Raw genomic sequence first — 72,089 nt, forward strand, 5'->3', positions numbered from 1 at the left:
GAATTTCAAAATCTCCAATTTCTAGGTTTTCAATCCATAAACGTGGGTCTTCTTTCTAAAGTGAAATTGATGTTATAAACTGAATTTGATTGATGTTATATGAACAATTATTAATGAATTTATGTTGTATTTGTGGTTTCTTGAAGATTTCCCCATGAGACCCATGTTTCTCCTTCTTTTCCTAATTCTAACCCTAGTTTGTGTTGGATATTGAGTGAAGGCTATGAATCGAATGTGATGTTATGTAATTCATGTTTGTCTAATGATTCTACCCTAGCTTATGTATAATTTCTATGAAATTAGGGTTGAGTCTTTGAATGAAGCCTTGAAGGCTATGAAGGGAATATGTCAATTGCTTATATTGATGTTGAATATGTATAACTGCATGAATTACCTTGTATTATGTATTGGTTATGAACTGATTGGTGATTGAAGTATGAATGTCCTATGAAGGGTAAGAAGGTACAAAGGTTGGTTCTTCTTTGAACTCAAGTATGAAAGGTTAATTACTTAGATTGTAATGATGGTATACCTAATGTGTTGTTGTGGTGTTGATGACCTAGTTTCCTCATCCTTAACCCTCTACACTTGAATTAGCTATGAAATATGTAAGTATGTTATGGTACGATTGCTATATGATTGAAAGGTAGTTCTCATGATTATAGTGTAACGTAAAGTGAAAGGGTTACTCACTTACTAAGTGTTTCTAAAGTGAAAGGATTGTTACTCACTTATGAAAACATGTGAGCTATTATGTTAAGATGTTTACATAAGAGTCTAGTAAAGGCTAAAGTGAACTTATGTGATGACTAAAGATGATTACAAAAGGGAATTACATGCTTAGCACCGAAAGGGCATGTAAATGAGATAGGGGTATCACGTTTAGTAAGTCCGGCTCCCCACATGCGTTTCCTCACGTTTAGCAAGTGCGAATTACCCACGGTATGTGTTGTCTCATGAGATGGAAATCCCCCATGTTTTGTAAGTTAGGATTTCTAGGAGCAATCTCCTTGACCCTTAACTATGTGCCCACATAGGACTTTAGCTTAGTGGATCCACCTAGATAGCTATGTACGAATGGTTACACCTTAAGCAAGTGTCAATCCTCTATTTTCGGAGCACGAGTAGAACACTTAATTTCATCTAGCTCTCATGGTCTATGTCGGTTATGGAAATATCTCCCTAATGTAAAACTAAATGAAGGTATGAAAGGTGTGAACTCTTACTAGGGCTTTCTTAAGGGTTTCTACATTGTGTAAGGGAGGGTATGAGACTTCTCTTGCACATTGCACTTGTGGGATCCTAAGAGATGGTATGCATGAAGTATGTTGCTTAATGTGATAGTTGGCTTTGAATAGGGTTATGGGATTCTATTCCTTGCATTGCACTATTATTACTTGGGTTGTCTACGTGTTGGTATGATATTATGTTGGTTTGTACTATGATGCTTACTTTGTGTGCATATTGGATTTACTAAGTAAAAATCATGTTTTGACTAAAATGACCTTTTATGCATGTTTCAATGGTTTTTATGCATAGTAGCCATACTTAGTACGTGTGTTGTACTAACCCATATTGTCTCCTTTTTCATCAAACATTTAGGTTCGGGCCGTTGAGGATTCAAGTTTACTTCTCAAGACACTTGGAGTTGCTTCCCCAAGTTGGTGAGTCCTCAAGTCCGAGGACAAGACTATGATCTACCTTCTATGTTTAGTTCTTTGCTTATATTGAAAGACATTGTTGTACTTTCCTATTTCTAGACTTCTTATTGATGTAAGGGCTAAGTCCCATTTTCGATACTTCTATGTCTACATGGTACATTGTAACGAATTTTGATTCTATTTTTTATATATGAAGTGAAGTTGAACTTCCAAAGTAAATGTTTTAAATTTTCTGTGTTTTTATTCTATGATACATGCTATGATGAATACTAAGGGTTTGTATAAGACCCCTTCAAGGTCGAATACGCCGGTAACGACTAGGGGGTGCTCTCAGGTCGTTACACATGTCAAGAAAAGCAACACACATCAACAATCCAAGTTAGCATACAACATTACAAGTACCATTCACATCAAATGCAATTGTCATTTAGTCACAAGCACATTCATTACATGAGTCATCATGACAAAAGAGGAGCCTACCATAACTACCCTCAAAGCTTACTTGTGCAATGCATGAACAATGTCCCATACTCATATCCATGCTAAGTAAGGCTTCTTGAGTAGCCATAGTTCACGCTAGACTTGACTTTGAGGGAATTAGCCTTAACCGAGATAGACCATGTGAGTTTGCATGGAATCCGGTGTCATGCCCCACACCGAAAAGAGGTGTCCTACTTGCCTAAGGTAGGACTAAAATATATTAGCTTTTAGATGGATCCAATAGCTAAATAACTTACGGGGGCACGTAGTTTATGGGATAAGGAGATTTCTACTAGAAACCTCAACCTTAATTAACGGGAGAGCTTCCATCTCATGAGATTAACATGAGAAACCCGACCTTTCTTATCGGGAGAGACTCTATCTCATATTCAGTATCCACTCGGTGCTAAGCATAATTCCCATGAAGTATTTATTGAATCCTAACTTGTTTCATTAGGATAGCTCATTAGATCATGTGTGAGATTAAACTTTCACCGTCCATGTCTTCATGTTAGATTCAATTAGGTGAGAACTGACTTTCAACCTAGAATCTTCAATATGTGAGAAAAACTTTTACATTATGTTCATTATGTGTTAATGAGAATAGACTTTCAATCAACACAATAATATCATCATAATCATGGAATAATTATTCATAAGTGTATATTTGAGAATGACCTTTCAACAACACAACAATTAGATTAGAACCATGTTCATAAAGTATACACATGAAGCCACAATTACGCAAAACCCTCTTGTTTTACCCCTCTTGGATCAAGGATCACATTCAACAAATCACATCTAGGGTTACTACATTAAACATGGAAGATAACACGATTCAAATAACTCAACTCCTACAACATAAACTCAGGATATTCATCTCACTACAATTCTCCCACATTACAAAGTCATAAATTAGAGATGTCGGGGTTTCATGGGTTCTTGGGGGAAATTCAACATCAAAAGCAAAGGAAGTCCTCAATTAATACATACTTCAAGCAATAAATACATTACATTCATGATTTAATAACATTCTACTTGCATCAATCGATACCCACACTTTAAGATCGAATTTGGGAAAATAGGGAAATTCATGGATTCTTGAGGAATTCAACTTAAAATCATATAAAATCAACAATATCCATAAACAAACATAATTCAATTATTTAAAACGAATTTTAAAGGAATCCATGAGATGGAAGTCAAACTCTAACTTTTGGATTTTCTAGTTTTGAAATTGGGAGTTTTGGAAGGGCTCTATGGGTAAAAGCTACCTATAGATGAAGAAATACCATGCCTTATTGAAGATTTACCACGAATTTGAGGAGAATAGCTTGATTCTTCAACCCTAGCTTCACAAATCTTCTTCTTCTTCCTTAGAATTCTAGAGAGAACTTGTTTGGGGGAAATTTGGTTATTGATTTGGGGTCTTGGGATTTATGAGGTGTATGGGTTACTTAATGACTTAAAACTACTTATATAGGTCTATTAAAATAATCCAAAATGACCCCACATCAAATTAACTAAAAAGGAAATTACCTAAAAACCCCTAGGCTTGGTCGAATTGAGGCAACCTACAGGCATAACCCACGACCATGACCCACGGACCATGGGCGGGACCACGACCCGTCATGGTTGGGCATGGTTCGTGGTTTGCAGTTTGTTGAGTGAGGGCTTGAGCTACGAAGCTCACCCACGAGGCGTGGATGGACCTAAACCCCGTAGGTCCCATCTGTAGGTCATCTTTTTGGGCAGTTTTAGGGTTATGCTTTAGGGCCCTCCTCAAGGACCCTTGGTTTGTCCTTGGTGAGTCGTACCTTGACGTTTAACCCCTAAACCCTTCATTCTAAGTTAGAGAAGCAAATTTTACGACTCTAACACCTACTACAAGCTCTAGTTAAGCCTACTTGTTTCCGGGGTGTTACATTATCTCCCCATTGGGAACAATCGTCCTGGAATGACAATCTAGACACCATACTGAATTAAAGACTCAAGACTAGCTTCCAATCATGCATGAAACATCTAAATAATGCATCATTTAAAGAAGGAAACATTAATTCCAACTAAAATATAATCAATGCAACACAAGTAGAAACTCCATCTAACAACACATTATGCATACAAACTCAACATTTCTCATATCATAGGAAGAGTTACATTCTCCAAGCTTTAAAGCATGTTCACCACAATATCATGAGGCCAATATGCAACTACTCTCAAAAGCGTACCAAAGCATGTTCACCAACTCAACTTATGAAGTCAAATAGGCAACCCATACTTCATGCACAACAACATGAGGAACTTCAATCATAAAAACTCATTTTCTTACTAAACATACTTTTTCATCAAGAACATGCATAATACAAGGAAATTATGGAACACAAACAACATCCAAGGCTCCACAATCATGAAACAAGTCAAGGGAAACTTATCATCTCAACCTAAAAAGGATTATAAGAAAAGATAAGGAGATTGAAACATCTCATTGGCCGTTGGCCTCTCAAGTGGCACCCTCACCTACAACCCTCACACAAAGACCACTCCTTCACACTTACATGAAAGCAACTTCCACATTGTTCTATTTCTTAACTTGCCAGTCTAACACATCTACCGGTAATTCTAAATTGGAGAGGTTCTCATTTAAGCACTCTAGCTCACAAGCAACCTTACCAACACCACTCAAGATCTCATATGAGCCTACCAAACTAGGACTAAACTTCTCAAACTCACTACACCTCTCAAGATGAGAATTTCAAGACAATACAAATCATGAACATCTAGAACACTCAACGACCTTTCCATCTAAGAACATTATCTCCCCCTTGGGAGTAAGCCTATACGGACTTTTCTAAGTACAATTTCTTACAACTCTAAGGTTGGGTCAAGTTATCAATAAGCTTCCACCTTCATCACACAAGATGATTCTAAACCATGGTGAATTACACTTCTACCCTCCTTTAGAGGAGTCTACTCACTCAACACCTCTAGGCAACACTTAACACTCTATTCATCAAATCTCCCACATACTCTAAGACTACTCATCATGACTAGGCCAGGTTTAACCACTAAATACACAAAGCCCCAATGAAGCCCATTCATACGAAAGACAACATAAAAACCCATCATGTCAATCTATTAAGTCACAAAAGACAAGCAATACCGGAAACTAAATAAGCATGAAACACATACCGGAGCAACATTTGGATGACACTCTTGTTCACCTCTAGATTGGAGAGAAAAGGATTTGGTTTGCTTTGGAGCACTAACACTCGAACCACTAAGACCGGATGAAGGGTAAGGTTGAGCCCTACGATGACTATCCCCTTCACTTTTAGCAACCATAGGGCACATATTAGGAGAAAGATCTAATAGAGCTAGACTTTATGGCACAACTTAGAGAATGAAGACGTGAAGTTGTCCTAACATCTAATAGCCTCCTATTCATAAATATGGCGCGCTTCACATTTATGAACAAGACTCTACTAGACGTAGTTTGAGACATTCTAGAACCATCCCAAAACCTTGTGCTTTGATACCAAGTTTGTCACAACCCAGGAGTACACCCTAGATATGACACGGCGTACAAGACTCTGAAAATCCTCATAGAAGACTCTTATCATATAATAACATAAGAAAATAGGAAATGGTGAGGAAATTTAAAACTTTATCCATACAATCGAAGTCTTTTATAAATGCAAGCGTAAGTCTACAACACTATGTCTTAAACCATCTATAACACTTGAATAAATCTTTGGGACGCAACCCTTACAAAAGTTCTAAACATAAAATGAAAGATAAAGGACATGGTGGTCAAGCCCTCAAATGCTATGAGGAATTACCAAACTTCTTCTTCTTGATCTACTATGATCCTAGCCACGAGGATGGAAGTTGATATTGCCAAACCCTACACTTTGTCAAAAATGTAGAAGAAACATGGGTTAGCACAAAAATGTACTATGTATGATAGCCATGCATAAAATCCTTTGAAAACATACAAAAAGGGACATTTTAGTTGAATGCATGCACTTTATTAGTGTAAACCCTCATTTTAAAGAGAGTGTGAAACACAAGTCATAAGCATAAGGGACATCATGATAAGACATAGACTATACCATGGTAAACAACAATCACAACTAGTTAACGTAAGAAATACCATTATGGACATATACATAGTCAATACAATTTAGCTTTTAGCATGACATGAGAGAAACACTTCATGAGCCACCTCAAGGCAAACTTGTGCACTGCTTGGATAAGATCTCATAATCCCACCCATACTAAGCAAGTCACTTTAGATCCTCATTCATTTTTACCATATTTTGATCTCATCTTTAGCCTATTTCTCATAGACAAGTAAACATTCACTTTTAGTCAACCATAACAAGGAAAGCAACACATAGCAACAATCCAAGTTAGCATACAACATGACAAGTAGCCTTCACATCAAATGCAATTTCTATATAGTCACATGCACATTCATTATGTGAGTCATCATGAAAAAAGAGGAACCTACCATAACTACCCTGAAAGCTTACTTGTGCAATGCATGAGCAAGAGCTCATACTCCCATCCATGCTAAGTAAGGCTTCTTGATTAGCCATAGTTCATACAAGATTTGACCTTGTGGGAATTAGCCTTAACTGACATATACCATGTGAGCTTGCATGGAATCTGTTGTCATGCCCCACACCGAAAAGAGGTGTCCTACTTGCCTAAGGTAGGACTAAAATATATTAGCTTTTAGGTGGATCCAATAGCTAAATAACCTACGGGGGAACACAGTTTATGGAATAAGGAGATTGTTACTAGAAACCCCAACCTTACTTAACCGGGGAGCTTCCATCTCTTGAGAGTAACATTATAAACCCAACCATTCGTAATGGGAGAGCCTCTATCTCATATTCAATATCCACTCGGTGCTAGGCATAATTCCCATGAAGTATTTATTGAATCCTAACTTGTTTCATTAGGATAGCTTATTAGATCATGTGAGAGAATAAACTTTCACTGTCCATGTCTTCATGTTAGATTCAATTAGGTTAGAACTGGCTTTCAACCTAGAATCTTAAATATGCGAGAAAAACATTCACATTATGTTCATTATATAATCATGAGAATAGCCTTTCAATCAACACAATAATATCATCATAATTACGGAATAATCATGCTCAATTTCGTATGTGAGAATGACCTTTCAACAACACAACAATTAGATTACAACCATGTTCATAAAGTATACACAAGAAGCCATAATTAGGCAAAATTCTCATGTTTTACCCCTCTTGGATCACGAATCACATTCAGTAAATCACATCTAGGGTTACTACATTAAACATGGAAGATAACATGATTCAAATAACTCAACTACTAAAACATAATCTAATCTCATGATATTCATCTCACTACAATTCACCTACATCACAAAGTCATAAATTGGAGATATGGGAGTTTCATGGGTTCTTGGGGGAAATTCAATAGAAAAATCAAATGAAGTCCTAAATTAATACATAATTTAAGTAATTAATACATTACATTCATGATTCTATAACATTCTACTTGCATCAATCAATACCCACACTTTAAGATCCAATTTGGGAAAATAAGGAAATTCATGGATTCTTGAGGAATTCAACTTAAAATCATATAAAATCATTAATATATCCATAAACAAACATAATTAAATCATTTAAAATAAATTTGAAAGGAATTCATGAGATTGAAGTCAAACCCTAACTTTTGGGTTTTCTAGTTTTGAAATTGGGGGTTTTGGGAAGGGCTCTATGGGAGAAAACTACCCATAGATAAAGAACTACCATACCTTATTGAAGATTTACCATGAATTTGAGGAGAAAATCTTGATTTTTCAACCCTATCTTCACCAATCTTCTTCTTTTTCCTTGGAATTCTAGAGAGAGCTTATTTGGGGGAAAATTGGTTATGGATTTGGGGTCTTGGGATTTATGAGGTGGGTGGGTTGGTTAATGACTTAAAAGTACTTATATAGGTCTATTAAAACAATTCAAAATGACCCCACATCAAATTAACTAAAAAGGAAATGACCTAAAAATCCCTAGCCTTAGTCCAATTAAGGCAACCTACAAGCATGACCCACGGACTGTGGGTGGGACCACAACCCATCCTGATTGGGCGTGGTTCATGTTCTGAAGCCTGTTGAGTGAGGGCTTGAGCTATGAGGCTCACCCACTATATTTATTTTTGGCAACAAATATTACTACCGGGTAGAAGATAAAGTTGAAGAAGAGAAACTTTTGGAGGGATTCCAACTTTTGTAATAATTAATTAATCATCGGTTACAAAACCCTTTTTGTCAATTTTAATAGTTGGATATTTGGGAAGAATTAATTTAGGGGTGCGTGTTTGGTGTTCGGTTCGGAATTCTCAAATTTTGAGTTCGATAATTGATAGTTAAAAGCAGATATCAAATACTAACTTTTCAAATTTTGATTCGGTAATTCGGTAATTCAATAATCGATAAATTAAAGTTCAATTTTGTACTATATTCGATAATATCGTATTGAAGTTGCAGTTGGCTGTATGTCACGACCTAGGGGTAATCCCTAGATGTAACACGATGTACTTGACCCCGAAAGGGTCTCATACAAGCCCTTAGCTTAATCATAAACATAGGTAATAGAAATGATACGGACTTTAAAACTTTTTTTCAATCAGAATCTTTTTCATAAAACCAATAGAAGTCTAGACATTGTCTCCACATGCCATCTAGTACAACCGAATCAATAGGGTCAAAACCCTTTACTATAAAGTCTCAAAGTAGAACATACGAAAGGAAACTAGAAAGAATAACTCTTGTCCTCGAACCATGAGGACTTACCAAGGCAAGGAGAGAATCAATCCAAGCCTTCAACCAAAGAGAAACAACTTCAACAGCCTGGACCTACACTCTGTGGAAAAAGGTAGAAAATATGGGTTAGCACAAAAATGTACTAAGTATGGAAGCCATGCACTAAAATCCTTAAATCATGCAAAAAGGGACATTTTGGTTGAAGTCATGCACTTTATCATTTTTAACAGCCATAATGCACAATAGTGTAAATACACAAGTCAAACTAACTCAATAGCAACCCTAAGCCATAATTGTGCAATGCATAGACAAGATCTCATAATCCTATCTAAAGCTAAGTATCATTTTTAGGCCACATCATCATACATTTCATAACTTGTCCTCATCCATAACCAATACTCATAAAGAAGGAAACATTCATGTTCATTAACTTGAAATAAGGAAAGCCACTCATAAAAACAATTCATATCATACATGAATAATCCATATATCTTCATAGCATAAGAAAACCACACTATAACCCCTTTCCAAAGCCTACTTGTGCAATGTATAAGTGAAGTCCCATACATCCACTCACACTAAGTAGAACTCCTTGAGAAGTCATAAGTATAGTTCTTGTTCATGTTCTTGTCATATTCATATTCTTTTCATATAGGGAAATATAGCCTTAACCGACATAGACCATGTGAGCTACATAGAATCCGGTGTCTTCCCCCCACACCGAAAAGAGGTGTCCTACTTGCCTAAGGTAGAACTCATATATTAGCCTTTAGGTGGATCCACTAGCTAAAGACCTGTGTGGGCACATAGTTATGGGATAGGGAGATTGCTACTAGAAACCCGGACTACTAACGTGAAGGTTTTCCATCTCATGAGATAACTACGTTGGGAACCCGGACTACTAGTGTAAAAGAACCCATCTCATACTCATATCCACTCATTGCTAAGCATAATTCCCTTTAAATTCATTTAAGTCTTTACTTAAGCTCGTGTTCATGAAAGAATGCACTAGACACTCAAACCAACATGGTATCATAATAGCTCATAGATTTATTAGGTGAGAATGTCCTTCCAACCTTAGAATCATCAATAAGTGAGTAAACCATTCACATCATGTTCATAGTGTGTTCATGAGAATAGCCTTTCAATCAACACAACAACATTATCATATTCATAAACATCTAATGCATAGTCATGTGTAAGGGTATGCGGAGAATGATCTTGCCACAATACCACAATTACACAATAGTCATAGCATCTTCACTTTCTATGTGAATCATAAGTTGATACATAAATCTATCAATATGTACAAACCCTCATAATTTGCCCTTCAAGGCTATGAATCAAACTCAAACCAAGCATCTAGAATTACTACATTAGACAGGGGAATACAATGATTCAATAACTCAATCAATATAAACATAATCAATTGGCATGCTTCTATAATCAATCAACCCACATCATGAAATCACAATTTAGTAATATGGGGATTCATGGGTTTTGGGGGGGATTTTATCATAAATCAACAATTAATCACTAATTCAACTATAATCATGTCACGACCCAGACCATCGTGATTGGCACCCATACTAAAACTCCGGTGGGAGAACCATTACTACAACCCAAACTAACAAATTTTATGAAAACTGAGGCATTTAAAGATACGAAAGCAGGTTTAAATGACAACAAAAATGGAGTCCCCATAAATTCCAATGTTTTTAACAAACAACTAACCAAACTGACGCAGAAGAACAACCCCTAGAACCTAAAAGTCATTGTACCAAAACTTTACTAACGACAAGTCTAGGAACAAGGGGTACAACCCCAAAACTAAACAACACCTTAAACAAAAGTCTGAATCCTAAAAAAGTGGACTTAAATAAGAAATATCCATGGCAGCCTAAAAGACCAGGCTCACCCTTGAATCCGGTCACGCTCAATAGTCACCTAGCTGATGTCTATCAATGGGCACCTGAAGATGCCCTGTACTTAACAAAGAAAGAGCAAGTGTAGTATTAGTACACAACCACAGTGTACTGATAGGATCACACGACTATCCCATTAAGTGAAGCACATGTAAGTAACCACAATATTATAAAACAGGCATAGATCGAACATATACAATATTAGTCATCTTTTCAGGAGCAATGTAGCCTCCCACGTTCTCAATAATACACATTGATTATCAATTTAGATCAACATACAATCTTCCAATATCAATCATCATTTGATATAAGCATAATCATCACAAGTAGAAACACAACACAATTCAGTGGTCCTCTCACGGAACACAATTCAATTGTCCTCTCATGGAACCCACTCCCAAACTATTCGATACTGAAACGTGGTACCTGATCCAATGTTTATGCCAAAACGTGGCAACCAATCCCATGTATATTTCGGAACGTGTCAATCGATCCAAGTTACTGTGTCGGAACGCAACACCCGATCCATTCAACAAACCACAATCACAATGTATATTCTCACAATAATACAACAAGAGGTGATTCATGGCATACAATTATTCAATTATCCTCATTTATGATTAGGGTGATCAATAATGCAACATTTGCATACATACATGCATTATAATGAGCAATTACAAACATATATCACACCAATATGAAATCACAACCATCACCTACCTCGAATCCAAGCTTGAATCCCCTAAGACACTTGAATCTTCCTTTTCAGATTCTTCCCGCTTATTCGTGGTCAAAAAATATACAATTAATGCAAAGATCAACAATCAAAGGTCTAATTATCCAAATTATAACAAATTCAATAACCCTACACCAAACATAAGATCCTAATACACAGATTAGGGCTTTTTCCACCATAAATTTTTTATCAAACCCCTCCCCCATCGATAATTACCAAAGAATTTACATTCTACAGATCGAAAAATGGATTCGAGAAGTTAAAAGCTTACCTTTAGCCTCAAGAAAGGTGGAAAACTTTCAAGAAATCACCTGGGGTCGTTCCTTAGATCTCAAAATCGAAAAGTGTAGAATAACACTTTTTTGTGGTTTTATTTGCATTTTAAGTCGCGGCTGTCCCGCGATAGCGGGACCTAACTTGCCACAGTTGCCCCGCCCTGGCTGGATAAATCTCGCCCTAGTGGCTTGCACAGAACTATTGAGCAAAATTAAGAATTCCAAACTCCCATTTCACAACACTCCTTCATCCCATGACTCTCAGAAAATATCCATTCATACTACGATCAATTTCGGAAGTTCTACTCACCCGAATTCAATTCCATAAAGTCGTACGATTTCCTTAACGTCTTAGCTATCTAGTCATGTGATCAAAATCATAATTATATCTCTAATTTGTTACCAGATTTCCCTAGACTTTATTGACTCTGATTTCGTCCAAATGTAGCCTATGTTAGGAAATCCAAAGTTACTACTCAAAAGTTTTCTGTCCCTAATTCTTTCCCCATTGCCTTTTCTATAACGACAGAAACAAGTTGTTACAATACATACCAATTTACCCATCACTCATCCCTGAGTGACAAACTAGGAGAAATAGGCTAAATCAAGAATAGAGTAATATCCTAATCGTCAAATAATCGGGGATACTTGTCCCACATACTTTTTCTGTCGACTCTGGGCTGCTAGAAGCTTAGATTGGATACTTCTCACCTTACCCTGAACATCTCTCACCAAATCAACTCTCAAAGGTTACACATCTTCAACCTCAAACCAACCAATTGAACACCTACACATCCTCCCATACAATGCCTCAATGAAGTCATCTCAATAATCGAGTGATAAATATTTTTGTATGTAAACTTAACTACAACAAAAATGATTCCCAACTACCACCAAAGTTGATCGTACGCACGTCTACAACATGTTATCAAGGACCTTCACCCAATCATCCAGACAAATCCTTTAGCACTTAAAAATGATAAAATTATAAGTCAATACTCGCTACATATAGAAGTGAACTTGAATCAACCAACACACATTCATCATACCCAAACAATCATAGTTCTTAACAATATCTCCATCAAACAACATAAATTCCAATGAGTTTAAGTGATAACAAATTTGATCTTTAGAAATCAGATACTCATCGAGGGATATGTCCAAGCATATAACCCCTCCAACAACACTATCGAAATACTAGATTTAGTAATTGTAGATTACCGCTTAACAACAGTAGAATTGGACCCAATGATCCCCACATTCAACTACACATAATCGATACATGACATCGACGACTAGAGGAATATTAAGATTACCGGTCAACCATAATTACGCATGGTACCTCTTCTATAAATTTTCATAAACAAGGTGGTACATATAGAACCACTAAAATACACAACTCCAAGACAACACCAATTATGTCATTCAAAATAACCAAATCTTCCCAATCTTCCCACTCAACCAAGAGAACATCGCAGGATTTGGTACCCTTGATCCACCAGTAGGGATCCACCCACAAAAGTGAAAACACACTAGAGCATAGCTAGTGAATCGTACTCACAATACTAATAACCATCATAAATACTCCCACATTTACCTTATTATAAACAAACACTTTTAAAAATGAAATGTACTTAACAATTAATAGTAGTAAACTTAAGACTCAACCCAGATGTAAGTCCTTTCAAATACTCAATACCAGATATGATTGATCATTTCTCACCTTGCCAATTCATACGTTGTCAAAATACATCACCATGAATGTATACTCACAATGAAAAATCTACATTGTAATTTCCACCATATAGCACAATCCCTTTCTCTATCCGCATTAGCTTGTACCTTGAAGATTTTTAATAATTCATGGATCTCCATTTATTATTGATCGCATCTCCATCGATCTTACAATATATTTCGCTAAAATTTCAATCATACTCATTACTAGACTCAAAAACAAAACCAAGCACTTATCATCACACTCAAGCTAATGTTTGCACACTCTTTTCTCAAGTCTTTTTTCAATAGTTTTTGACCAACCTGATGGATCAGTGACACTATTACCATAGCCACAACAAAATGAATAAAATCACTCGTCGCTGAACCCAATTATCTATGCCTCTAAAGATATCTCTTTAGCCTTTGCAATCAAATAAAATATTCTTGCTCTAGCCTCTTTCTAAAGGTTATACTACATCCCACTATTTTTCTTCATTATAACTCTAACTCTTTAAAATTCGGTTCGAGTGGTGTCCCACCATCTCTTAAAACTTTCCATACAACCACTTCACTCACAAAATATTGTAAAACCACAACCTTAGATACTCGCAAGTCGTAATTACTATACAAAAATTTGCTTAACTAACAATCTTATTATATAGTTGTATCCCATCACGATCCATCGCGAACTCTAATTGCCATTATGCTCAGTCACCCCTTACTATCACTATGAAGTCAACCTTTTCAACAAAATGACACCCAAAGCTCAGGTATACTCATCAAATTTAAAGGACTAACCCAATCTTGGTATGCACTTTCTTACTAAAATCTTCAATTTCTTTCACCCAAGTATACTCAATGGAACTTTATTTATCCATAAGCTTGTCATTTCGGTATTAATCCAATCCCTTATGGATTAAGATAAAATCATCGGTCCTCACACTACCCTCCTTCTTCATAACAAACAAGACATGAGCACCCCACTTGGAAACTCTATGACGGATGAGCCCTTTTTCAAAAAGCTCTTGGATTTAAGCCTTAGGCTCTCTTAATTCTGGTGGAGCCATACGATACGGAGGGGTGGAATGGGGCAAATGTCAATTTTCAAGTCAATGCGGAAATCCATATCTCTAGATGCAGGCATACGAGGAAAATTTGTAGGAAACACTTCATTAAAACTCAGATACCACAAGAATAGACTCTATAGAGGGAGACTCAATCTCAACACCCGAACATGAGCCAAATAAGCCAAACGACCCTGCCATACCAATTTCCTAGCCCGAATAGAGGATATCTAGCTTAGGCTTGTACACCCTTTCCCACTCTAATCTTTCCCTACCTGGGATCTCTAGAGTTCCCGACTTAGTTTTATAATTAAGCCCGATATAATAGGAGGGGGGATCCAAGTCATGCCTAAGTTTATATCAAGTCAGTCAAATCCAGCATAACCAAACCAACCCAAGTCTGAAAATCCCTAAACACAACATGACAAACACGATATACAAGGGTGACTATGACTGGCTCTTCAACTGGGGTAGAAACATGGATGGGGACATCAAGTATATCATAAACCGCATCAAATCCCAAGGCAATTAAACTGACACATAGGAATAAATAAATCCAGGATCAAACAAAACAATAGCCATCTGGGCACAAATAAGAGTAGCTCTTCTAACCACTGTGTCACACCCTCAAAGTCGGTCTTACCTGGAAAAATGTAAAATTGAGCCATGTCCTCTTGAAGGGCAACCTCATTGTCTGGTTGCACTACCCCTCTACCTGCATGACCATTTCCTCGGCCTCGCTGATTTCCTCGTCGTATGCCTAGGTTCTCCACAATTTTCACATAGCTTATACCTTATACCTTATATTCGATTGTTGAATATTGAATTAGATTGCGGGGGTTAGTTCAGGTACAATTAGGGGTCTATAATTGTGATTAGGGGAAAACAGGGGAGGCAGGGATGAGATTATGTCTCGCCCTGTCCTGCTCTAGTGGGAGAAATCCCACACTGGAGGTCTCGCTGTGGCGGGGAAAATCCCGCCTCAGCGACCCTGACGAAAATAAAACCTTTGTCTATAATTTATGGGGTTCCTCTCTTTTCTATATTTCCCCTAGATTTCCCGTCTATAACTTGGCATTTAAGAAAATCCCTTTAGCTAGGAGAATCATAGTCTACCCCCCCGGTCAACCCAATGAAGTACGCACTTTAGAATCCTTTTACATTATTTCAACACCACCACACATATCCCCAGGATATACCCAGACTCTCACACGGTTATCAGTTGGTCGCAACGCACGTCCATATTTCTTTTTTACGAACCACATCATAATTTATCTAGACCCTTGAACCTAATCGCGTGATGAATTTCTTTTCACAATAAGTTTCACGACACTCCAGCAATTACAACTTGCAGATAAGGCCAAATTCTTTAATTAGTTCATTGCGTAGACGACTGTTACTGATCATCTATGACTTATACGGCCCCTAAGGCAAGATACCAATTGGAACCTTCTCAGTTTTAATTAACTTTCTTTTGTCCCTTCAGTCGGCACTACGACGTTTAGTTCACTTTGTTAAGATACCAATTGGAATCGGGAGATACCAATTGGCGCAACTCATACCATAAGAGACAATAGTAGCTACTGAGCCCCACAAAACTGCTAATTTCAATCATAGAACTTGGTCGAACCCAATTCTTAACCGCCTCAATCTTTAACCGATGGTAACTAGACCTTAAATCAATCTTACAGAAAACTGATGCACCTTGCAGTTGGTCAAAAAGGTCATCTATCCAAGGCAATGGATACTTGTTCTGAATAGTGTCCTTATTCAATTGTCGGTAGTCTATACACATCCTATCTTGCTAGTGATGGTGTTACCACTTTTGTTGCTCTAGTTTGGACCATAGAGTGAAGGTGGAAAGATACCAATTTGTATCACCCAGATACAAATTTGATTCAAGTCATAGCACGAAGGAGTAGAAATAAGTGATTTTTTTCTAAATTCCTATAGCCTCTCGAAGAAAAGTACGAATGTCATCATACCATTTTGCAAGACTCTACTAGACTCGTTTTGGTACAATGAGATCAACGAACCTAGGGCTCTGCTACAATCTTTGTCATGACCCAGACCGTCGTAATTGGCACCCACACTAAACCTCCAGTGAAAGAACCATTACTAAAACCCAAACGAACAAATTTTATGAAAATTAATGCATTTAAAGATACGAAAGTAGGTTTAAATGACAACAAAAATAGAGTCCCCGCAAACTCCAAGGTTTTTAACAATCAACTAACCAAACTAATGTGGAAGAACTACCCCTAGAACTTGAAAGTTATTGTACCAAAACTCTACTAACGATAAGTCTAAGAACAAAGGGTACACCCCCAAAACTAAACAACACCTTAAACAAAAGGCTGAGGCTGAAAAGAATGGACTTAAATAAGAAAGATCCATGGCAGCCTGAAATAACTGGTTCACCCTTGAATCCGGTCACGCTCAATAGTCACCTAGCTAGGTCTATCAATAGTCACCTGAAGATGCCCTGTACTGAACAAAGAAAGAGCAAGTGCAGTATCAGTACACAACCACAATGTACTAGTAGGATCACGCGACTTTCCCATTAAGTGAAACACATGAAAGTAACCACAACATTATAAAACAAGCATATACCGAATATATACAATATTAGTCATCTTTTCTGGATCAATGTAGCCTCCCACGTTCTCTATAATACACATTGGTTATTAATTTAGATTGAGATACAGTGTTCCAATATCAATCATCATTAGATATGAGCGTAATCATCAAAAGTAGATACACAACTCAATTCAATGGTCATCTCACAGAATCCAATTCAATGGTCCTCTCATGGAACCTACCCCCAAATTGTTAGCATAACGAAACGTGGTACCCGATCCAATGTTTATACTGGAACATGGCAACCAATCCCATGTTTATGCTGGAACATGGCAATCTATCCCATGTTTATGACAGAACGTGGCAACCGATCCAAGTTAGTGTGTCTGAAAGCAACATCTGTTCCATTCAACAAATCACAATCACAATGTATATTTTCACAATCATACAACAAGAGGTGATTCATGGCATAAAATTATTTAATTATCCTCATTTACGATGAGGGTGATGAATAATGCAACATTATAATACATACATGCATTATAATGAGAAACTACAAACATATATCACACCAACAAGAAATCACAACCATCACCTAGCTCGAATCCAAGCTTGAATCACCTAAGACACTTGAATCTTCCTTTTTGGATTCTTCCCGCTTTTTTGTCGTCTAAAAATATACAATTAACGCAAGGATCAACAATCAAAGGTCTAATTATCTGGATTATAACTAACCCAATAATCCTAGACCAAACCCAAGATCTTAATACCCAGATTACATTCTAGGGATCGAAAAATGGATTCGGGGAGTTAAAACCTTACCTTTAGCTGCAAGAATGGTAGAAAACTGTCAAGAAAGCACCTAGGGTCGTTCCTTAGCTCTCAAAATCGAAAAGTGCAGAATAACACATTTTTGGAATGTCCCACCACAACGGGACCCAACTCTCCACATAAATCCCGCCCTAGCAGCTTGCATGAAACCAGTGACCAAAATTAAGAATTCCAAACCCCCATTTCATAACACGCCCTCATCCCATGATACTCAGAAAATACCTTATTACTCTAAGATTAGTTTCGGAAGTTCTACTCACCCAAATTTAAATCCGTAAAGTTGTACGGGTTCCTTAACGTCTTAGCTATCTAGTCATGTGATTAAAATCATAATTAAATCTCTCATTTGTTTCCAGATTTTCGTAGACCTCACTGACTCTTATTTTGTCCGAATCTGGCTAGGCTAGAAAATCCAATTTTACTACTCAAAAGTTTTCTGACTCCAATTGTTTCACCATTAACTTTTCTATAATGACGGAAATAGGTCATTACAAATCCACCATAATCAACCATAAATAAACAATTGAAAACGTTTTCAAAGAGAACCCATGACTTAAATTGAAACCCTAGGTTTTGGGGAAATTGTAAGTTTTGAAATCAAGTTTTGAAGGGACTTTATGTGTGGAAGCAACCCATAGAATAAAAGCCACCATACCATGATTAATAATCTCCAAGAAATTTGAGGAAGAACCCTTGAAATCTCCAAACCCTAGCTCCAATTCTACCTTTCTTCTTCTTGAGTGTTAGAGAGAGATATTGTGAGGAAGATGAAGTTCTTGGGTTTTCTTTTAGATTCTATAAGAATTACTCAATTATGGGAAATTTGAGTCTAAATAGCTTATATACTTACTAGGGAAAGAGTAAAATAATGTGGGATCAATTTTGGATGAACTACTAAAGACCCTAAGAGTTAAAATTAAAAGCAGCATGTGTCACGTTTTTGCTCGCCTAATGGCCTCTCTTAGATCACCAAGGGCACTAGGAGACATACCTAATGGACCCTTTGCTCGCCTAAATTTCCAGAATGCTCCCTCAAGGAGCATTTCCCATGGGCGATGTAGGGGTCATTTGGGCGATGCGCCAAGTGGGTTGGCGAGCCCCGACCTAGCTCGCCTAAAATTCCAGTAGCTAGGCCAAGGGAGGGCTGCCCACTAGGACAGGGAGGGTCCTTTTGGCTGATAGCCAAATTGCTTGGGCGACGGTGCTTTGATGAGTCAACAAATTGGAGTCATTTAGGGCTATATTTTAACAGAAATTGTGTCATCAATTGCTTATTTTATCTCAATATTTGATGAAAATCCTTAGGTTTCAGGTATTTGAAGTTTGAAGGAAAGCATGGACACTACATCGCAAAAAGGAACGAAAAGGCTAAAAAGAACAAAGAAATGAAGGCCTGAGGATCGTCGAGTCCACTTGGCAAGTTGACAAAGGGTATTACTTTGCCTTTAGTTCCATTGTGCTGAGCCCTAAAGGAAAGGATCAAGTTGGTGGAAAAAGGGAGCAGTTGGCGGAAAAAGGGAGAAACTGGCGGATCGCCTAGAAGTTCCATAAAGCAGTACCATGTCATCCAATGACCCAAAGAACAAGATGTTGAAGGCTGGTGCAAGACGGCGCTGAACTACTCCAAAAGGCGAATCACTGAGTTGATCGGCGATTCCGACTAACGACGCCGATTGATCCGCTGCAGCACAAATTTGTGAAAACTATAAATACTAGTTAGAGTTATCGTTTTAAGATTCGAACAATTATTATAATTTTAATATAGAATAGTACTTTTTAATATTTTTGCTCTAAGCTTGAGAGAGTTTTGAAGACTTGAAGATCCAAAGAGTTTCATCTTCAAGATTTGGGTTTGGGTCTCTTGGATTCTTTAATTTTGGCATGTATCAAGACTTAAATCTTCATCCAAGTTGAATGCAAGTTCAATTTGGTATAAATTTCTATCTCTTATATGTGTGTGGCTAAAAACCCCAATTCTTGGGGTGTGATTTAGCCAATATGGGTTGAGATAATTGTTGGGTCTTGCTTGTTGATAGTTTAATCGTAGTTTAATTGTGATTTCGTTTAGTAGTTGTGGATGAATTTAATATATTTTTAGTTAGAAATACAAGTTTATTTATGCGTTTTTGACTTGCCCGAGAGAGAGGTCGTAAAACTAAGAGCACTAAATTGATGGCCAATGCGAGTGGGTGGACATGAGGTTTAGCTCGAGAGAGTGAGCCTTAGTCCCATGTCCACACACTTAGCTCGAGAGAGTGAGTGGGTTAAGTCGTAGGCTGATCTTCATGCGGCAAGTGGGTGTCCGAGAGGAACGCATTTGAAACGGGGTAAGTTGCTCGAGAGAGAGCTTATCCCCCTTAAAGTTTAGCCTACTCACAATTATTCTATGAATCTTCTATCGAAAGCACGTACCCAATAATCTAATTTAACCCGTATTCTCGTCACATCCCAAGGATCTGTTCTCATTACTTAGAAACCCTTGTTTATTTTGTTGATTTTACTTACTAGTGACAAAACTCCCCATTGTTAATTGACACTCTTGTGTCCGCTTTTAATTTACAATATTTTTAATCTTTAATGTCTTTAGCTATGACTAGTTAGAACTAAGTTTTATTTTTCTATTAATTCTCAAAACCAATCTCTTGGGAACGATCCAAACCCTTGGTTGGGTTACTAAACTATAGCACGATTATAGACACTTGCATCGGAAGTTGTGTCTTGATTACGCAAACATCATGCTTCCCCATCCCCAAGTGGTCCATTACAAAAATTGTTTTCCTTCACTTTTTCTTAAGTGATTTAGGCCCTTCCCTTCTCTCTAGACTCTTACCCCATTTATTTTAGCTCTAGTTAAGTCTACACATTTCCAGAGTGTTACATTATCTCCCCCCCTTGGGAACATTCGTCCTCGAATGGCAATCAAGATACCCTACAGAAACAAGACTCAAGACTAGCAGCCCATCATGCATGCAATATCAAAAAAAATGTCAGATGCAAAGGAGGAAACATCAACTCCGTCTCAAAACATAAACAGTGCAACACAAGGAAGTGGGAACTACATCCACAACCTATTATGCACAAAACCTCATCCTTTGACATAATCATGGGAGGAACTACCTTCTCCAACTCAAAGCAAGATCACCACAACATTATGGTGCCTATATAATATTTCATCAAAACCATAACTAAGCATGCTCATCAAATCATCTAATGAAGTCAAATATGTAATCATCATAAGAAAATGCAAATCAACATGAGGGACATATAAATCATGAAAACTCAATTTATGCTAAATATGAATTCTCACAATAACATTCATATCATAAGGAAAACTCATGAAGGACACATGACTCTTAAAACACCAAACTCAAGAGAACTACTTACCTTAAGGTTGGACAGGAGTGGAAGGAAAAAGATGAGGATAGCGGAACTTCATATTAGCCTCGGCCTCCCATGTAGCACCCTAAACTAAATCATTTCTCCACAACACCTTTACGAAAGCTACTTCTTTGTTTCTCAACCTCTTAACTTGCTAGTCTAAAATCTCTATCGGAATCTCTTCGTAAGAAAGACTCTCATCAACTCCCAAATCCTCTAAATGAATGATGGATACCGGATCACCAATACACTTCTTAAGAATGGAAACATGAAATACTAGGTGAACCGGAACCAATTAATTTGGAAAGTCTAATTCATAGGCAACTTTCCCAATATGCTTCAAGATTTGATATGGGCCCACATACCGGGGACTAAACTTCCCTTTTTTCCCAAACCTCATCACATCATTCATAGATGAGATTTTCAAGTAGAACCAATCATTAACTTTAAATTCTAGATCCCTTCTTCTAACATCGGCATATGACTTTTGCCGATTTTGGCCGTTCTCAATCTCTCTAATGAGTTTGACCTTCTCAATGGCCTCACAAACTAGTTCGGGACCGATTAGAGAAATTTCACCCACGTCAAACCATCCAAACGGAGATCTACACCTCCTACCATACAATGCTTCAAAAGGAGCCATGTCAATGCTTGAGTGGTAACTATTGTAGTAGGCAAACTCTATCAATATTAGATGGTCATCCCAATTACCCTTGAAATCTATAATACATGCCCTCAACATATCCTCTAAGGTTTGAATTGTGTGTTCCACTTGACCATCCGTTTGAGGGTGAAAGGCCGTGCTAAGCTTAACCTTAGTACCAAGCCCTTTTTGAAAAGCCTTCCAAAAGTGTGAAGTAAATTGAGTACCCCGATCTGAAATAATAGATAAGGGAACCCATGCAACTTCACTATCTCCTTGATGTACAACTTGGCATAGTCTTCTGCCGAAAACGAAACCTTGACGAGAATATAGTGGGAGGATTTCATCATTCTATCAACAATGACCCAAATAAAATCATGTTGTCTTCGAGTACAAGGCAAACCCACTATGAAGTCCATATTCACATCCTTCCACTTCCAAGCGGAAATATCTATATATTGGGACAAGCCTCCCGGTCTAAGGTTTTCGGCCTTAACTTGTTGACAATTCGGACATTTCGCTACAAAACCTGCTATATCTTTCTTCATTTCATTCCACTAATAGACTTCCTGTAGATCACAGTACATCTTGGTGGCTTTCGGATGAATTGAATACCACAAACCATGAGCTTCTTCTAGAATTTACTATCTCAAGCCATCAACATTCGAAACACATAATATACCTTGGTACCTAAGCACCCAATCTCCCCCTTGGAAGAAAGCCTTGATGTACTTGTTGAGTACCGATTCTTTCAACTCACTAACATGGGATCAAGGTCTTGCTTGGACTTTACGTCCATTACAAAGGATGATTCGGAACCATTATGGACCATGACACCACCCTTGGTGGAATCCACTAGTTGGTCACCTAATCGGGCCAACCTATGTACATCACGAACTAACTCTTTCTTCTCATCCTCTACATGGGCCACACTACACATGGACAATCGACTTAGGGCATACGCAACTACATTAGCTTTGTCGGGGTGGTAAAGGACACTCATGTCATAATCTTTTAAAAGTTCTAACCACCTTCGTTGTCGGAGATTCAAGTCTTTTTGGGTAAACACATATTGAAGACTCTTATGATCTGTGAAAACATCCACATGGACCCCATAAAAGTAATGTCTCCATATTTTCAAAGCAAATATTACCACCGCTAATTCAAGATCATGGGTCGGATAATTCTTTTCATGGATCTTTGGTTGCCTTGAAGCATAGTCAATAACTTTACCATATTGTATAAGCACACACCCCAAGAATTCTACATTTCTTCTTCTTGAGTTTTAGAGAGAGAATTATTGTGAGGAAGATGAAGTTCTTGGGTTTTCTTTTTGATTCTATAAGAATGACTTAATTGGGGGAAATTTGAGTCTAAATAGCTTATATACTTACTAGGAAAAGAGTAAAATAATGTGGGTTCAATTTTTGAAGAATTACTAAAGGCCCTAAGACTTAAAATCAAATGCAGCTAGTGTCACGTTTTTGCTCGCCTAATGGCCCCTTTTAGGTCGCCAAGGGCACTAGGCGACACGCCTAATGGACCCTTGTCTCACCTAAATTTCCAGAATGCTCCCTCAAGGAGCATTTCCCATGGCGATGTAGGGGTTCTTTGTGCGATGCGCCAAGTGGGTTGGCGAGCCCCGACCTAGCTCGCCTAAAATTCTAGTAGTTAGGCCAAGGGGGGGCTGCCCACTAGGCGAGGGAAGGTCCTTTTGGCTGTTTGCCAAATGGCTTGGGCGATGGTGCTGCCCCATCTCCAAGTGGTCCATTTCAAAAATTGTTTTCCTTTACTTTTCTTAAGTGATTTAGGCCCTTCCCTTCTCTCTAGACTCTTACCCCATTAATTTTAGCTATAGTTAAGTCTACACATTTCTGGAGTGTTACATTGTATTACAAAGTTAATACTATTCCTCCAATTATTATTTTTTTATGTTGATGCACGATATAATAGAATATCAACAAGTAAGAAGACATCAAGAAAAATAAATTGATACAACTAATATATACAAATATATATATATATATATATATATATATATATATTTGTATTTGAGTTGTTTATGTTTATTCTTTAACTTTGTTTGGACTTGTACTAAAGAGTAATAAACATGTTGATATATGACTTTCATTAAGTAAATAATTTCGTATTCGGAAAAAATACCGAATGCTAAATAGTACTAATGTCTCATACCAAACTCAAACTCGAATACCATAATTCTAAAAGTTTATTCGTGAATATCATAGCAAATACCGAATTATCGAATACAAAATTGCCAAAAGTTTTGGTTCGGTAATTCAATTTTCGATACTTTCTGTCCAGTCCTAAGAATCACTGTTAAGCTTTATGACGTGATATTGTTGAGTTTTTAAAAGTTGTAAATGAGAATTAAAGTTCTTTTTAGAAAAAAAATATCAGTAAGAGAAGGCATGCAATTTAAAAGGTGTTAATGAGAAATGAAGCTCTTTTTTAGGGAAACAACATCAATTAGATAAAATATGTGTCACGACCCAGACCGTCGTGATTGGAACCCACACAAACCCTCCGGTGGGAAAACCATTACTACAACCCAAGGAAACAAATTTTATGAAAACTTAGGCATTTAGATATACGGAAGCATGTTTGAATGACTATAAAAATGGAGTCCCCATAAACTCCAAATGTTTAAATAAACTAGCCAAACTAATACGGAAGAACAACCCCTAGAACCTGAAAGTCATTATACCAAAACTCTACTAAGAACAAGGGGTACAACCCGAAACTAAATAAACACCTTAAACAAATAGTCTGAGTCCGAAAAGAATGGAATTAAACAAGAGAGAGCCATGGCAACTTGAAAGAACTGGCTCACCCTTGAATCAGGTCACGATCAATAGTCACTTAGTTGTGGGCTATCAATAGTTGCCTGAAAATGCCCTGTACTCAACAAAGAACAAGAAAGTGCAGTATCAGTAAATAACCACAGTGTACCGGTAGGATCACGCGGCTATCCCAATAAGTGAAACACATGCAAGTAACCACAACATTATAAAACAGGCATATACTGGACATATACAATATTAGTCATATTTTCAAGATCAATGTACCATCCCATGTTCTCAATAATACACATTGGTTATCAATTTAGAGCAACATACAGTCTTCCGATATCAATCATCATTAGATACGAACGTATTCATCACAAGTAGATACCTAACACAATTCAATGGTCCTATCACAGAATCCAATTCAATGGTCCTTTCATGGAACCCACACTCAAACTGTTAGCATACCAGAATGTGGTACCCGATCCAACGTTTATGCAGTAACGTGGCAACCGATCCCAAATGTATGTCGGAACGTGGCAACTGATCCAAGTTAGTGTGTCGGAACGCAACACCCGATCCATTCAAAAAACCACAATAACAATCACAATGTATATTCTCATAATCATACTACAAAAGGTCATTCATGGCATACAATCATTAAATTATCCTCATTGACAATTAGGATGATCAATAATGCAACATTCGCATACATACATGCATTATAATTAGCAATTACAAACATATATCACACCAACATGAAATCACAACCATGACCTACCTCGAATACAAACTTGAATCCTCTAAGACACTTGAATCTTCGTTTATGGATTCTTCTCGCTTGTTCGTTGTCTAAAAATATACAATTAACGCAAGGATCAACAACAAAAGGTATAATTATCCGGAATATAATAAACCCAATAACCCTAGACTAACCCAAGATCCTAAAACCCAAATTAGGGCTTTTTCGACCATTAGTTTCAGACTAAAGCCTTTCCCCAACAATAATTACCCACGAATTTATATTCTACGAATCGAAAAATTGATTCGGGAAGTGAAAATCTTACCTTTACCCACAAGAATGGTGAAAAACTGTCAAGAAAACCATTGGGGTCATTCCTTAGCTCTGAAAGTCGAAAAGTGCAGAATAAAATATTTTTGGGGTTTATTTCCGATTTAACTTGCGACTGCCCCACCACAGCGAGACCCAACCACCACAGCGGCCCAGCCCTGGCGGCAAAAATCCCACCCCAGCAGCTTGTACGGAACCACTGAGCTATTTATATAATTCCAAGGCCCCCATTTGACAACACACCTTTAACCAACACGCTTAGAAAAATATTATTCACACTAACATCGATTCCGGGAGTTCTACCCACCCGAATTCAATTTTGTAAAGTCGTACGGATTCCTTAACGACATATCTAATTACTCATGTAATCAAAATCATAATTAAATCACCTGATTGTTACCAGATTTCCTTACATCTTAATGACTCCGTTTTCGTCAAAATCTGGACTAGGCTAGGAAATCCAAAGTTAATACTCAAAAGTTTTATGGTCCCAATTCTTTCCCCATTGGCTTTTCTATAACGAAGAGAATAGGTCGTTACAATAGATACCAATTTACCCATCACTCGTCCATGAGTGACAAACTAGGAGAAAAGGGGTAAAGCAAAAATTTAGTAGTATCTGAATCGTCAAATAACTAGGGATATTTGTCCCACATACTTTTTGTATCAACTCTGGGCTGCTAGAAGGTTCGATTGGATACTTCTCACCTTACCCTGAACATCTTTCACCAAATCAACTCTCAAAGGTTTCACAACTTCAACATCAAACCAACCAATTGAACACCTACATATCCTCCAATACGATGCATCAATGAAGTCACCTCAATATTCGAGTGATAAATATTGTTGTATGTAAACTTAACTACAATAAAAGTGATTCCCAACAACTACCACAGATGATCGTAGACACGTCTATAACATGTTATCAAAGACCTTGACACAATCATCCGGTTGAATCCTTTAGCACTTAAGCATGATAAAATTCCAAGTCAATACTCGCTACAAATAGAAGTGAACCTGAATCAACCAACACACACTCAAAATACCCAAACAGTCATAATTCTTAACAATATCTCCATCCCACAACATAAATTCCCATGTGCTTAAGTTAAAACTAATTTGATCTTTAGAAATCAGATATTCATCGAGGGATAGGTCCAAGCACACAACCCCTCCAACAACACTATCAAAATGCTAGATTTAGTAATTGTAGATTACCTCTTAAGAACGGTAGAATTGGACCCAATGATCCCCACATTCAACAACACATAATCGATACATGACCTCGACGACTAAAGGAATATTAAGATTGTCGGACAACCACAAATGCGCATTGTAGCTCTTTTATAAATTCTCAAAATCAAGGTGGTACATGCAGAACCACTAAAATACTTTAATAACTCCAAGACAACACCAATTATGTCATTCGAAATAACCAAATCTTCCCAATCTTCCCACTCAACCAGGAGAACATCGCAGGATTTGGTACTCCTGATCCACCACTAAGGATCCACCCACAAAAGTGAAAACATAATGAAGCATAGCTAGTTAATCATACTCATAACACTAACAACCATCATAAACACTCCGACCTTTTACCTTATTATAAGCCAACACTTTTAACAAATGAAACCTTGCTTAGGTAGTTAACAATCAATAGTAGTAAAATTACGACTCACCCCACGTGTAAGTCCTTTCAAATGCTCAATACCGGATAAAATTGATCATTCCTCACCTTACTAATTCTTACCTTGACAAAATACATCACCATGAATGTAGACTCACAATGAAAAATCTGAATTGTAATTTCCACCATATAGCACAATCCCTTTCTCTATCAACATTAGCTTGTACCTTGAAAATTCTTTTGAATTCATGGATCTCCATTTATCATTGATCACATCTCCATCTATCTTACCATGTATTTCTCTAGAATTTCAATCATACTCATTACTGAACTTAAAAACAAAACCAAGCACTTGCCATCACACTCAAGCTAATGTCTGCACACTCTTTTCTCAAATTATTTTTGATAGTTTTGGACCAACATGATGGATTCGTGACACTATTATCATAGCCACAACAAAACGAATGAAATCACGCGTCTCTAAACCCAATTATCTACCCCTCCAGAGATACTCTTTGGCATTTGCAAGTAAATAAAATATTCTTGCTCTAGCCTCTCTCTAAAGGTTGTACTACATCCCACTATATTTCTTCATTATAACTCTAGCTCTTTGAAATTCAGTCCAAGTGGTGTCCCACCATCTCTTAAAATTTTGCATACGACCACTTTACTCACAAAATATTGGAAAACCATAACCTTAGATATTCGTAAGTTGTAATTACTATACAAGAATTCTCTTAACTAACAATCTTATTATATAGTTGCATCCTATCACAATCTGTCGCGAAATCCTATTACCATTACGCTGAGTCAACCCTGACTATCACTATGAAATCAACCTTTTCATCAACATGACACCTAAAACTCAGGTATACTCATCAAATTTAAAGGACTAACCCAATCTTGGTACACACTTTCTTACTAAAACCTTTAATTTCCTTCAACCAAGTATACTTAATGGAACTTTCTTTATCCATAAGCTTGTCATATTAATCCACTCCCTTGTGGATTAAGATAAAATCATGAGTCATCATACTAACCTCCTTCTTCTTAATAAACAAGACAGGAGCACCACACTTGGAAACACTAGGACGGATGAACCCTTTATCAAGAAGCTCTTGGATTTGAGCCATAAATTCTCTTAATTCTGATGGAGCCATACAATAAGGAGGGATGGAAATGGGGCAAATGTCAGTTTCCAAGTCAATGTAGAAATCTATATCTCTATATTGAGGCATACCAGGTAAATTTGTAGGAAACAGTTCCTTAAAACTCAGATACCATAGGAATACACTCAATAAAGGGGGACTCAACCTCAACACCCCTAATATGAACCAAATAAGCCAAACAACCCTGCCCTACATGTTTCCTATCCCGAATGGAGGATATGATTTTAGCTAGCTTAGGCTTGTACACCTCTTCCCACTCTAATCTTTCCCTACCCGGGATCTCTAGAGTTACCGACTTAGTATTACAATTAAGCCTAGTATAATAGGGGGAAAACCAAGTCATGTCTAAGATTATATCGAGTCACTCATATCTAACATAACCAAATCAACCCAAATATAAAAATATCTAAACACAACAGGAGAAACACGATATATAAGGGTGACTATGACTGACTTTTCAACAAAGGTAGAAACATGGATGGGGGCATCAAGTATATCACAAACCACATCAAATCCAAAGGCAATTTTAACTAACACGTATGAATAAGTAGAACCCAGATCACATAAAACAATAGCCATCCGGGCACAGACAAGAGTAGGACTAGTGACCACTGCATCACACACTTCAAACTCAGTTTTGCCAGGAAAAGCATATAACTAAGCCATGTCATCTTGATGGGCAACCTCCTCGCCTGGTTGCACTACTCCTCTACCTGCATTGCCATTCCCCCGGCCTCCACGGCATCGCTGATGTTCTCCTCATATGCCCAAGTTCTCCACAATTTTAACAGACATTATAACATATATTTGATTGGTGAACACTGAATTAGATCCCAGGGGTTTGTTCACGTATGATTCGGGGTCCATAATTGTGACTAGGGGAAAACAGGGGAGACAGGGCTGAGATTCTATCTTGCCTTGTCCTGCCCTGGTGGGGAATTTCCGCTCTGGCGCCCTCGTATTGGTGAAAAGATCCTGCCCCAGCGTCTCAGACGGAAACAGTACCCTAGCAACAAATTTTTCTCGGGTTTTTCTCTTTTCTAAATTTCCCAACGGGTTTCAAATATACTGAGCAATTTAGGATAATCCTCTAAACTAGGATAATCATTGTCTACCACGAGTCAATCCAAATATCACAATCCAACTCATTCTCATTAATTCAACACCATAACCCACACATCCCCGGGATACACCCAGACACTTACACGGTTATTACTCAAGCACAAGACACGTCCAGATCTTTCTTACGAATCACATCGTACATTATCTAGACCCTTGCATTGAACTTAGTCGTGACCATCTTTTCTCAACAAGTTCCACGATACTCAAGCAGTTACAACTTGCAGATAAGTCCAAATTCTTTAAATAGTTCGTTCAATGAACATCCATTAGTGATCATCTAAGCCTTATACGGCCCCTAAGTCCAGATACCAATTGGAACCTTCTTAGTTCTAATTAACTTGCTTGTGTCCCTTCAGCCGGGTCTACGACATCTAGTAGATACCAATTGCAATCGAGAAATACCAATTGGGATCGAGAGATACCAATTGGACTCAACTCATACCACAAGCGACAAAAGAAGCTAGCGAGCCCCACAAAATTGCTAATTTCAATCATAGAACTTGGTTGAACACAATTCTTAACCGCCTCAATCTTAGAGAAAACCGATGTACCTTGTAATTGCTTTAAAAACTCATATATTTGAGGTAATGGATACTTGTTCTAAATGGTGACACTATTAAACTATCGGTAGTCTATACACATCCTCTCTTGCTAGTGAAAGTGTTACCACTTTTGTTGCTCTAGTTCGGACCATAGAGTGAAGGAGGAAAGATACCAATTTGTATTACACAGATACCAATTGGATTCAAGTCATAGCACGAAGGAGTAGAAAAAAGTGAGTGTTTCCTAAAGTTATAAAGCCTCTCAAATAAAAGTATAGATGTCATCGTACCAATCCGCAAGACTCTACTAGACTCGTTTTGGAACAATGAGATCAACGAACCTAGGGCTCTTATACCATTTTTTTCACTACCCAGACCGTCGTGATTGGCACCCACACAAACCCTCCAGTGGGAGAACCATTACTAGAACCCAAACAAACAAATTTTATGAAAACTAAGGCATTTAAAGATATGGAAGCACGTTTAAATAAATACAAAAATGGAGTCCCCAGAATCTCCAAAGGTTTAAATAAACTAGTCACACTAACGCAGAAGAACAACCCCTAGACCCTGAAATTCATTGAACCGAAACTCTACTAACGACAAGTCTAAGAACAAGGGGTAGAACTCCAAAACAAAACAAACACCTTAAACAAATAGTCTGAGTCCAAAAAGAATGGACTTAAACAAGAGAGATCCATGGCAGCCTAGAAGAACTAGCTTACCCTTGAATCCGATCACGATCAATAGTCACTTAGCTGAGGGCTATCAATAGCCACCAGAAGATGCCCTGTACTCAACAAAGAACATGCAAGTGCAGTATCAGTACACAACCACAATGTACTAGTAGGATTACGAGGCTGTCCCAAAAACTGAAACACATGCAAGTAACCACAACATTAGAAAACAGGCATATACTGAACATATACAATATTAGTCATCTTTTCAGGATCGATGTAGCATCCCACATTCTCAATAATACACATTGGTTATCAATTTAGAGCAACATACAGTCTTCCGATATCAATCATCATTAGATATGAACATAATCATCACAATTAGATACCCAATACAATTCAATGGTCCTCTCATGGAACCCAATTCAATGGTTCTCTCATTGAACCTACACCCAAATCGTTAGCAGATCGGAATGTGGTACCCGATCCAATATTTATGCCGAAACGTGGCAACACATCCCATGTTTATGTCAGAACGTGGCAACCGATCCAAGTTAGTGTGTCAAAACGCAAAACCAAATCCATTCAACAAACCACAATCACAATGACAATGTATATTCTCACAATCATACAACAAGAGGTGATTCAAGGCATACAATTATTCAATTATCCTTATTTACGATTAGGGTGATCAATAATGCAACAGTCACATACATACATGCATTATATTGAGCAATTACAAACATATATCACACCAACATGAAATCACAACCATCACCTACCTCGAATCCAAGCATGAATCCACTAAGACATTTGAATCTTCCTTTCTGAATTCTTCCTGCTTGATCGTGGTCGAAAATATACTATAACGCAAGAATCACAATCAAAGGTCTAATTATCCAGATTATAACAAACCTAATAACCCTAGACCAACCCAAGATCCTTATACCCTAATTAGGGCTTTCTCCACAATTAGTTTCAGATCAAAACCCTTCCCCAACAATAATTACCCACGAATTTACATTCTACGGATCGAAAAATGGATTCGGGGAGTGAAACCTTACCTTTTGCCTCAAGAATGGTGGAAAAGTGTCATGAAAACCCCTAGGGTCGTTCCTTAGCTCTCAAAGTCGAAAAGTGCAGAATAAAATATTTTTGGGGTTTATTTTCGACTTCAGTCGTGACTGTTCCGCCACAGTGGGACCCAACCCGCCACAGCGGCCCCACCCTGGCAACAGAACTCCCGCCCCTGCGGCTTGCACGGAACCAACGAGCTATTTTAATAATTCCAAGACCCCCATTTCACTACACTCCTTTAACCAATGACACTCAAAAAATACAGTTCACGCTAAGATCGATTTCGAGATTTCTACTCACCCAAATTCAATTTCGTAAAGTCGTACGCATTCCTTAACGACTTATCTAACTACTCATGTAATCAAAAAATTAAATCACTATATTGTTACCAAATTTTCCTACAGCTTAATGACTCCAATTTCGTCCAAAACTGGACTAGGCTAGGAAATCCAAAGTTACTATTCAAAAGTTTTTTGTCCCTAATTCTTTCCCCATTTGATTTTCTATAACGACGGGGAACAGGTCGTTACAATATGTAATTTTAAAAAAAAAGTGTTAATAAGAAATGAAGTTCTTTTTAGAAAAAAAACTTCAATTAGAGAAAACATGTAATTTAAAAGGTGTTAATGAAAGATGAAGTAATTTTTTTAGCAAAAAACATCAAGTAGAGAAAACTTGTCGTTTAAAAGGTATTGATCAAAAATGAAGTTCTTTTTAGGAAAAAACATCAATCAGAGAAAACATGTCGTTTAAAAGGTGTTAATGAGAAATGAAGTTATTTTTAGGAAAAAAACATCTATTAGAGAAAACATGTAATTTAAATGGTGTTAATGAAAAATAAAGTTCTTTTTTAGGAAACAACATCAATTAGAGAAAAGATGTCGTTTAAAAGTTGTTAATGAGAAATGAAGTACTTTTAGGAAAAAACATCAATTAGAGAAAACTATGTAATTTAAAAGGTGTCAATGAAAAATGATATTCTTTTTTAGGAAAAAATGTCAATTAGAATAAAACATGCCGTTTAAAAGGTGTTAATGAGAAATGAAATTCTTTTTAGGAAAAAAACATCAATTAGAGAAAACATGTAATTTAAAAGATGTTAATGAAAAATGAAGTTCTTTTTTAGGAAAAAAAAACATCAATTAGAATAAAACATGCCATTTAAAAGGTGTTAATGAGAAATAAATTTCTTTTTAGGAAAAAACAGCAATAGAGAAAACATGTAATTTAAAATGTGTTAATGAAAAATGAAGTTATTTTATAGGAAAGAACATAAATTAGAGAAAACATGTCGTTTAAAAGGTATTATGAAAAATGAAGTTCTTTTTAGGAAAAAATATTAATTAGATCACACTTGTTTGCTATAAATTGTGGTTTCCCTCATTTTTCATATGTCTGTCGATATTCGACTCTTCTTCTTCTTGCACTTTAATAAATCTCGTGTGATTTCTAATGGAAAGAGAAGAAGCAATGTGTGAAGCAGATAGATTGAAAAACTAGGCTGAGGCCTTTGAGAAGATGATCTCAAAGGTTCCTTTTCGGTACTGTGCCGGGGAATAAAAAATTTCAATATTGAATCGAAGTCCAAAGGTGGATATTTCACAAGAACAACCCCCTAACTTTTGCGGAATCTTGCTGGTCAATGTTCTTCTTAATTGTTGGCCCGCATTATTAACTCTTAAATTTCTAGTTATGTACATCACCTCTTTTAAGCTTTGAACTTAGAAGATTTTCTCTAGTGGAAAGTATATATGTTTACACCTGTTTCCTGGACATTATAAATGGCAACCGAGTGAATGTTGAGCCGAATCAGGAAAGTGTACTCCAAAATATGTTTCCTTAATCAAAACAAGTGTATATTCATTTAATGCTTTCATATTCGTAAACCATTTACAAGGTGTTTAAATTTCTGAGAAGTGCTTATTTTGACATTGATACAGGCTAAGCCTGACACTATTTTCTCTAGAGCAAAATGGAAAGTTATAACTCTAATTGAAGAGGTTGCTGATAAGCCTTCATTAAGCAGTGCTCTAGTGAAAAATGTTACCAAGTGGAATTGTGAACTTTGTTAGGTATGTACTACAAGTCAAGATGTCCTGAATGACCACTTGCAAGGAAAAAGCACAAACGCAAGGAGGCAACTTTTGGAGAACAGAAGGATAACAAAAACTGGAGCATTGGTCTTTTTCCAAAGAAATCAAAATTCATCCAGCTTGTGGAACGTCCTTGCGATGACATGATATCAGGGAAGAAATCAGAGGAACGATCATCAGTTCCAAACAATAATGATCCACCATCCTTGTTGATATATGACAATGCGGATGACATGAGAAAAAACACAAATAATGAAAAGCATAACTTTAGGGGGTTCACGTTTTGGTGTGACACATGCAAAATAGGGACCTTCGCTGAAAAGGTGATGCGAGTATAACATTCCACAATTTGAAATAAATAGGAAAAAGCCAATAATTGGAAATAGTGATTTTTTTAAAAAAGGAAAATCTGGAAATTTACTTAAGTTAGGAAATAGTGAGTTTTTGGTCAAGTTCAAATGGACATAACTCCTATCTCAGGATGATTTAGGTGTACTTCTAGGTATGGTTTGAAATATCTTGGAAGGATCTTTCCAACGTCACCAAAATTGTGTGAATCCGAGTTCGTATGAGTGAGATACGCCCATTGGAAGTTGGGCTATTCAAATAAGGAAATGTCCAATCCGGATTTTTGAAGGGTATTTCAGTCTTTTCCTTATCCAATTAATTAAATTTGTTTTAGTGAATTAATTAAGGGTCTAAACTTAACTTGGTCAGTTTTACGCTTTCGGAAAAGAGTTAGGGTTTTAGAGGAGAAAAGAGAAGGAGAAGCAAGGAAATCATCAAGTTCGTCGAGTTTATCTTGTGGATTTCGTCAGGGGTGATCCCTATGAGGTATGTGAGATCACATAGCATTGGGGTAGTTCACCCACGGGCCAAACTTGATTCAATTTCAGCAAAGTATATTGATTTGAAAGTAAAACCCTAGAATTCTTGATAAAGTTCGTTTGAATCCTTGTGGGTTGTGTTGTTGAAGTTGCTTGAGATTGCTTCACATTTTTAGTTGTGTTTTCGAGTAGATTCTAATGTATATTGAGGGTATGGACGATTCTAAGTTTTTGGGGAAAGGACCCATGTAGTTTAGAGGGTTTAGAGCTGGAAAACGAAGAAGAAATTTCGTCGGTCGAAATTTGGACATGCCTCCGCGTCGCGGACCCACTCCCTAGTTTTGGGAAAAGTTATTTCGCGGAGCGGAGCAGTCACGGACCGTTCTGCCTCAAATGTTATTTTCAAAACCAAAACTTAATACCCCTCCGCGTCACGAACCTACCCTCAAATATTGATTTTTCGGTCTTTTCTCATTTTAGCTATCTAAAATCATTTCTAAAAATCATGAGATCATTCCTATCACAAATCACAATCCTTGAATCCATAATTCAATTCAAGGATCACTTAAGAGTCAAGTCAAGATTAGTGAACAGTAAAGTCAAGATCAGTAAGGAGTCAAGTCAACAGAAGTTAAGAGTCAAGTCAAGAGATGTGCATAAAGTTTTCAAAAAGTCTTTTACAAATGTTTTAACTTTGTTGTAAGGCTTGAGTTTTGAGTTTAGTAAAGAGTAAAGCTGAAGTTCATTTCTTCAAAATTATATGGGTACTATGTATTCCCAGAGAGTTTAAAATGTTTTCAAATTTAAACAAGAAAGGAAACCTTGATTTCCATAGAACCTTTGGGCTAGTTTTCAAAAAAGATTAAATGTTTTCATAATTAAGCAAGAGGGGAAAGTTTGATTTCCAAGATAACCTTTGAACTAAGTTTTTGAACAATTATCTCAAATCACAGAAAGAAATATGTTTTTAAACATATAGAGCTAGTATCATATTTTGGGAGTAGTATTGAGCATCGATAAGAGGGAGCGTTCAGAGAACCCACTGCCCCCATAAATCATGTAGCCATCATTGCATTTTAGCATAGACTAGTGGATCCACTTAGTGAGTTAGGTTTTATACCCCCAGCAAGGTATAGGACGGTCCTTGGCAGCGTGAGGCAAAACGTTGTATCATCACTATAGCTCTTAAGTAATGGTTGTCGGTTAGAGAAACTCTCACAGCAATATTTTTTATTTTTATATACAAACAGAGTTCATATTGTATCTTTGCATACTTACAGAGTTATTATTGTATTTCTAAATACACAGAGTTGACATCATGTTTTCAACAGTTTTTCCTTATATTGGACTTGTTTTTCAACTGCTTTATATTCAAATGAGTTCAGTTATGTTGAGTTGAGTTGAGCCAAGTAAGTTCTTCAGTTCCTTTCAGATTATTTTCAAACTCAAGTTGTGTTTAGCATTCCAACTCGCATACTCATACATTCAATGTACTGATGTCAGTTGGTCTGCATTGTCTTATGATGCAGACGAAGGTAACCAAGATCAACATCCATCACATCGTTGATCCAGTTGAGCTTCAGAGTTGTTGGTTAGCCTCTTTGCATTCTAAAGGATCCCCCTCTTTCATTACTTTATCATTTTTGTTCATTAGGATGTCGTGGGCCTGTCCCAACATTCATCTCAGTTGTTTTAGAGGCTTCGTAGATAATCAGTCAGATATTAGTTCATTCGTCAATATTTTGATATTGGCTTATGTTCAGATTTGAGTTACCATTTTGGCTAAGTTAAATGTTTATTTTTAAAACATTATGAGTTCAGTTTGAGACATGTTGAGTTATCTTGTGTTTGGATTCTCTTTCTTATGTCTAAGTCTTCCGCTGAGTAAGTAAGTCAAGCCAAGGGTTCGCTTGGGGCTAGCAATGGTTCTCGAGTGCCAGCCACGTCCGGGGTGTAGGCTCGGGGATTGACAAACTTGGTATCAAGAGCACATAGTTCAACAGTCCTAGGGAGTCTATGAAGTTGTGTATGTAGAGTCGTAGTTATCGGTGTACAGCGTTCCATATCTATAGTTAGGAGGCTGCAACATTTAGGAATTCCTTCACTTCTTTCATACTCACTTCGTGCAATAGAGTGTATCTCTATAACAGTCTCTTTCTAACCCGTGCTTACGCATAATCGATTTTGAGCTGATTTATGGTTGAAAGTGCCTTCATAAGGCATTTCTTTCCTCGTGAGCTAAGAGAAGCAAAGCGATGGCTGCTGACATGAAGAGCAGGATGAGTTTATTCGTAGTTGGGTTGACTCGTCTGTCAAGTAAGGAAAGTAAGGCAACCATGCTAATAGGTTTCATGGGCATGGCAAGGCTGATGATCCATGTGCAACAAGTTGAGAAGTATCAGCTGAAGGATAGAAAAGAGTTTAAGAATAAGAGAGCTAAGACATCAGGAAATGAGGTCGGGCAGCAAAAGTGTAATGCGAACCGGTCTTCTTTCCACCATAACCATAAAGGGTCTGCTTCATCATCTACTAGTGCACCTGCACCTAAGAACAAAAATGGGTACAATAGTCAGGATTTCAGAGCTAAACATGCGTGTTCACATGGTAGTAAGGCACAATGGAGTAGTAAGCCTCCTGCCTGCACTAAGTGTGGTAGGAACTACTCAGGTATTTGTCGTGAAGGCTTCACTGGTTGTTTCAAGTGTGGTTAGAATGGTTATTTTATAAGAGAGTGTCCTGAGAACATGCCAGGTAATGGTAATACGGGAAATAGAGCACAATCTTCATCAGTTGCTCCACCAGACAGGGCTGCTTCTAGAGGATCTACTTCGGGTACTAGCGGATGCACAAACTGCTTGTATGCTATCAATAGCTTCCAAGTGCAAGAGATTTTCCAAATGTTGTCACTGGTATGATCCAAGTCTTTGACTTTACTATTTATGCTTTGTTAGACCCAGGAGCGAGTTTACCTGTTATAACTCCTTATGTTGCTATGATTTTTTATGTTATTCCTGAGCAACTTAGTGAACCATTTAGTGTTTGTACACCTGTCGGTGAGTCTATTCTAGCAAAGAGAGTCTATCATGATTGTCTCATTTCCGTCAATCACAAGAGTACCATGGCTGATTTAATTGAGTTAGGCATGTTAAATTTTGATGTTATTCTTGGTAGACTGGTTTCATGCATGATATGCCTCAGTTGATTGTAGAACTCGAGTAGTCAAGTTTCAATTTCCAAATGAGCAAGTCTTAGAGTGGAAAAGCAGTTCAGCAGTGCCTAAGGGTTATTTTATTTCGTATCTTAAGGCGGGGAAGTTAGTTTCTAAGGAGTGTGTCTATCACTTAGTCCGATTTAATGACTCTAGTGTTGAGATACATCTTATTCAGTTAGTTTTAGTAGTAAGAGAGTTTGCAGAAGTTTTTCCAAATGATCTTCCTGGAGTCCCTCCTGAAAGAGAGATAGACTTCGGTGTAGACCTTCTTCCAGATACTCGTCTTATATGTATTCCGACATATAGGATGGCACCAGCAGAGTTAAAAGAGTTGAAGGTGCAGTTGAAAGATCTCCTAGATAATGCTTTTATTCGACCAAGTGTATCACATTGAGACGCTCCGGTCTTGTATGTGAGAAAGAAAGATGGTTCCCTTAGGATGTGTATAGATTACCGTTAGTTGAACAAGGTTAATATCAAGAACAAATATCCTCTCCCAAGGATTGATGATCTTTTCTATTAACTTCAGGGTGCCACTTGTTTCTCCAAAATAGACCTTAGATCAGGTTACCATCAGTTGAAAGTAAGGGAAGGTGGCATTCCAAGACATCATTCAGGACCCGTTATGGTCATTATGAGTTTTTGGTCATGTCCTTTGGTTTGACTAATGCAGCAGCAGCGTTCATGGACCTTATGAATTGAGTCTTCGAACCTTATTTAGATATGTTTGTTATCGTCTTCATTGATGACATACTAATCTATTCAAGGAATGAAGAAGATCATGCTAGTCATCTCAGAATAGTTCTCCAAACTTTGAAAGATAAAGAGTTGTATGCCAAGTTCTCTAAGTGTGAGTTTTGGCATGGAAATGTGGCATTCTTAGGCCACATTGTGTCTAGAGTGAGAATTAAAGTTGGTACTCAGAAAATTGAGGCAGTGCAGAATTGGCCTAGACCCACATCTCCAACTGATATTAGGAGTTTCTTGGTTTTGGCTGGCTATTATAGGAGGTTTGTAGAGGGGTATCGTCTATTTCATCCCCTTTGACATAGTTGACTTAGAAGAAAGTTAAGTTTCAATGGTCTGAAGCTTATGAGAATAACTTTCAGTCATTGAAAAAGAAGTTGACTACTGCCCAGTGTTGACCTTACCAGAAGGTACTCAAGGTTTCGTGGTGTGTTGTGATACGTCTAGAGTTGGTTTGGGTTGTGTGTTAATGCAAAATGGCTAGGTTATAACTTATGCCTCCATACAGTTGAAAGTTCATGAGAAGAATTACCCAACCCATGACTTAGAGTTGGTTGTTGTACTATGTTCTTTGAAAATGGCAAAATTATCTTTATGGTGTTCATGTGGATATGTTCACCGATCACAAGAGTCTTTAGTATATGTTTAGTCAGAAAGAACTTAGTCTCAGATAGAAGATGTGGTTAGAATTACTCAAATATTATGACATGAGTATTCTTTATCACCCAAGTAGGGCTAGTGTTGTTGATGATGCCTTGAGCAGGTTATCTATGGGTAGTACCGCCCATTTTGAAAAATGTAAGAAAGAGTTAGCAAAAATATGTGCATACACTTGCACGATTAGGAGTTCGATTAATGGATGAATGGGGCTGAATCATCATTAGTGTCAAAAGTAAGAGGCGAGCAAGACCAAGACCCTATCTTGCTTGAATTGAAGGCAAACGTTCATAAGCAAAAAGTATTAGCTTTTGAACAAAGGGGAGATGGTGTGTTGAGACATCAAGGTAGGTTGTGTGTACCAATGGTGGATGGAACCCAAGAGAGGATCATGGAAGAAGCTCATAGCTCCAAATATTCCATTCATCCGGGTTCCACCAAGATGTACCATGACTTGAGAGAAGCCTATTGGTGGAGTAGTATGAAGAAGAGATATGCACATCTCTTCGAACCCAGAGAAATTCCAGATCAAGGTACTAATCCTTTCTTAGTATTTATTTACAAGTTGGCATGTTGTTTTGCATTTGCTTGTGGCTATTTGAACTGAATGTTGCATGTTACACCCTTAGCGTATTAAGAATAATCTCATTCGAGGACGAATGTAACTAAGGGGGAGATATTGTAACATTCCGCAATTTGAAATAAATAGGAAAAAGCCAATAATTGGAAATAGTCATTTTTTTAAAAGAAGGAAAATCTGGAAATTTGCTTAAGTTAGGAAATAGTGAATTTTTGTCAAGCTCAAATGGACATAACTCCTAGATCAGGATGAGTTAGGTATACTTATAGGTATGGTTGGAAATATCTTGGAACTATCTTTCCAACGCCGCCAAGATTGCGCGAATCCGAGTTCGTATGAGTGAGATATGCCCATTGGAAGTTGGTCTGTTCAAAGAAGGATTGTCCAATCCGGACTTTTGAAGGGTATTTCAGTCTTTTCCTTATCCAATTAATTAAATTCTTTTTAGTGAATTAATTAAGGGTCTAAAATGAACTTGTTCAGTTTTACGCTTTTGGAAAAGAGTTAGGGTTTTAGAGAAGAGGAAATTAGATGAGAAAAGAGAAGGAGAAGCAAGGAAATCGTCAAATTCGTCGAGTTTAGCTTGTGGATTTCATTGGGGGTGATTCCTACAAGGTATGTAAGATCACATAGCGTTAGGTTAGTTCACCCATGCGCCAAACTTGATTCAATTTCAGTAAAATATATTGATTTGAAAGTAAAACCCTAGAGTTCTTGATAAAGTTCGTTTGAATCCTTGTGGGTTGTGTTGTTGAAGTTGCTTGGGATTGCTTCACGTTTTTAGTTTTGTTTTCGAGTAGAATCTGATGTATATTGAGGGTATAGATGATTCTAAGTGTTTGGGGAAATGACCAATGGAGTTTAGAGGGTTTAGAACTAGAAAACGAAGAAGAAATTTAGTCGGTCGAAATCTGGACATTCCTCCACGTCGCGGACCCACTCCCCAGTTTTGAGAAAAGTAATTTCGTGAAGTAGAGCGGTCACGGACCGTTCTGCCTCAAAAGTTCTTTTCGAAACTAAAATTTAATACCCCTCCGCGTCGCGGACCTACCCTCAAATATTGACTTTTTGGTCTTTTCTCATGTTTAGCTATCTAAAATCATTTCTAAACATCGTGAGATCTTTCCTTTCCAAATATCAATCCTTTAATCCATAATTCACTTCAAGGATCAGTTAAGAGACAAGTCAAGAGTTAAGATCAGTAAAGAGTCAAGTCAAGAGAAGTTAAGACTCAAGTCAAGAGAAGTGCATAAAGTTTTCAGAAGTCTTTTATAAATGTTTTAACTTTGTTGTAAGGCTTTAGTTTTGAGTTTAGTAAAAAGTAAAGTTGAAGTTCATTTCATCAAACGTATATGAGGATTATGTATTCCCAGAGAGTTTAAAATGTTTTCACATTTAAACAAGAAAGGAAACCTCGTTTCCAAATAGCCTTCGGGCTAGTTTTCAGAAAAGAGTAAATGTTTTCATAATTAAGCAAGAAGGGAAAATTTGATTTCCAAGATAGCCTTTGATATAAGTTTTTGAGCAATTATCTCAAATCACAAAAAGAAATATGTTCTTAAACATAAAGAGCTAGTATCATATTTTGGGAGTAGTATTGAGCATCGATAAGGGGGAGCGTTCAGAGAACCCACAGCTCCCAAAAACCATGTAGTCATTATGGGTAGAAAAGGGTCATACTTTTTAGATGAATCCTTTAATGCCTTTTAGCATAGACTAGTGGATCCACTTAGTGAGTTAGGTTTTTTACCCTCGGCATGGTATAGGACGGTCCTTGGCAGCGTGAGGTAAAACGTTGTATCATGAATATAGCTCTTAAGTGATGGTTGTCGGTTAGAGAAACTCCCACAATAATACTTTGTATTTTTAAATACAAACAGAGTTCGTATTGTATCTTTGCATACTTACAGAGTTATTATTGTATTTCTAGATACACAGAGTTGACATCATGGTTTAAATAACTTTTCCTTATATTGCACTTGTTTTTAAACTGTTTATATTTAAATGAGTTCAGTTATGTTGAGTTGAGTTGAGCCAGGAAAGTTCTTCAGTTCCTTCCAGATTCTTTCCAAGCTTAAGTTGTGTTTAACATTCCAACTCGCATACTCATACATTCAATATATTGATGCCAGTTGGCCTGCATTGTCTTATGATGCAGACGCAGGTAACCATGATCAGCATCCAGCGCATCTTTGATCCAGTTAAGTTTCAAAGTTTTTGGTGAGCCTCCTTGCATTCTAAAAGATCCCCCTTTTTCATTACTTTATCATTTTAGTTCATTAGGATGTCGTGGGACTGTTCCGACATCTATCTAAGTTGTTTTAGAGTCTTCATAGATCGTCAGTCAGATGTTAGTTCATTCGTCATCATTTTGTTATTGGCTTATGTTCAGATTTTCGTTGCCATTTTGGCTAAGTTAATTGTTTATTTTTAAAACATTATGAGTTCAGTTTGAGACATCTTGAGTTATCTTGTATTTGGATTCTCTTTCTTATGTCTAAGTCTTCCGCTGAGTAAGTAAGACAGGTCAAGGGTTCACTTGGGGCAAGCAATGGTTCTCGTCTGGGGTGTAGGCTCGGGGAGTGACAGGAGACACATAAGATTGGAAAAAAACACAAACGCAAAGAGGAGAACAAAAACTGTAGCGTCGGTCTTTCACCAATGAAACCACAATTCATCCAGCTTGTGGAACATCCTTGCGTTGATATGATATCAGTGAAGAAATCAGAGGAGTGATCATCTGGTACAAACAATAATGATCAACCATGATTTTATTCGCAAGGACAAGTAGTGTCAAAAACGGAGAGGAAGGATTGTGTCAACAACTAGTAGCTCATTTTTGGTGTCAAGTAAAACTGTTGTTACCGGTATTACCTTTGGAATTTTGGTCTTATCTACCAACTAGTTTTTTATTTTTGTTGTTTAAGGAAATCAGATTTATGAATATTACCTTTTGATACATGTAATGTGATTTGTCTCATTTATGATCTTGGTTGGATGTGTCGTTGGGTTTTGAAAGCTGTGAGAAAATGAAGAGTTGTGACTTTTTTTAAAAGATATGCGACTTTTTTTGAAAGGTTGTGACTTTTTTGAAGGGATGTGACTCTTCGGAAAGATTGTTATAGGCATGTGACCAGAGGCATATCCAAGGGGGGATCACCGGGTTCAGGTGAATCCATGCTCCCCTCTCGAGATCATATATAGTAGTGTTATATTTTTAAAAAATTATTGAAATATAGATGTGTGAATCCACACTCGGAGTATCATATAGTACGATGATGACTGGGCGCACCTCTCTATGTGAGATTAGAAATTTCAATTTTATATTTATCTTGTTTTGTTTTTCTTTATAAAATTATATAACACCTCTCTAAGTGGTTATTGGTAGCACTTTTGGAATTTTAATATCTATATATATATATATACTAGTCCTGGGAATGTGCGTTGCACGTTTGTCCCCTAATTGACATTAGAAAAGTTAATTTATATAAGTAAATATATCGTAGTGGAGCGTAAATATATTCATCACTAAGTCCTTTTGTATGTAAGTTTGACATAAGAATATAACTCTTCACAATATGTAATATCAAAATCTTATGTCAGATGTTGGAGGTTTGATATTTTTAAAGTTTCATGAAAAAAATATTTTATTATATAAGATGAATCAATATATTTTAATTACTGTATGTAAGTTTTAATAATCGAAAAAAGAAATTGGCTATAAAAAGATACGTATAAAGAAAAATATTACAAAATGTCTAGGTGGTGTGATATTAAATTTATAGAAAAAATTACAAGTTCAAACGGAAAAGAAAAAAAGAAGTAAATAAAGACATGACATCCGTAATAAAAGACATCACATTTTAAAATGTATAGACAAAAATATTGTCATATTAATTGAATTACATTTTGCTAGAAGCCGACTTGCTATAGACAAAATGTTTCATATGTATAAAAAAACTAAAATCATAAAATTAAAAAATTAAAAAAAAAGGGGGGGATAACGCATAAGTACCCCTAGACTATGACTGAAATCCCAGAGATACACCTAAACTTAAATAATGTCCTATTACCCCCCTAAACTAATTTAAAATGGAATAAATAAACCACAAACGCTGACATGTCATAGAGAGTGTGCACACTCTCTTAAAGGCAAGTGATGAATGCACAAATTGGACACATGTCATTTTTTTATTGGTAATTTTATAATTAGTTAGTACACATACTTATTGATGATAAAACTTATATATATTTAATTATTATTATTTCTTTCTTTTTAAAATATTTAATTTCATTTCATTTCACTTTAATTTTTTTAAATTAATTTATTATCTTTTTACATTTAATTATTTTTAATAAATTATGAGTATTATTTTTTAATAAAATAATTTAAAGTGTCCTTTAATTTTAATGTTTTAATATTTTTATGTTTTATTTCATTTTCTTCAATTATTTTGATATCCGTTCAAAATTGACTTTTTTAAAACAACACATTCGAAACCAAATCAAAACGAAAGACAAAGAAAATAAACTCAATAGAAAAATAAAAGAAAAAAACAATGAACGTAAGTAAACAAAATAGTTTCGATACAAGGTAAAAAAATATGTATTAACTTAATTTAAATACAAGAATAAAAAATAAGAATATTTTTGCAAAAAATAATTAAAAATTTACAAAAAATTGAGAATTTTTTTAATAAAAATAATAATATTTACACACATGGTGGACGAGTGTGTACAAAAAAAACCAACTTGAGTGGTTTAAGGTGCCACATCAACACAAAAGGTGCACAAAAATACGAAAAAATGAGTTCAGGGGGTAGTAGGATCTTAGTTAAATTTAGAAGTATCTTTGAGATTTCGGTGATAGTCTAGGGGGGGTACTTATGCCTTATCCCTAAAAAAAAATACACAGAAAAGAAAGCATGACTATGTTAAAAATACAGATACACTATATTTATTGAACTATATATTAAAGGATCTGTATATAAAAAATTAAATATGAATTCTAATACAATAAAACTCAATGTAACATTTGCGCTAATTTTTACTTTACATTATTTTTTATTTTATTTTTACTTATGCACTAATTTTTGTACCTCTCTGTAATAGTTAAGTACATGGATTTTATAAACATTTGAGATTACATATAACAAGGGAAAAGTACAAACATGTTTTAAAAAGATAAATGATTATCAAACAATGAAAAAAATGTAACTACAAACCTTTATCAAAGACTTACTCTTTTACGGGTCTAGTTGTGAAAATATTTTTCGAGATTTAACATGTTTACCCTCAAAAAAATAATTATAAATATAAATTGGGATTAACTTGATTCTATTTATATCATAAAGATAGAAGAAATGAAGAATATAAAAATATAGTAATCAATTACGAAGTTATATTTAGGAACCCAAAAAAATGGAGATATGAAAAATAAATATTCACTTACAACTTCATATTGGAGAATATTCATCTTATAACTATAATAATTTACATATTTCTCAACAAAAAGAAGATGAATATGCATGAAATTTTAAAGAATACAAATAAATGAATTAGTAAGAATTCTTACAATTACAAGTTGGTCATGAAAATTTATAAATTATGTAGACTAACCTAATGCAGAATGCAAGATGATCACAAATTCAGATGAAAGAAGTAAATATAAATAATGTTGTTTGAGTGTCTTTGATAAACTTTTCATTACCCCCCACTTATCTTACAAATTAAAATTAAAGGTTATTAGACTCTTCATTACCCACATTTAAAATCTTGCATTAAGTCGAGGTACATGAATATATGATTGCATTAAGATCTTGGTTGATGTGTGAATTTAAATATAATTATTACTTATTATTTAATTAATTTAAAAGCTATTAATATTTAATTTAATTTTAGGGGTTAGATAAGGGCAAAATGGTAATCCAACTTTGAGGATAGGAGCTTCCTTCTTATAATAATATATATTATATATTAATTTTGGACCTATAATATTAAAATTTTAACGTTTTTTGGTAATAAGAACCTAAATGTCAAACCGACCAAATTTATATCTTAGATCAACCTTTTTGGAGTAATTTCCTTAGATAGTCACCCATGTTTGAGAAATTACCTAATAAAATCATATATGTTTGTTTTAAGACTATAATATCACCAAACTTTGTATATTATCCTCAAAGTATACTTGACACAAAAAAAAACATATTTCTCTCTCCTAATGCATGCCATGTCACATTATTCCTTTTTTTTTATTAATAATTAATAACATAAACTTTTTTAAAACAACCCATAAGATATACTCTGTAAAAATAATAATTACATAACACAAAGTGATCATTTTTAAAAAACACATATTTATTTTATGTTATTACGGTTAACACTAATTATTTATTCTAAATCATTTTTTAAATCATTCATTCTTTAAATTCTTATAGAATGCACAAGGTGAACATTAAAAACAAGTAAAAGTGAACGAATGAATGAAAAAAAAAGTGACGTTAGAGAATAATTTTCACATACTCATAACAAGAGTATTATATCAACTAACTCATCTAACGAATTTTTTTCTAGCAACTATTTTGTTTGTCCATTTTTATTTATTCATTACCTTATAAATAATTATTCATTACTTACTTCCCAATTCACACTTATTATTAATTATAGTCATTTGCCAATGCATATTTAAATATTATTTTCAAAGATTGATATAGTAAAATTATCTTTATTATTTTTTAAGAGATATGTCAAATTAATATTGAACAAGTAAAGAATCATTGCTAAGCTTGATGAGGTGATCACTGTTGGATATTAAAAAGTGCAAATGAGAAATAAAGAATTTTTTCTGGAAAAATATAATTTGAATAGCATATTTTCATATTAAAGGGTGGTTATGAGTTTTTTAAAGGATTATAACTTTTTCGAAGCGTTGTGAATTTTCTGATAAGACACAAGAATCATTTGTTCTACTTTCCTTTGTTAAGTATAAATAGAGATGTTTTCTCTTATTTTCTGATCTTCTTTTTCTTGCACTTAAAAAAACTCTTGTGATTTAAATGTTGTCAAGTGAGTTTACTGTTCACTAAAGTTTTTATTACTTCTATACTAGTGAGTAGATTGTTCAATTCTATGAGGATATATTTCAGTATCTCAGATACATTGAGGAGAATAATATTCTTAAGAACACAACGTAAATTGAATAGGCCTGACTTTTATCTTATTTTAATTTTTTTATTCTTGTTACTGTTTTGCTGTTTGCTTTTATTTAAAATCGAACAAATTACCTAGTTTTGAGGAAAATGGGAAACATAGCACCTCCAATTACATTATTGACATTTTATATTCACAATCAACTTCACCTTCTGCTTGCAGTATCTCAAAACTAATGTGACACAATCTGCTTGAAGCATGTGGAAGAAGTGCACAAAAGTTTTAGCAAATTTCACTTATTAACTAATTCGGTAGTTAGAGAATTTTTATTAACCTAAAAATAGCTATATGCAATTGCGTATAAATAAGTGGAACTAATTATTTGAAAAAAAATTATATTGCCATAGTATATGATTTAAATATGTCTTCTTAAATAATAACATGGAAGAAATGGAAGAAATGGAAGAAGGTTACACTATATTAATGTCGCTTTTAATAATGAAACATATATTGTTAAATAAGACAAGCAAACAGATTCTGGCTAGATTAATTAATTTAACCAAACGATGAGGAAAAAGTAACTAAAAGAATACATGATAATCATTACCACAAGTATAGTTATGAGGATAATTTGAAGCATCAACAGGTTTGTTGTCATAGTTAAAAAAAATTCGAACATCATTCTCAACCATAATCTTGCTTGCATGAGTCATCACATTCTTTTTATGTCTTCCAAATAATTTTTTTAATTGCTCAAGCTCATGATAGGCAAGTTCACCTATAGGGGCTTCCCACCAATATTGGCTTTCACAAGTCTTCCTTATTTGATCAAATGTTTCAATCTTTTTCTTTTCAACTCCAACTTCATCAAGAATTTGAGTGAGGATCAAGTTGAGCTCACAAACATTGAAATATTTATGAGTATCAAGATGAAGTGGATTGAAGATTTGATGAGGATTTCGCGAAAGAAACCTATCGATAATGGACTCAACATTAGGTTTAGACGATCCTCAAGAGGCCTTCTTTTCTTCGTTCTTTCAGTTGCCTTGTTCCTTTTTGCTCAATAATGTCCATGCTTTGTTCCTCAATCCAAATACTTGAAATTCAAGGATTTACATCAGTTATTGGCACAAAATATGCATATGAGGACACTAAATCTATTAAAATAAAGCCCTAAATGAGTCCAAATCGTGGACTCATTAACACCCCAACTTAAACTTTTGCGTGTTCTGAAGTAAACTCAAGTTCAGCAATTCAAAAAAGATGTCTCAAAATTGTGCTACACAAGACTCAATCATGAATGCACACAAAAAGACTTAATTTACTCATGCAAGGATCAATTGTGCACTGAAAGACTCAAGTTGTGACTCACAATTACCAAAGAATCTCAAGCTCACACTACTTTCTTCAAATACATGTTCAAGCTCAACAAAGATAATCAAATGCCCTCACACAAAGAATGATTTCATATTCACACACACTGGTTCAATCAATTATAGCTCCAGAAACAAGATCAACACTCACACTCACAAAGATGAACACAATGCATGATTTCACCCAAAGGTTTGCCCTTATTTTCCAATTGACATTTGTTTCAGCTCACTCAAGATAAAAAAAAAAAAGGTCTTTTCAAGGCTCGTAATGGGGCTGAGTGCAAAGGTATGGTCATTTAGGTTCAATGGTTGTAATCCTCATGAAATGTGGTGTGAACAACACCTTCTTTCCTTTTCTTCATTATGCTCATTCATGCTCGATAGTCACCCATTATTCATCTTCCATGGATGGTTGGAAACCCCCTTTTCTTTGCATTTTCACAACTTTATTCCACAACTTTTTTTCATCCTTTTGTTCTCTTTTTTTTTTTGTATGGAGGGGTTCCATTTTTCTCAAAACCATGGGTTAAGGGGACTTCCTTGCACTTCTTGATTTATCTTCTCTTTTCACCACATCCCCAACTTAGGCTTTTGGCTTAATCTAGCTATTCAAACAAACCACAAACCATGAGGATTATGGGTAATGGATCAAGAAAGGTCACAATTTTCAGCAAGTTTCTTCGAAGAAAAGGTTAAGGCTCAAAGGGTGCTCAATCGGGGTTCACACACTCACAAGGTAGGCCAACAAAAAGAGGTATAATGTCAAATTGTTTCACACTCTTCAAAGTTGTCTAAGATCATATCAAGAGATTGCCTCACCTAGTTAACCGGACCAACGGGGCAAATTCTAGGTGTCATCACACACGGTTCACAGTAAGCTCATCACACAAGGCATTGACACCAATGTCAAACAAGACTCCACACTTTCACTAGTGTGCAATGTTCGTCACAAGAGACTAAATTTGATACTTGGCTAGTCACAATGAGATGCAAAAAGTTCATATATTGACTATGCAACTTCATTTGGCCTCATCGTAGCCGCACATTCATTTTTTTCGATTATGAGCACTATTCAAGTCATCGGTATTGATCAAAACCGATACTCAAATTTGCAAGAGAACAACCACATTCAACACAAACAAGAGGTGGCACAGATTATTCGGAAGGGTCAAAAATCATTTACAATTAAAACAAGGAGCTACAAGCTCAACTATCCACAAAAAGCAGTGTAAAACACAATTATAGCTCAAAGCCCAAATATATACACAAAACATCAATCACAAAAGATGGGCCTCACCCCACCACAAATAAAGTCATTTGTCCTCAAATGCAATCAACAAAATATCCAAAAGTCAAAATAAACTAAGGCAGCGAGGGAGGTAAAGAAGGGATCATGTCTACACAAGCGATCCATCTATCTGGGCATCAGTGCCCAATGCATCAGTCTGATCTTGTGCCTCAATACCCGAAGTCGCCTCAGAAGAACCTGCTCCACTAGAAGCTGCCATGGACGTATCTGTCAACTATGTCTGTATCACTGACTGCACAATCGTTTCCTCAAGATCTGGTAAGTCTTCGTATATGCTCTCCTCTCGTGTCTTTATCTGCTCCTCATCGGTCTCAGCATCCGACTCATCAACTGCTGCCTCATCCCTTTGTACATCTTAGGTGGTAGTCGGAGGAATCTCTAAAGTCTCAGGAGCATCCAAATCATCTGAAGCCTCCAGTAATGATGTGAAGTCAATAGAATTAAGATAGTCGATGTCCTTCCTCAGATCTGTAACTTTGGCTTTCAAAGCTGTAACCTCGGAGGTCTACCCCTGCCTGCTCTCACAAGCCTCTACTGTAATGACCCTCATGGTCATTTCTGTGTCTTGCCTTCTGTGTGTCATTTAGAGCGTTCCTATAGCGACCCCAAGTCATTTATGACTTGCTGGGACTGAAAGTTCGGTCACCTGGTCGTTCGTTTGGTCTTGGTGTGAGTTTTTGTGTTTTAGAGCTTATGAACCTTGAACGATCATTTTCGATCAAAAGTTCAAGAAGATGACATCGGAATCTAATTCTGACGATTTCATCAGCTCCAGAAGGGTTATTTTAGGCTAGTAGCGTGGTCGACATGACTCCCGAGGTTTTCAGTGTGAGTCGGTGCGATTAGGCGTTTTAGCCTTTGAAATTTGACATAAGGTTGACTTTGGTCAACATTCTGAGTAAACGCGCTCGGATGAGAATTCCGTCAGCGTGGTTAGCTCCGGAAGGTCGAGTTTGGTCTAGATTGACCTTTCTTTTGTGTCTGGAGGTTTTCGATATCTTTCCGAGCCCTTTTGTGGGTTTTGACTTAAAAGGGCTTTTGGAAGTGGGACCCACTTTTTATCGAAATGACCTCTGATGGAAATTTCGACTGCGCCGTTGAGTCTGGAATGTCGAATTTGGTATGGTTGCATATCTCGTTTGCGTGCACGGGGTTCCGAACGAGATCGGAGCACCCCGTCGGAGTTTTAATTTTTTTGAAAATTGCAGAAAATCTGCTACTTATTGCAGAAAACCAGCCATTTTCCCCAAACTTCAAACCCTCATCTCTCTCTCATCTCTCAACCGATTTGGGTGATCCAAAAGGCTAAGTTGTGAGATTTTTCGAGGGCAACGTGTTGGTGAGCTCGGATAGTGATTTGGAGTCCCCGTTTGAGGTAAATTTCGAAAAACACCTGCTGCCAGACCCTTTTTGTGAACTTGATTTTGGGAATTTTTGAGACTTGTTTTCTTAGCCATTTTAGATCCAATTTTGGTGATTTTTGAGGCTATCTTGAGTGGTTTGTCGAGGAGAACATTGTGGTGTTGTTAGATTTTACTGTAGATCGTCCGTTTTTGGTAAAAACGCTGAATTAGCTGCTGTCCCATTTCTATTCTTTTGAGAAAAATTGGGTTTTAGTTGCTTGTTGATATTGTGTTGTTCCCGAGCCCCGAATTGTGTCCCATTATGGGAAATGAGCTGGGGGAACTGGTTAGGACCCACTTTTGGGGTTAATTTCGGAATTTTCTGCGCGGGCCCCACGAATCCCGTTTTGACTCCAAAATTGACCCGTCTCCGTTTGTTATGATTTTGGTGTCTAAACGACCGTATTAACGTTGTGACTCTATTTTTGATAGCGGGGCAACGTTTCGAGGACGTTCGGAAAGGAAAAGCTCCGGAGAAGTGATTTTGGAGCGCGTGTGATCGGCTTTAAGGTAGGCTACGGTTTTCCTCTCTTAGATTGAGCTCGAGAATGTGAATGCATGTTGATTAGTTGGGATTTGGGTTGGGTAGTTATTGAATCTTGCATAGGTGTTAAGAAATCATGTTTTCGATCTATTTCGGGAATTATCGGGTAACTGTGAGCATGCTTTGTGTTATTAATTGACCCTTCTCGCTATGTAGAGTGCTTGCATGCTTAATTACTGTTTATTTGAAGCATGTTGGGCCTCAGTTTAGGTTTGACTAGGGCTTGCCTTAGAAATACATGATTCGGATCCAATAGGCCTTAGTTTTACCCCGACGTCGCTCGGTCGGCTTAGATCCCTGTAGACTGGTGTAGCAGACTTGAGTCTGATAGTTTGGGCCTTAGTTAGGCGATACTTTCTCTCCGACGATAGTTATCCTTATTTTCCTCAATGTTACGGCTTCACGAGTTACATCGGCGACACTAGTTCTACTTCGCGATTTTAATTTGATTTTCGATTTGGTTCCAAGGACTTTCATTGATTGGCTATGTGTGGACGGCGTTCCACGGATATTTATGAGTATGGATCAATTGGGACTCTTTCAGCAGCTACATTGGCACATTTATAGAGCATCCGGTTTGAGGTCCGGCCTCTATTGCCCATATACTTATATAGAGCATCCGGTTTGAGGTCCGGCCTCTATTGCCCAGATACTTATATAGAGCATCCGGTTTAAGGTCCGGCCTCTATTGCTCAGACACCTATATAGAGCATCCGGTTAGAGTTCCGGCCTCTTATACTTGATACTTGTGATTGGTTACTTGGGTACTTCTGCTGAGCATCCGGTTCGAGGTCCGGCCTCAGTGCTGTCAGATTCTACTAATTAGGGTTGAGGTTCTGGTTCGATGTTCTTCGTTCTTGGGTTCTTTTATGCAATTCTCTTTAGTTATAGTTATTCTGTGTACTCGTCGGGCTTATGGGGGTCCGTTCGGGTTTTTATTTAACTTGCGCACGAGTGTACCTTCTGGGCTTATGGGGGTCCAGTTAGGTGTAGTTAGCTTATAGATTACTTTAGTTAGTTCTTTGTACACTCGTGTGCATTTCATTGTTAGTTAGATTTTCGTTCTTGACTTCGGTTTGCGTATTCCTTCTTTTCATATTGCCTTTACTTTTCAAGTTCAGTCGGCCTATGATGCCTACTGGGTACCTGTTGTTTTGGTACTCATGCTACGCTCTGCATCTATTTCGTGATGCAGGTCCGGGCACTAGTAGCCAGCGTTGATCGAGCTTGGAGCAGACTGATCCGGAGACGGGAGTGAGCACACGACGTTTTGTACTATTTCAGTCTCCATCTGTATATATAGACTTGTCTTTTACCTTTCGAGACAGTCCAGTCTCTGTTGTCCACTTTTGGGACTTGTACTCATTTTGTTAGTAGCTCTGTACCAGTGACTTCCAGGTTCTGGGAGGGATCTTTATTTGTATATATGTTTTTGGTTTGCTTCCGCCTGTTTATATTGTTATTTGCCTTCTCTTGTTTAGTTTCTACCCTCAGACCCATTACTTGTTGTTCCGGGTTACGGGTTGGCTTACCTACTGGTGGGTTATAGTAGGTGCCATCACGACTTGAGAAATCGGGTCGTGACAAGTTGGTATCAGAGCCCCAGGTTTATTGGTCTCACTTGTACAGAGCTAACGTCTAGTAGAGTCCTGCGGATCGGTGCGGAGACGTCCGTAACTTATCTTCGGGAGGCTACAGGATGTCCTTAGGAAAATTTCCTCTTTTGTTTCGCTTTCGTGCAGTGTGTGTCTTATTGGTTTCTGGAAATCTCACTTGTTTCACTCTTTCACAGGATGGCTCGCTCGCGAGGTGGCGCGGCCAGGGGTGGCGCACCCGGGTCTGCAGGCAGAGCCTCAGTTTGGGGTAGACGCCGACCCCGAGGTCGAGGCAGGGCCGTAGCACCAGCCCGAGATAGGGAGGAGGAGCCTCAGGCAGCATATGTACCTCCACAGCCGGTAGGGCCGGGGCCAGCCCAGCCACCACCTGCACCAGCTGCAGCTGCAGCTCCTGATCTTCATGCTCTGCTGACTCAGATACTAGCAGCTATTGGGGAGATGCGACAGACACCAGCCCCAGCAGCACCAGCACCAGTCCTAGCAGCACCAGCTCCAGCGCCGCAGGGTCAGCCTGCCGCAGCGGCACCAGAGGTTCAGCCGCCACCAGTTCATGTGACTGTCGTGTCAGACTTAAAGGACGGGGAGATGCCACTGCGCGAGCAGAAGATGCTCGGGGTATTCCAGAGGTTGGCACCGCCGATATTCTCAGGGGCGATGGGGGAGGATGCCTACGAGTTCCAGCTTACTTGTCAGGAGCAGCTACAGTCATTAGGCCTCTTGGAGTCGAGAGGAGCCGACTTCACTGCTCATCAGTTTCGTGGGCCAGCCAGGCAGTGGTGGCGCTCGTATCGAGAGTCCAGGCCAGTTGGATCGCCTCCTATATCTTGGAGTGAGTTCTCAGAGGCTTTCTTAGCCCGGTTCATGCCACGGAGCGTCAGGGATAGGCTTCGTGATCAGTTCTCCAGATTGGAGCAGGGCCCTATGACCGTCTCAGAGTACGAGACGAGATTCCATGAGTTGTCTCGACATGCTACCATGATCCTACCCACGGAGGAGGAGAGAGTTCGTTGTTTTGTACGTGGGTTGCGGTACCGTCTGAGGGTCGACACAGAGCATTTAGTTTCTGCCGGCCGCTCATTTCTTGATGTAGTTGACCATGCCCGATCCATGGAGCATATTCATCGCGAGGCCCAAGGGGGCAGCGATAAGAGGGCACGCTACCAGGGCAGCTACAGCGGGTCCCAGACTAGAGGGAGAGACTCCTATGATAGGCCCCGCCAGAGGTTCCAGCAGGGTCAGTCCAGTCGTCCTGTTCAGGCGGCATTACCTGCTTCTGAGGGAGGCCAGTATCACCAGGGTGGTCCTAGTACGGGCCAGAGTTCGAGGGGATCAGATTCCCTCCCTTCCTACCGCAGTCGGGTTACTTCAGGGCGTTCAGCTTCGGGGTGTTTTGATTGCGGTGCTCCTGACCATTGGTCCAGAGAGTGCCCCCGGCGAGGGCGAGGAGCGATTGTACCAGCTCCTCTTGCACCCAGACCAGTTTCAGCAGTGCCCCCTCTAGCTAGAGGTGGTGGTCAGGACCAGGGTCGTCGGGATAGCCGACAGGGTACCAGAGGTGGAGCTCGAGGAGGCAGGCTGGGTGGTAGATCAGATGCATCGGGCAGAGGTGCTCAGGGCCATTTCTACGCAGCCCCGGCGAGGGCGACGGCTGAGGCATCTGACGATGTTATCACAGGTACGCTTTTATTATGCCATCAGCCTGCTACAGTATTATTTGATCCCGGATCCACATTCTCGTATGTATCTGTTTATTTTGCTCCCCGATTGGGTATGAGGTCTGAGTCTTTGGCAGAGCCAGTTCATGTTTCGACCCCGGTGGGTGAGTCCTTAGTAGTGGATCAGATATTGCGATCTTGCTTAGTGACTATCCAGGGTTGTGATACTAGAGTTGACCTTATTCTGCTAGATATGGTTGATTTTGATGTGATTCTGGGCATGGATTGGTTATCTCCCTACCATGCGGTCTTGGATTGCTACGCCAAGACTGTTACTTTAGCCATGCCTGGCATTTCCCCAGTGTTGTGGCAGGGTGCTTATAGTCACACACCGACAGGGATCATCTCTTTTATGCGGGCTAGACGGTTGGTTGCTTCTGGGTGTTTAGCTTATTTGGCTTATGTGCGAGATGTGAGTAGGGAGGACTCTTCAGTTGACTCAGTTCCTGTGGTTAGAGAGTTTGCAGATGTGTTCCCTACAGACCTTCCTGGCCTACCTCCAGATCGTGACATTGATTTTGCCATAGATTTGGAGCCCGACACCCGTCCTATTTCTATTCCGCCTTATCGGATGGCTCCTGCAGAGCTCAGGGAGCTCAGTGCTCAGTTAGAGGATCTCTTAGGTAAGGGGTTTATCCGTCCGAGTGTCTCGCCTTGGGGTGCTCCTGTTCTGTTTGTGAAGAAGAAGGACGGGACTATGAGGATGTGTATTGACTACAGGCAGCTGAACAAGGTGACGGTGAAGAACCGTTACCCCATGCCTCGTATTGATGATTTGTTTGATCAGCTTCAGGGTGCCGCCGTGTTTTCTAAGATTGATTTGAGGTCCGGGTACCATCAGCTGAGGATTAGGGCAGCGGACATCCCTAAGACTGCATTTAGGACCCGTTATGGCCATTATGAGTTCTTGGTGATGTCGTTTGGGCTGACTAATGCCCCTGCCGCCTTCATGGATTTGATGACACGTGTGTTCAGGCCATACCTTGATTTATTTGTCATCGTCTTCATTGATGACATACTGGTATACTCGCGGAGCCGGAGTGAGCATGAGCAGCATTTGAGGATAGTGCTCCAGACTTTGAGAGATCAGCGGCTTTATGCCAAGTTCTCAAAGTGCGAGTTTTGGCTTGAGTCTGTAGCCTTCTTGGGGCACGTGGTGTCCAAGGAGGGTATTAGGGTTGATCCGGCGAAGATTGAGGCTATTCGTGATTGGCACAGGCCCACTTCAGTTACTGAGATTCGGAGCTTCGTCGGACTAGCAGGCTATTACAGACGCTTTGTTGAGGGCTTTTCTACTATTGCAGCCCCGTTGACTCGATTGACTCGTGTTGATGTTCCTTTTGTTTGGTCAGAGGAGTGTGAGGCGAGCTTTTTGAGGCTCAAGGAGTTATTGACCACCGCTCCTATATTGACTCTTCCAGTTGAGGGCGAGGGCTTCACGGTATATTGTGACGCATCCGGCGTTGGTTTGGGTTGTGTATTGATGCAGCAGGGCCGGGTTATTGCTTATGCGTCGAGGCAGCTTAAGATTCATGAGCGCAACTACCCCACCCATGACTTAGAGTTGGCGGCGGTAGTTTTCGCACTTAAGATTTGGAGGCACTACTTGTATGGAGTTCGATGTGAGATCTATACCGATCACAGGAGTCTTCAGTACATCATGAGTCAGAGGGACCTTAATTCGAGGCAGCGTCGTTGGATTGAGCTCCTAAAGGACTACGACCTCTCTATTCTCTATCATCCGGGCAAGGCGAATGTGGTAGCGGACGCCTTGAGCCGGAAGGCAGTGAGTATGGGTAGTCTAGCCTTCTTATCTGTTGAGGAGAGACCCTTAGCTTTGGACATTCAGTCCTTAGCTAATAGCATGGTTCGGTTGGATATCTCAGATTCTAGATGCGTCTTGGCCTTTATGGGAGTTCAGTCTTCTTTGCTTGATAGGATCCGTGGTTGCCAGTTTGAGGATGATACTTTGGTGGCCCTTAGAGATCGAGTGTTAGCGGGTGATGGTGGTCAGGCTACCTTAGATCCTGATGGAGTGTTGAAATTTGCCGGCCGCATCTGTGTTCCGAGAGTTGGAGATTTGATACAGTTGATACTTTCTGAGGCCCATGAGTCTAGATACTCTATCCATCCAGGCACAGCGAAGATGTATCGCGATTTGAGGCAGCATTACTGGTGGAGTGGCATGAGGAGAGATATTGCTGACTTTGTTTCCCGTTGCTTGTGTTGCCAGCAGGTAAAGGCCGAGCATTTGAGGCCTGGTGGTGTGTTTCAGAGATTACCCATTCCGGAGTGGAAGTGGGAGCGTATCACTATGGACTTCGTTGTGGGGTTGCCTCGGACTTCTAGAGGTGTTGACAGCATTTGGGTCATCGTGGATCGATTGACCAAGTCAGCACACTTCCTTCCTGTTCATACTACCTTCAGTGCTGAGAGGTTAGCTCGTATCTATATTCGGGAGGTAGTTCGTCTTCATGGTGTGCCTGTTGCTATCATTTCAGACCGAGGTTCACAGTTCACTTCCAGCTTTTGGAGGGCTTTTCAGGAAGAGTTGGGAACCCGTGTCCACCTTAGCACAGCATTTCACCCACAGACGGATGGTCAGTCAGAGCGTACTATTCAGGTCCTTGAGGATATGTTGCGGGCTTGTGTTATGGATTTTGGAGGTCAGTGGGACCAGTTCTTGCCTTTGGCGGAGTTTGCGTACAATAACAGCTACCACTCTAGTATTCAGATGGCCCCGTTTGAGGCCTTATATGGTAGGCGTTGTCGCTCTCCAGTGGGTTGGTTTGAGTCTACAGAGCCTAGGCCGCGTGGTACAGATTTGCTTCAGGAGGCCCTGGATCAGGTGAGGGTGATTCAGGATAGGCTCAGGACGGCTCAGAGTAGGCACCAGAGTTATGCGGATCAGAGGCGTCGACCTTTGAGATTCTCTGTTGGTGATCGGGTATTCCTCCGTGTGTCGCCCATGAAGGGCGTGATGAGGTTTGGGAGGCGGGGCAAGCTTAGCCCCAGGTACATTGGGCCATTTGAGATACTCCGGACAGTTGGAGAGGTTGCTTATGAGTTGGCCCTACCTCCAGTATTTTCAGCCATCCACCCAGTGTTTCATGTTTCGATGTTGCGGCGGTATGTTCCTGATGAGTCCCATGTGCTCCAGTATGATGCAGTCGAGTTGGATGATCGTTTGACATTCGTAGAGGAGCCAGTTGCCATTCTATCCAGAGATGTGAGGAGATTGCGCTCGAGAGCCATTCCTGTTGTTAAGGTCCGTTGGAGACATCGTCCAGTTGAGGAGGCTACCTGGGAGATCGAGCATGAGATGCGGGCACAGTTCCCCGACTTATTTGAGCATTCAGGTACTTCTTGACTCTTACTTTCGCGGACGAAAGTTCTTTTAGTAGTGGATATTGTAATGACCCTCCAGGTCATTTTTAAATTAAAGAATTCATTTCATCGTTTAGAGCGTTCCTGTAGCGACCCCAAGTCATTTATGACTTGCTGGCACTGACTGTTCGGTCGCCTGGTCGTTCGTTTGGGTTTTAGGCCCGTTCTCCTGTTTTGGAGATTTTTATAACTTGAAAAGTTGACTTTGGTCAACCTTCTTGGAAGACGTGCTCAGATGAAAATTCTGACAGCTAGGTTAGCTTCGGAAGATCGATTTTGGTCTAGAACGACCCTTTGTTCACTTCCCGAGACTTTAGATAGCAATTGTGGAATCTGGCTCAAATGATACTGGGTGTGGGACCCACTTTTCGTCGAAGCGAGCTCCAAATGGAAATTCCGCCTTCACCATTGAGTCCGAAATATCATTTCCAATCAGATTCCATATAAGGTTTGTATTTTTCCGACTCCGAACGAGTCCGAAACATCGAAATTTAAGTTTGGAGGGTTGTAAAATTTTGACGCGGCGGTGACGTGGCAGAGCCACGTGACGACACGTGGCAGAGGTGGAAATTTCCAGATTTTTAAGAACGAATTTCGTCCAAATTTTTGTTCAACTTCAAATTGAGATTGCTCCTTCATTTTTAATCCAAATTAAGTGATTCAAAAGGCAAACTTCAAGAGAATTTCGAGGGGAATCTAGCGGTGATCTCGAAAACGCGAGGGGAGGCTTCGTTGAGGTAAGAAATCAATTTTTAGCCACTGCCAGTGTGATTTTCGGATGTTTTGTTGTTGAATTTTTGAAATGTGAGATCTTGATCATCGTAAGTCCGTTTTGAGTCATTCTTGTGGCTAACTTGTAGAGTTTTTCGCAAGGATCGTCGTGGTATAATCTGTTTGGGTTGAAAGGGTCTCGTTTTTCCGGAAATTGATGATGAAAGGGCTGTCCTTTTTAATTATTGTGGCTGATTTGCGGTGTTGTGGGCATCTGTTTGTGCTAAAATTTTGGGATATTAGTTTAGTAAGGTAGTTGGGACGTTTCCACGGATTCGATTTTGAGATTCTAAGTGTGGGCCCCACAATCCCGTTTTAGACCCGATTTTGGGTCCGTCTCCGAAAAATATAATTTTAGTGTCAATATATTCGTAATGACGAGGTGATTAACCTTTTGTTAGTGGGGAAGCATTTGGAGACCGTTCGGAGAGGAAAAGATCCGGTACCGTGAGTTGGAGCACGCGTGATCGGCTTTCAGGTAGGCTATGGTTTTCTCTCGTGAGATTGAGCATGTTTAGGCAATTGTTTATTGATTTGCTTGAGTATGGAGGGGTTCGGGTGTCGAGCATGCTAAATTTCTATAATTCCTGCCTTAGACCTTATTTCGGGAAAGTGTTGGATTATGACAGCATGTCTCTTGATATTATTGAATAGCCATATCTGGTGGTGTATATGATAATATTGATTTGAAGTATGTTTGGCCTTAGTCTAGGCTTAGACTAGTGTTGCCATAGACTTGCGAGATTTCGGATGTCGTTGGGCAGTAGAACTTTTTCCGACGTCGTTTCGGACGGTTAGCTCCTTGTAGACTGATATAGCAGACTTGAGTCTGATAGTCGGTAACTCAGCTTATGACCTTGTATCCATAATGCCCTGCTTTTATATCGGCTACAAATACCCGGTTAAAGTCCGTGGTCTAGCTTACTCATTATTGGATACTTCCTCGGCGATTTGGGGTATATGAGGGTCGGACTAAAAGGATTATTTATGGTAATCGGTTTGGTGATATTTCCCGCGACGGATGGTTGGATATTGATTCTTAGCTACAGTACCCGGTTAGAGTCCGTGGTCCAGCTTACTTATTCCAGGTTTAGCTACAGTACCCGGTTCGAGTCCGTGGTCCAGCTTACCTGTGATCTGGTTTCAGCTACAGTACCCGGTTAGAGTCCGTGGTCCAGCTCATTTATGTCCAGGCTTAGCTACAGTACCCGGTTCGAGTCCGTGGTCCAGCTTACCTGTGATCTGGTTTCAGCTACAGTACCCGGTTAGAGTCCGTGGTCCAGCTCATTTATGTCCAGGCTTAGCTACAGTACCCGGTTCGAGTCCGTGGTCCAGCTTACCTGTGATCTGGTTTCAGCTACAGTACCCGGTTAGAGTCCGTGGTCCAGCTCATTTATGTCCAGGCTTAGCTACAGTACCCGGTTCGAGTCCGTGGTCCAGCTTACCTGTGATCTGGTTTCAGCTACAGTACCCGGTTAGAGTCCGTGGTCCAGCTCATTTATGTCCAGGCTTAGCTACAGTACCCGGTTCGAGTCCGTGGTCCAGCTTACCTGTGATCTGGTTTCAGCTACAGTACCCGGTTAGAGTCCGTGGTCCAGCTCATTTATGTCCAGGCTTAGCTACAGTACCCGGTTCGAGTCCGTGGTCCAGCTTACCTGTGATCTGGTTTCAGCTACAGTACCCGGTTAGAGTCCGTGGTCCAGCTCATTTATGTCCAGGCTTAGCTACAGTACCCGGTTCGAGTCCGTGGTCCAGCTTACCTGTGATCTGGTTTCAGCTACAGTACCCGGTTAGAGTCCGTGGTCCAGCTCATTTATGTCCAGGCTTAGCTACAGTACCCGGTTCGAGTCCGTGGTCCAGCTTACCTGTGATCTGGTTTTAGCTACAGCACCCGGTTAGAGTCCGTGGTCCAGCTCACTTATGTCCAGGCTTAGCTACAGTACCCGGTTCGAGTCCGTGGTCCAGCTTACCTGTGATCTGATTTCAGCTACAGCACCCGGTTCGAGTCCGTGGTCCAGCCCACCCGTGCCCGACCTTTGGCTACAGCACCCGGTTCGAGTCCGTGGTCCAGCCCATATAGGTTGACTCATTAGCTATAGTACCCGGTTCGAGTCCGTGGTCCAGCTTGCACGTGGTGTATTCCCAATTCCTCACTAAAGCTTCAGTTTAGTCTTGATTACTCTCATCTGTAGGTTGAGGTTTTGGAGGTTGGAGAGATTCCGGTTAAAGTCCGGGACGTAATGAGATCTTGGAATATGATTGGGAATGGTTCAGTTACAAGTCCGGAAATTGGTAATATTGTGATAGACCTTCTAGCTCCATTATTTTACTTCAACTGTCAGTCCATCTGCCGGGCTTATGGGGGTCCGTGCAGGTGGTTTCTTTTATTGTGCACGAGCGTACCCGTCGGGTTTATGGGAGCCCGGCGGAGTTAGTTAGATTGCTTGTCTTTGTTGCCTGTACGCTCGTGTACATACCCCCCATTTACTACTCTTTGCACTTGATGTGACCCTTTATTTGCATTTCAGTTTACTTTTGCTTATCTTGCTCAGTCGGCCGATGATGCCTACTGGGTACCTGTTGTTTTGGTACTCATGCTACGCTCTGCATCTATTTTGTGATGCAGGTCCGAGCACTAGTAGCCAGCGTTGATCGAGCTTGGAGTAGACTTATCTGGAGACGGGGGTGAGCACACGGCGTTCTGTACTATTTCGGTCTCCATCTGTATATATAGACTTGTCTTCTTCCCTTCGAGACAGTCCAGTCTCTGTTGTCCAGTTTTGGGACTTGTACTCATTTTGTAGTAGCTCTGTACTAGTGACTTCCAGGTTCTGGGAGGGATCTTTATTTGTATATAAGTTTTTGGTTTGCGTCCGCCTGTTTATATTGTTATTTGCCTACTCTTGTTTGATTTCTACCCTCAGACCCATTACTTGTTGTTCCGGGTTACGGGTTGGCTTACCTACTGGTGGGTTATAGTAGGTGCCATCATGACTTGAGAAATCGGGTCGTGACATCTACTCTCGTGGTGAGAATGTCAATGGAAGTTTGGAGTAGGGTTAGTGCAGCTAAGATAGCAGCCTTAATCATTAAAGGGACAAATCTCTCTAATCAAGTTGCCCTCGCATCAACTGAATGGGCCAGATGCCCCATCTTTAGGATCATCGCCTAAGTAATCTTGGTCTACTAGAAGGAAGTGGATATGCCTGGAGCATGTGAGGAAGAGGTAGGGGCAGAAGTACCTGAAGGCCTGGAGACCGGAGTAGGCAAAGATGCCTCTGCAGGTATCGAATCTATATCCACCGGAGTTGTCCTCCTCCTGTAAGCCTTCTCTCTAGTATACTCAGCCTCAATGCGCCGGATGTTAGTGGACGAAAACAGGGTAACCTCAATATCCTTCATATCATCCTGGGGCACTCCAGCTTGCCGGCATAACTCTGTGATCAAGACTCGAAAGGGTAAGGAAGTCTGCCTCTGCTTGGCCCTCATGATCAACTCCTACTCAAAAAGAAGTCCCAGGTCAATGCTCTTCCAGGATATGATAGCTCCAAGGCATGCTGCCTTAGGATGGCATAGAATAGACTCATTCTAGGATAACATTATGGTGTTGCGATCAAGCCAAACCAGAAAAGAGCAGCAATACTCAAAACTCTCTTCTCAATAGGGGCTCATACCTCGATCCACCTCGGGGTGGTATCGAAAATCAGAGGTGCCAGCCTGCCCTTCAAATCCTATAAGGATTGACCAACATGCAATACAACATAATGGTGTGTAGAATGTAGAGCTCTACCGAGTACATAGTTTATGTACTCACTATTGCACCCAACTTCCTTTCAACATAACATGACAGACTTCACCGGTCTAAACTCGCTCACCTTCTTCTTGCTCTTTGGGACCAAGTCACCATAGGCTATATAGAACTCCCAGACCCATGAAGGAATTCAAAGGACTCGGGGCCTGGTAAACTAATCAAACCTATGGTAGTGAAGGGTGTCCCTCAGATCTGAGTATTTTCCCTCCAGGCCCTCTATAGATAATAGTTTCTCCTCAAGGATGTTTCGCACACCATCGCCTTTCAATCTGTTAAGAAGCCTAGGCGAAGGGATAACTGGTTGCACAGGAGCCACGGGAGGTGCCTGAGCTGGCACTGAATCTACTGGTGTGGAAGCTGGATGGACCCTGGCGGAGTTAGGGCGAGATCTAGCACGGATCAGCCCTCTGGGACTGCAAAGGCTAGTCATCCTCATGCTCAGATAGAGCATCCTTGGAGCCAGTGGTCACTCTGTCAGAAATGGGCCTCTTGCCCTTCCCTTTATTTTCGGGTAAAGGCTTTTGCCTTCCCTTGTTGGGAGGATTTGACATTGCTTCATTAATTATGATCCCACGTGCCCTTTTTTGGGGTGGCATGTCAATGTTTGTTCTCACCATATCTGCAAAACATCGGGAAGAAGTTTGAAACAATTCAATCAACATTACAGAAAATAGTTGCAGATAGACTCGCCGATCTACTCGGCGAGTCACCGAATCACTTTAGTGAGCTAGATCGGGCTCGCCGAAAGGATTAGCTCAAAATTCTCAGGAAAATTTGGCATGTCGGCGATGGGAAGGCCTTTTAGTGAATCGCTGACAGCATTTGGCAAGCAAGGATTAGCCCGCCGAAAGTTACAGTGCAAAAAGGATTGAGGGATGCAAACAAAGGGCGATCAAGAAGACTTTCGGTGAGTCGCCAAGTGCCTTCGGTGACCTCAAGCTTCTTGCCGAAAGTCATAGAACCAAACTTGACATTTAGCATGAAATTAAAGGCGAGATGGGGAACTTCGGCGAACCGCCGAGTGGTTTGGCGAGTTCGACCTAGGTCGCCAAACGACCCAATGTGCTTACTTTCAACCCAACTTCTCGAATTCAACCCCACAACCCCTGAAAACAAAATCAAAGCATGCAAATCTCAAATTAAAACAAGACCCATAACACCCATTATCCCGGGATTCTCAGACTTCTCCCGGTTTTGCCAATTTGGCCAATTGACGACTTTTGCCCTTAAGAATGACGTCATCCGCTCTATCATTGGGCAAATTACATCATTTGTCACAAAGAAGGGCTACTTAGACTTCACCTAACTAGACCCATCAACATGCAAGCACAACCCCACAATTTATAACCAATTTTAAGGAACCAACATTACAGGATTTCAACATTAAAGGCAATACGGGCAAGGTATTCGAATTAAAACAAGCACACAAATAGACTATTCCTATCAGAGAGGCCCAGTACACATCACTAAGATAAGATTATTGAAAATGAGTAAAAAAATTGATAATTCAAGATTCGGGGTTCGGAAAACCAACCTTTAATGCCGATTAAACAATTTGAAATGCTAGGCGGCAAAGTATTCCAACTCTGAGCACAAATCGACAACTAAAATACTATAGAGATGCAAAGATATAGAGAATAATGTGCGGGTGTGAGTTTGGGAAGACTAAAAGTGAGGGAAAGTGAAAGAGTTTAAACTTTTGAAGCTTTGGCCTTTAAAAATCGCCTAGTTCTTTCCCATTCGGCGACATTAGTCTTGCTCGCCGAACCACTCGGCGACACACCGAGTGGTCACTTACCTTGATGATTTTTACAAGACCTCCAGTTAATTTGGGGGTCCAAACGGTGGACTAGATCGTGATCGCCGACCTTGTCGGTGACTCGCCAATAATTTCCTGGGCTCGCCAAGTTTTACAGACTCCAATTTAAATTTGCCTTGAGTCCAACGGCGGTCTAGGTCGGGATCGCCGACCTCTTCGGCGATGCGCCAACTGGACCTTTTTCTCGCTAATTTCCCTCTTTTCGAGCACTTTCCAAACACACCATTATTCCAAACGTAAAAAGAAAATTTGGGTTGCCTCCCAAGCAGCACCTTAATTAACGTCGCGACACAACGCAAGTCCACTTTCAAACCTCATTCTTGGGGTTAGCCATAGTATCACTAGGCAAACCCCCTTGCTATCTCGGGTTTAGATGAGACGATATATGACCCATTTTGGTCTCCAACTGCTTGATCGACACTAAATGGGAGGTGACGGTCTGGCTAAGGGTAGACACATCTTTTTTCATTTCTTTCAAAATTTTGTCTGACCCTTCAACTTTATTGAGGATACGAGAAAGCATATCCTCAAACCGGCCACCTTCCGAATCCTTTGGCTTTTGGTGCTCACGGGGAGACACATATCTATCCTTCTCCCCATCCTTCCAATTAGGATTTTGGTCCCTCCATTCTCTGTCACGATCTTTCCAACCTTCTTCCCCGCTCCAACCTTGATTACCACCCTGTCTCAGGTAGTTTGAATGATAACCACGACCTTGGTTGGCTAGGAAATTTACCTCTTCATTGTACAAAGTCTCAAACCTTGCCTCCTCAAGATTAGCACACCCGACACCCACGACATTGACACTTCGAGCTCCAACTACTATGACATTTTTGGACAAAATGTCAAGTTGTGTCATGATCTTGGCCATGTTCTGGTCCCTCTCTTGGTCTTTCTCCATTTGCTCCTTGGTCAGTTTAAATGTGAGAGGGGAGCTTGGTTTTCACGGGTATACCACGTCGTGTTGATGGTTATCATGCCATCCAAGAGCTGAGCCGCTATCATATAAGGTTGCTACATCAAACCTCCCAGAGAAAGTTGGTCAGCAACACCCTTATTTATCAAGTCTAGACTCCGGTAAAAATACCGTAGCAACACGTTGTCAAGAAAGCCATTAGTTGGACATTGAAGCACCAACTTCTTAAATCGCAACCAAGTTTCATGAATTGGCTCACCTTCTAGACGCTTAAAGCTCTGAATGTTGTCCCGAAGAGTCATCATCTTCGAAGGAGGGAAAATCGCACTTGACATACAGTAACCAACTCCTCCCACAAAGTGATTGATTCACGTGGCAATTCAGCCAGCCACTTGCACGCTTCTCCCATTAGGGAGAACGGGAACAACCTTAACAGGAACGATTCTTGGGAGATATTCTTGAAAGAGAAGGGTCTGCAAACATCAACAAAATTTCTAATGTGCTCATGGGGATCCTCATGAGCCAAACCTCCGAACAACCCCTTCAATTGCAAGAGTTGCAACATAGTACTTATGATGTGGAACACCGCATTCCCTTCGACCAGAGGCAAGCAAATGGAACCAATACTCGTTGACATCGTTGAGGTTACCGATGTCGTCTTGGTGGGCTACTTGGCTACCATTGCTGCCATTAACACTCATACTTCCTGCTTTTAACACTCAAACAAGCAAGACAAAACTAAAATTAAATTAGTTCACTATAATTAGCAAGAACAAAAATTCTCAACTAATACCACTCCCCGGCAGCGGCACCATTTTGATTAATAACGTTTCAAAGACACTTCATCGAATACTAAGCATCAACGATAGTTAGTTAGTAATATATCCCAACTAGTGAGTTGGGGTCGAGTCCCAAGGGAGTGGTTTGTAATCGAGAATCAATAGAAAAGTAAGAATATGTTCAAGTCAATCATAGCTAAAAACAATTGCGAAGAAAGACTTAATTCAAGTTTGGGGCACAAGTGTCAAATATCAGGGAGTTTTGTAGTCGATTATCAACTAAAACAACAAATTACATGAAAATACGAATATAGAGACGGGTTCTTGGGATGTGATTGGATTATGGACTAAGGTAAACAATCGGGTAATTGCAATAAATAGTAAACAACTGCAAATTAGTGAATAAGCTAGACTTTAGTGTGCATAAACTTTCTCTTGATCAATTTACCCCGAATCAAATTGGTTTCTCTCGAACACCAATAGGCAGCAATTAAGCACAGACTTTGCTTTAGTCCATTCACTCTCTCGAGCTGAACCCATGAAAACCCAATACCCATAGATCATCGATTCAATAATTTTGGTTTTAAAACCTCTCTCTCGAGCAGGCAAAAAATACGAAGCTAAGATTGTATTTGCAACTACAACCTATTAAATTCAACCATAATTACTGAACGAAATCACCTTTAAATAGCAATTAAACTATCAATTTACAATACCCAACAGTTAAATCAACCCATAATCACACCCCAAGAATTGGGGTTATAGCTAGACATAGTAAAAAGGTACAAATCGTTACCAAATTATGTTTCCATAAACTAGGTAAGATTAATATTGTCTTTACATAGGTCTAATATGAAGAATCTTCAACACCCACTTTCAATTTCTTAGAAATGGAAATCTTCAATGCTAAGGAAATATTGTATCTCTATTTAGTTCTAAGCTCTAAACTTCAAAAACTGAAAACTAAACTAAACTAAGAATTTAAAAATGTATTTATAGTCGCCTAAAAATGTGTTGGGATCGCCGATTCACTCGGTGATCCTGCTTTTGGTCATTTTCATCGCCGTTTTGCTTTGGCCTTCAGCATCCTTGAGTTCTGTAACTTTAGGCGATATGGCACTGCATCACAGAATCGTTCGGCGACACGCCGACTACTCCTTTCTATCACCGAGTTGATTTTCTCCTTCAGGGCTTGGCACTCTGGAACATTAGGTGAGACATTGGCCATTCGATGACACGCCGAATGGTTTAGGCGATCCTCGGGCCTTCTTTTCTTCATTCTTTCAGCTGCCTTGTTCTTTTTTGCTCAATAGTGTCCATGCTTTGTTCCTCAATCCAAATATCTGAAATTCAAGGATTTACATTAGTTATTGGCATAAAATATGCATTTGAGGACACTAAATTTGTTAAAATAAAGCCCTAACTGGGTCCAAATTGTGGACTCATCAAGTAGTATGAAGAAGGGCATTGCAGAGTTTGTTGCTAAGTGTCCGAATTGCCACAAAGTTATGGTAGAGCACCAAAGGCCCGATGGTTTGGCTCAGAATATAAAACTTCCAGAATTTAAATGGGAGATGATTAATATGGACTTCATCACAGGTTTACCAAGGTCTCACAGGCAACATGATTCTATGTGGGTGATTGTCGATAGAATGACAAAAGCAACCCACTTTTTATCGATAAAGACTACCCATTCAGCAGAAGATTATGCCAAGTTATATATTCAAGAGGTAGTAAGACTTCATGGAGTCCCTGTTTTGATTTTATTAGATAGAGGTGCACAATTTACTGCATAGTTTTGGAAGTCATTCCAAAAAGGCTTGGGTTCAATGAACTTAAGTACTGCCTTTCATCCTCAGACTGATGGGCAAGCAGAGCGCACTACTCAGACTTTAGAGGATATGTTGAGGGCTTGTGTGATTGATTTCAAACGTAATTAGGATGATCACCTACCTCTCATCGAGTTCGCTTACAACAATAGTTACCACTCTAGCATCCAAATGGTTCCTTATGAAGCTATTTATGGGAGAAGATACAGATCTCCTATTGGATTATTTGAAGTTGGTGAAGCAGGGTTGATAGGACCATTTAGTTCATCAAGTTATGGATAAGGTGAAAGTGATTCAAGAGAGGTTGAAAATGGCGCAGAGTCGTCAGAAATTCTACACTGACGAAGGGAGTTAGAGTTTGAAGTAGATGAATGGGTGTACTTGAAAGTATCACCCATGAAAGGTGTTATGAGGTTTGGCAAGAAGGGGAAGCATAGTCCCTGGTATATTGGCCCTTATAGAATATCAAAAAATGTAGGAAATGTAGCTTATGAGTTGGAGCTACCACAAGAGTTAGCCGTTGTTCATCCAATATTTCACATCTCCATGTTGAAGAAATGCATGGGCAATCCTTAATTGATCATCCAACTGAAGATATTGGGATCAAGGATACCCTAACTTATGAAGAGATCCCGATTCAAATTCTAGATCGCCAAGTTTGCAAGTTGAGAACAAAAGAAGTTTAATCAGTCAAAGTCCTTTGGAGGAACCAATTTGTTGAGGAAGCTACTTGGGAAGTTGAGGAGGATATGAATAAGAGATATCCACATCTATTCGAATCCAGAGAAATTTCAGACCAAGGTTCTTATTCTCTTCTTAGTACTATTTAATTTATGAGTTGGCATGTTGTATTTGCATTGCTTGTTGGGTGTTGAGCTAATGTTGCATGTTACACCCTTAGCCTAGTAAGAGTAATCTCATTCGAGGAGGGATGTTCCCAAGGGAGAGATATTGTAGCATCTCGCAATTTGATATAACTAGGAAGAAGCTAAGAATTGGAAATAGTCATTTTTTGAAAGAATAATAATCTGGAAATTTTTGTTAAGTTTTGGTCGACTTCAAACGACCATAACTCCTAGCTCAGGATGAGTTAGGTGTGTTTCCAGATATCGTAGGAAAGATCTTGGAATAATATTTCAAATGCCGTCGAGTTAGCGCGATTCCGAGTTCGTATGAGTGAGATATACCCATTGGAAGTTGGGTTGTTCGATTAAGGAAAGTCCAATCCGGATTTTGGAAGGGTATTCTAGTCTTTTTCTTACCCAATTGATTTAATTAGTTTTTAGGAGTTTAATTGGGTTAAAGTCAGATTTTAGTCAGTTTAGAAAAGTTGAAGTTCACGCTAGGGCTTGGAGAAATGAGAAAAGAGGAGAAAAGAGAAGAGAAAAAGCAAGATTCATCGTTTCGTAAGGAAATCGCTTGTGGATTTCGTCAAGGGATGATCCCTACGAGGTATGTGATATCACATAGCATTGGGTCCATTCACCCATGCGCCAAACATGTTTAATTCAGCAAATTTCTTCTTAAAAGAGTTAGAATTTGATGTTCTTGAGTTGTGTTCTTGAATTATTTTTCATTCTTGAACTTACATGTGATTGATGGGTTTCTTGAGACATTTTAGCGATATTAAGAGTTTTTTAGAGTTAGATTCTAGTGTATATGTGTTGGGTTTCTGAATCTAAGAAAGTATTGAGAAAATAAATTGATTTAAAATGATTTCGGATCAGAAAACGAGTCGAAAAACACGTCAGATGCACCTGGGGAGGGCCAGGCGTGTCGCATCCCCATAGCGCCAGGAAGGCTGGGGCGGCACACCTATAGTGTGCCTGATTTGAGCCTTAGTCAAGTGGGGCTGGCGCGGCGCACCAGGGACGTGCCCGGATCGGATCATTGTTTTTCATCAGTTTTCCGTCATTCAGTCCATTTAAGTCCTTCTAAAGTGTTCTAACACTTCCTATTGATTCTAACTACTTCAAATAACTACTAAACACCTAGAAATCATCTAGAAACAGGAATCATAACCTTGAATCCATAATTCAATCCAAGTAAAGTTAAGAGTCAAGTCTAGAAGTTAAGAAGCAAGTTAAGATGAGTTCATCAAGTTTTCAAAAGTCTTTCACAAGCATTTTAACTTTGTTTTAAGACTTAAAGTTCAAGTTGAGTAAAGAGTAAAGAGTAAAGATTGAAGTGATTTCTTCAAAGAAGTATATGGGGACTATATATTCCCGAAGAGTTTTAAAATGTTTTCACATTTGAGCAAGAAAGGGAACATCGATTCCAAGAAAGCTTTTAAGCTAAGTTTTGAGTAATTATCTCAAACCAAAGAAAGAGGTTTGTTTTAAAAACATATGAGCTAAGTATATTTTGGGAGTAGTATTGAGCACCGATATGGGGATACGAGTTCAGATCAACTCAAGTCTCCATAAACCATGTAACCATCATGGGTAGTAAAGGTTCATACTTTTTAGATGAATCCTTAAGGTTGATTTTTAGCATAGACTAGTGGATCCACTTAGTTAAAGCGTTCTTTACGATGGGAAAGTATAGGACAGTTCTGGCAGCGTGGGCAAGACGTTGTATCACCACTTAGGCTCATAGTGGTGGTTGTCGGTTAGAGAATTTCCCACATAAACTATATTACTTTGATATATGAGTAAAGTTGAGTTTGTTATTGCATTTTCTTTAATGAACTGAGTTGTTTTCCACTATTTTACAAGTTTTTCATATATTGCATATGTTTTATTGTTTTATATTGAGTTAAGTTATTCATGAGTTGAGAAAAGCCAACGTAAGTGTTCCTTTCAGATTCTTTTCAAGTCTGTGTTGTGTTTCGCATTCAAACTAGCATACTCGTACAATCAATGTACTGATGTCAGTTGGCCTGCATCTTCTTATGATGTAGACACAGGTAACCAAGATCTTCACCCAGCACCTCGTTGATCCAGTTAAGCACTCAGAGTAAGTTGGTGAGCCTCCTTGCATTCTGGAGGACTCCTTTTACTTTTCTTTCAATATTTCATTGTTAATTTGATCGGGGGACTTGTCCTAACAACCCTCTTTCTTTTAGAGGCTTCATAGACAGTTAGATAGTTAGTAGTTCAGTTGTCTTTACATTATCATTTCATATGCTGAGACTTGAGTTGCCATTTGGCCAAGTTAAATGTTTGACCTTTAAACATTCTTAGTTTTTTTATTAACCAGTTGAGTAAAGCTTATTTGATCATTGTAATAATGCTTAGAGTCTTCCACTGAGTCAGTAAGTCAGGCCAAGGGTTCGCTTAGGGCCAGCAATGGTTCTCGAGTGCCAGCCACGCCCAGGGTATAGGCTCGGTGCATGACATATTCCTATAT

General features: G+C 38.9%; 1 protein-coding gene and 1 pseudogene across 4 annotated transcripts; both read left to right on the forward strand.

Moving 5' to 3' along the window:
- The first annotated feature begins 33,654 nt into the window (after positions 1 to 33,654).
- LOC125864869 (uncharacterized) lies at positions 33,655 to 43,086 on the forward strand (annotated as a pseudogene).
- Positions 43,087 to 51,214: 8,128 nt separating this feature from the next.
- On the forward strand, positions 51,215 to 58,796 carry LOC125864852 (uncharacterized). 4 transcript variants are annotated; one of them, XM_049544942.1, is made up of 7 exons: positions 51,215 to 51,268; positions 51,984 to 52,061; positions 52,439 to 52,717; positions 53,291 to 53,349; positions 53,838 to 53,932; positions 53,977 to 56,447; positions 56,502 to 58,796. In XM_049544942.1, exons 1-7 carry the CDS (start codon positions 51,215 to 51,217, stop codon positions 58,794 to 58,796), a joined length of 5,331 nt encoding a protein of 1,776 aa, XP_049400899.1. The 4 variants fall into 4 exon arrangements, 1 of the variants encoding a protein (XP_049400899.1); XR_007446286.1 differs by lacking the exons at positions 51,215 to 51,268; positions 52,439 to 52,717; positions 53,838 to 53,932; positions 53,977 to 56,447; positions 56,502 to 58,796 and adding an exon at positions 51,403 to 51,560 and having other exon boundaries at positions 53,291 to 53,536; XR_007446285.1 differs by lacking the exons at positions 51,215 to 51,268; positions 52,439 to 52,717; positions 53,838 to 53,932; positions 53,977 to 56,447; positions 56,502 to 58,796 and adding an exon at positions 51,403 to 51,523 and having other exon boundaries at positions 53,291 to 53,536.
- The last annotated feature ends 13,293 nt before the right edge of the window (positions 58,797 to 72,089 follow it).

Source organism: Solanum stenotomum, chromosome 5 (genome assembly GCF_019186545.1).
Source record: "Solanum stenotomum isolate F172 chromosome 5, ASM1918654v1, whole genome shotgun sequence".
In the NCBI taxonomy this organism is placed as follows: domain Eukaryota; kingdom Viridiplantae; phylum Streptophyta; class Magnoliopsida; order Solanales; family Solanaceae; genus Solanum; species Solanum stenotomum.

Excerpts from the sequence above, each read along its gene's own strand:
- LOC125864852 (XM_049544942.1), top strand. The coding sequence starts at position 51,215 with ATGACCTCTGATGGAAATTTCGACTGCGCCGTTGAGTCTGGAATGTCG. Across the intron at positions 52,062-52,438 it reads CGCGTGTGATCGGCTTTAAG|TTAGGCGATACTTTCTCTCC; the intron begins GTAGGCTACGGT and ends TTTGGGCCTTAG. Across the intron at positions 53,933-53,976 it reads GCCAGGGGTGGCGCACCCGG|GTCGAGGCAGGGCCGTAGCA; the intron begins GTCTGCAGGCAG and ends GCCGACCCCGAG.